We start from the raw sequence: 70,640 nt of genomic DNA, 5'->3' as shown, positions 1-70,640 counted from the left end.
CCAAGGAACAGGGTGAGAGAGAGGGAAACAGGGGAGCCTGCTGTAATGCTAAAGGGTAGGGTAGGGCTGGGCTGGGCTGGGCTGGGGGAAAAGCAGAGCAACCCAGGTAAATACGTAGAAGATATTTTCTGTCCAGTTTCTGCCCTTGTACATGTATTTTGGAGATTGGCCCCTTTTGTCAGTTTCGCAGGCTCTTTCTGGAACATGACATGCACCTGCTGAGCTTCACATTCATTAACTTGTCCATGCCATTTTTGGCATTGCAAGGGTTTGCTGGGAATGTCCAGGCACAGCAGGAAAAGAAATTGCTTTGGCCTTTTCGTGAAGGAGGTGGAGAGTCAAAATTCCCTGAGGGGGAAATTGCCCTAGGTGCAGAGGAGCCAGCAGAGCACCTGGGCACTTCTCGTGTCCCACTCCGGGTCATTGGGCCATGTCCTCAGCTGATGTAAATAAGCTTCACTTTGCATACTCCACTGGAACTGGATCTGGCCCCTTGTTTGGCTCATACTTGTTGCATGCACACTACTAATTAGTGCTCCAGAAAGAGTAAAAACTGTGCAAAGAGAGCCAGTTTGACATCCCAAGCAAACGCTAACGTGAGGGTATTTTCCCAGCTGCCCTGCCTCCTTTCTGTCCTCTCCCTCTTGTCCTGTATTAGATTTTGATGGATTTCAGCGGCAACTGGTTCTTGCCCTCTGGCTGATCTAAGCTTAGACAGCAGGGGTCTGTGATGTACCTAAGCAAACAACTTTAATATTTCCCTAGGGCACTTTCTAAAAAGCCAATGTGTTTAATTAGGAATGGTTTGATTAGAGCTCTTTAAAAGCCCATTTTGAACTTCCCTGGCTCACAGCCCAAACTGCTGTCTCCACACTTGGCACCCACAGACAGATCACTTTCTAAGCTGACTTTTTTTGGCTCTGTTTGACGTTTTGCCTCCAGCCCAGGGTCGGAAGGCTGCAGACGGCCAGCAGTGGAGCTGGTAACCAATTGTTACTAAACTCTCGTTTGGTGTATGCAGTGCTCTTTGATGGCAAGAAGGAGCTAAGGGATAATATTACATTTTGATGTCCATTCCGCTCCCACTGACAAAAATTCTGGCTCTGATAATGACCAAGTGGACTTGGGTCAGAAACTTAGGGTGGGATCCATGAAGGTACCCAGCCCCTTAAGTCCTGCCTTTAGGCTCCATAGCAACCACAAAACACCTGCTCAGCTGCCACCTAACACTGTAGGTGCCTAAACTCACTTGGCTCCTAAGTTTTTACTTAAGTATGCACACCGCAGCCTCACTCTAGGCCCCCAGGTGCCTGTGTCCTGCCTAAGCCCCAGACCTATTCACAAATGGGAAGATGAGCAGTCAGCTGCCGAGGTTATGTGCAGGGGCACCATCTGGTAGGTGCCCTCTGAGCAGGCCTACTAGATCAGATGCCTTAGGCAAGTTCACACAAAACAGTCGGGGTAAGAGGAGCCACTCCCTTATAACCTTTAGCCTAATGTACTCACCCAGTATGTGGAAGACCCCCAGTTCGAGGTCCCCCCTCCTCTTGAGGGGGAGAAGGGTTGTGAATAGAGATCTACCGCCTCTCAAGGGAGTGCCCAAACCACTGGGCCATACCATCATTCTAAACGCTGTTTTTGGTTAAAGTAGTATTTAAATATTCCATTGTTTAATTAAAGTGGAACAGCTTCAACAGGAGAGAGTGAGGGAGCCCATGTCAGAATATTCCATAGCACGGTGGTTTGGGCATGCACGTGGGAGGTGATCCATCCCTGTTCAAATCCCTTCTCCCACTCAGGAGGTGGAGGATACTGACCCAAGGGTCTCTCACATCCTGGGTGAGTACACTAGGCTAAAGGTAATAAGGGAGCTTCCCTTTCTCCCCTGCCAGCTGTCCTGCTTCAGGTCCCACATTCCACTTAGGCAGCCATGCACCTATCTTTCCCGTTTGCAGATCACTAGCAGAGCTAGGCACTTCCCTGCAGCCTGGACTTAGGTGCTTATCTCTGAGGAGGGTGGGGCTAAGGATGCTACCACTCCCACCGGAGGAGGAGAGGGCCTAAGCATGCACCACTCCCACCGGTGGCTATTAAGAGTAGTTAATTAATGTTAGTGAATTACTTAATAAAAGTAAAACTTTTTTTTAACACAAAGGGCTTTTGGGGCAAAAGGCCTTTTTTTTAAACAAAAATTATCACAAAAAAACTGTCATTATTTTCCAAAATGTTTTCCACAAAAAAGTTGTGCTTTTATATATTTTTGCTAAATTTTTACTGAAAAAAGATTGAAAACACTATAAAATAGACATTTTTCAATGACAGGAAGCCCAGGTTTTGGTAAATGAAACATTGCTTTAGCCATTAGCTAATCGTTTTACTACTTTAAATGAAAATTTTGATAGTTTTGATCCAGTTTTTAAATTTTTTAAAACATACCGGGAATAAAATGTGCTTAAAAAGTTTCTTTAAAAGGAAAATTGGGTCTGTTTCCAACTCTTTCAAATATCAAACATTTTCATTAACCTAACAGTTCATCTCTAATGAAAAGTACTAATGATTATTATTAGAATATAAAATAATTAATCTATATCATTCAGGTGTATGAGGTAGCTGATTCACTGCCTGCTGAGGACTCTCATCCTTTTGTGGTTCATTTTCCAAGCACAGAGACCTTTTTATGCATCTGGGTTTGTGCTTGTAGCTTCTGCATGTGCAGTGGTTTGAGAAATCTGTGCTGGGGACAACGGAGATAGAGAGAGAAGGCTGGGTTGGCTTTCTTACACTGCGTATGTCACTGAGTGAGCTGACTGCATTAGTTTGTGGCATAAGGAGAACCTGTCTGGGTCTGAGCTTGTGAAGGAAACTCAGGTCTGGTCTTCACTACAGAGTTAGGTCGACGCAAGGCAGCTTATGTCAACCTAACTATGGAAATGTCTCCACTTAAATTTCACTCCTGCTGACGTTAATTGCCCTGCTACGCCGACTTAATAGCTGTAGAGCAGCGTAGAGTGAAGGTCGATGTAGTTAGGTCAATGCAGCATCAGTGTAGACGTGTTGCTTATGTCAACTGTTACTGGCTTTCAGGAGCTGTCCCATAATGCCCCACGCTGACAGTACAATTGATACAATCGCTCCTGGTGAGGACGTGCATTGCTGATACAAAGAGCAAAGTGTAGACATGCACAAGCAATGCATTTATTGTGATGGCTGTGTGCCGACGTAAGTTAGGTTGCCTTAATTTTGTACTGTAGACATGGCCTCAGTGATACAGAGATAGGTGAAAGATTTCTACATAGCTCCCATCCTACAGACAGGGATGCTCCCACATGGGAAAAAAGGGAGAGATTCTATTCTCTAGAGTTGTTAGACTTTGTATCATAAAGTGCTGGGCAAACGGCAGCAATATGGACTAAAATGGCCATTTTTCTAACAGCTTTTTTGTATTTAGGCCCATGCACTTTGGTGTCCACCAGACTTGCACATGTGCATGCAAACTGGGCAGGGACAAACGAAGGTCTGGGTCTTCGTTTTTTCAGGTTTTCTTCTAAGAGCGTAGGGAGGGAAAGGAGGACATCTTGGTGGATAAATATATAGACATACATAGGGCCAGATTCCCTCCTGCGCCTAAGCTCTGTCAGGAGACCAGTTACAGTTCCCTGATGCTAAATACCAGTTCCGACTCTGAGACACTTAGAGTGGCTGTCAGGCTGCTCTACGATACACGACTGGTCCATAAAATGGATTCTACGCCAGTGGAGGATAGGTGCCACAGTGTTTCATTCTGCTGCCTCCCCTCCCGGCCCCTGACATGTCCTGCATCCATCCCGACATGTTCCCTACACTGGGGATGAGGGTAGCTGTCACAGGACACCTTGTGCCAGGGGAATGCCCTCCTGGCCATTTGCGGCCAGGTACCAGACTCTTTTGCTACATGACAAGTGCAGAGGGGACAGAGCTGATTAGCAAGTCTGGCCAGTTTTGTTTCCAAGGGAAAATTTCACTTCTATTTACCAGTAAATTGGAAATTAGAAACTGCTCTTGTTTAGTAACAGGAGGAGTGATTTAAAAAATAAATCACTCATGTTTAGTGTATGGGCTGCAATCGCTAACAGAAAAGCGCAGTTTAGGTGGAGTTGGGTTGTTGTTCTGGGAGGTGACCTATTCCGTGGAACAGAGATTTCAGAATATCACTTATTTTTTATGGGTTAAATTCCCCCAAGGCCTGTGCCCCATTTAAATCCCCCTTAAGCCCTCAAAACAGGATTTAAGTAGGGCTTAAATGGTGCATAGGCCTTTGGCCAATCCTCCGCATTGGGATGAATTTCACTCTCTATGAATAGATCTTTAAGGCAGCTGTCAGGTGAGCAAATGTAACAGGCTGAATTTGTTGCAGCTGATGTACCCACAGAAATGGCACTGCTGGAATTAATGCATTCAGGGGTGAAACAGGTAAAATCCAAGATGATTCTGCCCACAACTCTGACCTGACCTGATCATAGTGAGAACCAGTTTGCTGCGCCTCTTATTAGGCAATTCTCTTTGTGAGAGGCTTTGTACACAGTGTTTTAAAGTATTCTCATCTATATCTATATCTATATCGATGTAGGTATAAATATATAACAAGCGGTGGGAGAGGAAGCTTGTTATCTAATGCATTAGGTTGAAGAGAAGGAGGATGAGAGCAATGGAAGCGGGAGAGGGGAAAGTTAACTATTCTAGCCAGAGAGCAGTGATGTGAACTGGGATTAGGCCGAGGGGCCAGAGAGGAATCGGTGGATTTTACAAATATAGAAAGAGAAGAGACAAGAGTGGATGACAGCCTGGATATGAGGAGACGAGGAAAGGAAGGAGTCAAACATCTATGAGGAAAGGTTAAAAATACTGGGTATATTTAGTCTTGAGAACAGACGACTGTGGAGGGATATGATAACAGTTTTCAAATGAGCTGCTTCAATGAGGAGGTGATCAATTGTTGTCCATGTGCATTGAAGGTAGGACAAAAAGCAGTGGGCTTAATCCGCAGCAAGGGAGATTGAGGTTAGATATTAGGAAAAGCTTTCTAACTATAAGGATAGTTAAGCCCTGGAACAGACTTCCAAGGGAGGTTGTGGACTCCCCATCATTGGAGAACAGGTTAGACAAACACCTGTCCAGGTTGGTCTGTGTATATTTAGTTCTCTCTCTCGAGGTCCTTGCCAGCCCTACATTTCTATGATTCTGTAACTCCAAGGCTGCAAGCTTGAGTGACAGGAAGAATAGCAGAATTGTCAAGAGTGATGGTGAAAGCAGGGTGTGGGGAGGGATCCAGAGAACAGATGTGTTCAGGTTTGTCTCTATTCAGTTAAGCAGGAGAGACTGGGAGAGATGCAAGCTTGGATGCGGGTGGCAAAGAGCAGGTAAACTGTGCAGGCTAAATAGATACAGTTCAAGGAATTTAAAAGCTTAATTGGCAAAACCTACAGAGTTTGTACAATGAACAAGCTACATAGTGATGGATTTTTCTCATTTCCCCCATTTTTTCATTTTAAAAAATCCAAGGAAATGAAAACAAACAAATTAAACAAACAAACAAACAAACAAGGGATTAACACAATTTGCGGAATGAGAAATCAACTGCTCAAAAATCAGCCAGACCCCAGAGTTCAGTGTCTCCCTGCCATGCTAATTCAGGCATGTTGCACATATGCAGCATTGTCTTCCTGGGCACAAAGCCCAGTCTTCATCCCTCCTTCATGCACATGGTCCTCCTTTCTCCTCAATGCTCCCTTCTCTCTGTGAGCTCCCATCTCTGATCTCCACTTGGATGCTATCTACAGTAGTCTGATTACCAATCAGTGTGTTAGACCCATTTGATTTAGTCTGTAAGCAATTTGGGGCAGATTACAAACCTCGTTCTCCTACAAGTTTGTAAAACACTATGCCCACCTAGGGTGCTAAATAATGATGATAGGTGAGCGTTGTTGTCTGTCACATCCGCCTCACTAGTGGCCTGAGCAGTGAGTTGGAATCATTGTGCATGTGACCACAGTTAAGACTTGAACCAGGACCTTTGAGGCTTGTAGACAGCTAGTCTGCTAGACAAGGTGGGTGAGGTAATATCTTTTATAGGACCAACTTCTGTTGGTGAGAGAGACAAGCTTTCGAGTCATACAGAGCTCTTCTTCAGGTCTGGGAAAGGTACCCTGAGTGTCACACCTACGTGCAAGGTGGAAGAGAGAGTTTAGCATAAATAGTTAGCACATATTGTAAAGGACCTTTAAAGGTCAAGTCACCCGTTAACACCTCTGAAGTCATAGGACAAAAAGAGAGAGTTAATGGATTACAGATTGTTGTAATAAACCACAAATTCAATGTCTCTGTTCAGTCCATGATTTTTAATGTCTAGCAAAGTTATGAATTTAAGCTCTCAGGTTTGTCTTTTCAAAGTGTTGTGCAGGTTTCCTTTGCAGATGGGGACTGATAGGTCAGATATAGAGTGATCACTTTGTGAAAAGTGTTCAGCCACAGCTGATGTGGTGTTTTTGTCTTTTATCATTTACCTGTGTGAGTTCATTGGAGGGTGTACTGATTGTCAGGTTTCACTCACATAGTTAGTGCACTGGATGAGGTATGGCACATATTGTGATAGGCATGTGTAGGATTCATGGATCTTATAAGGTGTGTTGTGGGGGGTGCTGATCATTGTAGCAGTGTAGATATGGCTGCAGGTTTTGCATCTGTTGTTCTGGCAGAGTCTGGTGCTGCTTTGAGTTGGTGTGACATGGTCTGCGGGGAGCTTGCTTCTGATGATGAGCTTGGAGAGATTGGGGGGTTGTTTGAAGGCCAGAAGAGGGAATTCAGGAAACATTTCTTTCAGGATGGGGTCCCCATTGAGTTTGGATTGTAGTTTGATGATACCCCATATGGATTCAAGTGTTGGGTGGCAGGTAGGGTATGCGGTCAGAGGAGGTTTTATTTCTGTACTGAAGCAGGTTCTTTCAGGGTATTTGGGTGGCCCATTCTATGGTGCGATGTAGTTCTCTGGTGGACTGTCCTTGTTTGGTGAAGGCGGTTCTGAGTGTGTTGAGGTGTATATCCTAGACTTTCTCCTCGGAGCATATTCTCTGTGGTATCTGAGTGTCTGGCTATAGATACCAGATTTCTTGTTGTGCTTGGGGTGGTTACTGGATCTATGAAAGTAGGTGTGTTGATCCGTGGGTTTCTGGTATATGGTTGTCTGTAGGGTTCCATTGTTGAAGCTGATTGTGTGTCCAGGAAGCTAGTGTGGCAGTGTTAGAGTTTAATGGACGCATGCTGCAGGCAAGCTGAGAGTAAGCACTCACTGGGGGAGGGCAGGAGGTGTGCTGAGCTGTTCTCGGGTAGGAATCATTCCCCCTGAGCAAGCCATAGAAGTCGTGCTGAGCTGGTAGATTTCATGCTGCTGTATGATGTTTTAATGGAGGATACACGAAGAACAAAATTCAAGAGCAAATGAGCAGGTGCCAAGTTCCTGGCCATGCCTGCTAATGACACTAGATGCCAGTAATGATATAGAGTCAACTTCACACAGAATGAAGGGAAAATGATCTGCCCCTTGTCTCTGTAGTTCCTTGGGGAGTGCACTGCACATGTGAGCACTGTGGCGGAAGCAGGTGTTATGTACCAGGCAGGAGACTAGGATATTTGGAGACTGTTTGCAAGACTGTCGCTTAACATTAGTGCACTTACGTTAGGTACACAGTGAAACCAGTACGGAGACATCAGTCCTATTAAGCAACCTCCTGTTTTCAGAGTCTGCCCCCAAAGTATCCCCATGTGGACGGAATGCAGTCCTATAACACCTCTATTAGCGGACCCAGCACTGTTAAACAGCCACTCTTTCTTGGTTTCTTTAGTGGTAGTTTATCACGCTGTATCCAGCCATCCCTTTATCTCTCTCTCTCTATCCACACTACAACTGATGCATCACACTTAGAGCTAGAGTTCAGCAGATACATGGGTCAGTTAATTAGTGTTTAAAGCACTCTTTCCCACTGTTCATTTATTTATCGATCCATACTTCTCTGGGGAATTTGTTGCCCTGGTGAAGACTCTGTCATTGCCCGATTGTTTGGAACAGTATATTGTTTCCTGGGAGATTTGCCCTTTGGCAGGGAATAAATTGATTTCTCTATATGAAGATTTTTCTGAAATGTTAGATGTGATGAGATTCTTTAGCAGACTGTGTCTAGTAATAAGCAAAGGAGTTTACATAAGAAAGAAACCACCAAAACCTTCGTTGAGAGCTCTAACAAAACCAGAACTTTTTTTAGGATTTCAAAAAAGCCAATTATATCAGAAACAATTTCCCTCACCAAAATACCACAGCAAAGCTTGTTCTCCTGATACTTCTTGAAAGTATTGGAAATCTCATAGCAGAACCTATTGTGGTGGCATTTCTAGCTTGGTTTACAGACCAGAAAGGTTCAAAAAAGCATCCAAACTTCTAGGTGAGAAATCAAATTTCTCAGCAGTTTTTGGAACACACTATTTATCCTCAGTCCGTATCATGGTGCCTCATCAGAGCTGTAGTCTGGACATCTTATGCCCCTGTTCTGGACTGTATCTCCCATGAACACAACTTCCATTCAGCTGCAATTGTCTTTCTACTTCATAGGGCTGAGCTAAATTCCCAAAGGAGTTCAAAGGTTGTGTAGGTGGTTTTTCAACTGCTTATCCGACTGTACAGGTCACCTAAAGCAATTGAAAATCAGAATTTTCACCCTGTGGGAAATTCCAGTATTTCAAAATCTGTTTTTGTCCTTGTACAGGATCAGGGCCTATCATACAGCCCCCTCCTCCTGTTTGGATCTGAGTTTGCGCTTGCTGAGCCAGTTTCCTCTCTGGGGAAGTCCGTCTGGAGCCGTCTCACAGAATCCAGGGAAGCAGTTTCCAGCAGAGTTAGTTGTTTTGTTTTTCATTTCAAGCCTTCTTAACAAAACAAGATCAAAGCTTCACAGACTCTTCCCTCAAAAATCTGTGTAGGCCAAGTGGTCCCTTTCCCACAGCTGTTCCTCACACCCATAAGTTTATCAGTCCAAGTTTCCTGGCTTTCACCTCAGAACTCAGTGATGACAGGACTTCATAGTCACTCATCTGTGTATTTGGCTCTTGGAGCAGTTCCTTTCTGCAGTTGCTCCAGCCACAGTCCATCTGGCACACTGCCACGAGCCCCTCAGCTTTCTGGCAGGTATTGCAGTCCCTCCCCTCCATGTCCTGCTGCCTTCTTTTATGAGGATCAGCCAATTAAGTCGCAGCTCTTTTTCCCAGGTGCAGTGGGAGGAGCTAATCAGCCAGCCAGCTGCAGGCCTCTGACCCAAAAGCAATGGTGTCCCCTAATACCTTCAGAAGTCCTGAATTAAGATGGAAAGCTGAAACATGAAAACTTGTCATGGAATAGAAAATTTCAATCCAGAAATATCAAAATGCTTCATTTTGGGTCAGTTCAGCATTAATCTGTGTCCCTCTGCATTATCACGATGCCTCATCGGAATTATAGTTTGGACATCTTATTTCCCTGTTCTGGAGTATATATCCTATGATGCGCCGTGGTAGTTCAACAAAAGAAGAGACTGCCATGCATCATGGGAGGTATAGTCCATCAGAAAACCTGGCCCATAATGGATAATGGAGGCATGAGGAACTCCAGCAGCTCAGATGGAGTTGACCAGACCCAAAACAAAAAAAATCAACAGAAAATCAAAAATTTTAGGCAACAAGAAATTACATTTTCTATTGAAAAAACTTTTCAACCAAAAATCCCCAACCAATTCTAGTCTGCAGTCATGGATCTGAGAGCTAGGGTATGTTGGTTTTATTTCAGAGAAAGGAGAATTTTGTGGTATAAGTGACAGCTATCCATCCTGGCTCTAGAGAGAGACAGTGTGGCTCGTGGTTAGTTGAGTGGACTGGGAATCTGGACTCCTCAGTGCCATTCCCATTTCTGTCACTGCCTTGCTGTACAAGTCAGTTCTCTGCTCCATGTCTTAGTCTCCCCAGGAATTCAGTGGAGATGGTGATCCTTGCCATTATGCACTTCATGGTGGTGTTGTGAGGCTTAGGGCTGGTCTACACTATGGAGGGGGAATCAATCTAAGTTACGCAACTTCAGCCTCGTGAATAATGTAGCTGAAGTCGACGTACTTAGATCTACTTACCACGGTGTCTTTACTGCGGTGTGTCGATGGGAGAGCTTCTCATTGAGGTGGAGTCCTGGAGTCGATGCTAGAGCGATTGGCGGTCGATTTATCATGTCTATACTAGAAATGATAAATTGACCCCCGCTGGATTGATCATTGCGTGTCGATCCAGCCGGTAATGTAGACAAGCCCTCAGTTAACTAACTTTTGTGAAGAGTTTTGTAATCCTCAGATGGCACATGCTAGAGAAGAGCAAAGGACTATTATGGTTGCTTGTATTTGGCACCCACAGATGTCCTAGGCTTTCATGGATAAACTAACACATAGAGAGGGCCAGGAGCCAGATAACTGGAGGCATTTTACCCAGCCCAACCATTTGCCAATAAGAATTAGATATATGAAGAACACGCTCTCTCTTCAGTTTACAGGGAGAATGATATTCTAATCCTGTGTAATAGCTGGTGGAACAGATAACAGACACTCCCATCATAGGCACACAGGCAGCACAAGGAAATTGAGACCTGGAACCCATGCCAAGAATTGAGCACCTCCTGGTGAAAATGAATAGTGAATTTATTTACCCCCCTAAATGTTGTAGATGTGTTGTGGGACTTGGCAGGGAAGCCAGGGAGATAGGATTTGCTAAGCATTCATTTAACTGACTGTCTAAGAAATGTGCATATAAAACACAAGTAGAAACAGACATGGGTGATCCTTCTTTCCTGAATCACTGAAAAAGATTTTGAGATAATGACTTGATCTCCATACATGACCTGCACTGGGAACCATGGCACCTCAAGAAGAAAAGAAGTACTTGTGGCACTTAGAGACTAACCAATTTATTTGAGCATAAGCTTTCGTGAGCTACAGAAGTGAGCTGTAGCTCACGAAAGCTTATGCTCAAATAAATTGGTTAGTCTCTAAGGTGCCACAAGTCCTCCTTTTCTTTTTGCGAATACAGACTAACACGGCTGTTACTCTGGCACCTCAAGAGTAATTCAGTGCTGATGTTGTATCAAGTGTGAAGAATGCAACTTGTTTCCCATTCATTCCCAGATATATTACGCCTTGTTCCTGAATGCTTGAATGGTGGAAAAGTTGATGGTGTCCATTGCAGGGCATTCTGTTCTCTGCTACTAGTTTCACTAGTGATTTGTTGAAAAATTAATGTTAGTGGTTGAGTGGGAGATGTGACTGCGCTGTTGGGGGCCAGAAGGACAGTGTGTCTAGTCTAATTCTGCTCTCACTCACACCACTGTGGCTCTGGAGTAACTCTGTTAATGTCAATGGAGTTACATTGGTGTGAGACTGGCATAAATGAGAGGAGAAGAAGGTGGCCCATTGTGTGGTAGGTACAGCCCATAGGAGTTTATATGGTATTATGCATTCAAAAGGAAATCTGCTCCATGCAAATCATAGAATCATAGAATATCAGGGTTGGAAGGGACCTCAAGAGGTCATCTAGTCCAACCCCCTGCTCCAGGCAGGACCAATCCCCAACTGAATCATCCCAGCCAGGGCTTTGTCAAGCCTGACCTTAAAAACCTCAAAGGAAGGAGATTCCACCACCTCCCTAGGTAACACATTCCAGTGCTTCACCACCCTCCTGGTGAAAAAGTTTTTCCTAATATCCAACCTAAACCTCCCCCACTGCAACTTGAGACCATTACTCCTTGTTCTGTTATTGTCGGGGTTTGAATTCCACTACCTGAAACTTAGCAGTATTAGTTGTTCAGGTTGTTACTGGAATCTCATCCTGGCATCTCACTCCTCAGAAAGTGGGAGCTTGTCCGCCTGGTAAATGGAAAGTGAAATAACTGTATCGGTTGTCCTTGACACCCTTAGTTAGTTTGGTGTAAGTCTGTGTGGATACTCTTATTTTGGTATAAGATTACCTTTGTGTTGATTTAATTAAGCTGGTAGTTATAGTTATGTTATATGGAAACAGAGCTCTTATATTGAAATAAGAGTGTGCATACAGGGACTTAAACTGAAATAACCCAAGGTGTAAATTAGAGCTGATTGGTTATTTCGGTTCCATTTACTGCATAGACAGATCAAAAGAGAAGGGCTAAGCCATGTGTTCTTGAGGTGCACAACATTCCTGCCAGTCAGGGGGAAGGGGCCAAGTCCTGTCAGTCCACCGAGCTGTGTATAAGAGAGCCCCTGACCGCAGCAGCATGGAGTACTCCAGGACAGGAGTGAGATAAGTTGGCTGAGGTGTGTGATGAAATCTGTTGCTTTCCTGAGTCCTAAGCAACCCCTCCTTTTCTTGCTACCCTCACTCTAATAAAGTCTCTTTCTGTGCCTCCAGCTCACTGTCTGACGCAGGAAACTGATGTGGGGAATATCAGCCCCCCTTAAGCTGTGGGTAACACACCGCAGTGACACAATATCACAGTAACCACTGCCACGTTTCATTCTTGGTTCAAAAAGGACTTTCTTGTCCCAGGAGTCACGTCAAAAACGGCCTTGGCGGGAACAACATCCGAGCAGCCCACTGCATAAAGGGCTTAGTCTCAGAATGGTTTGGAAGCCAGACAGAATGGAATAGTTTTCCTATTTTCTTTACAGCTGAGAAAACACAAAAAGTCACAGGAGCATATTTATTACGATACTTCTATTCCAAAACTTGCCTTATTTTAAAAGAAAAAAGAAATAAAATTGTTTCTCCCCTCCCCCCCTTTTTTTTTCTTCTTTCCCTCCCATTTCCTGGAGCAGGCTGGGATTTGAACAGAAAAGCTCTCAGTGCTGGAAAAGAGCTTATAGCATGTGGAGACAATGGGGGATTTGTTTGTGGAGGTGATGAGGGAATACTCCATATTCTCACTGAAACAAAAAGCCACTGACAGTTCTGAAGGCACCTGGGACGCCCCATAGATATGTACATGAGGGATCAAAGACCTGACATCCCCCTCTGTCAAGAGGAGGTACCTTTTCTTAATTCTCCTTAAGCCTTCATCCAAAGTTTTGCCATCATTATTAAGTCTTCAAGTAGCTGAGCTGTGAGAGTTAGTTGAAATACACCAGATTGGATGGAGGTGGTTGGTGTTCCCTGGAGAAACTGAGGTGCATTCCCTGGAGGGGAAGAAAGAGAGAGAGACTAAATCTTTGAGGGATGAGAATCCAAGACTAAAGTATTGCTGGTTTGGTCTCTTATTAGATGCCTCTTTATATCCAAATTTTAAGAACTATGTTCTTCTGGAAAATGTTGCTATGCTAAAGGCACAAGCTCTTGCCCATGAATGCTGTTTTATTACCAGTCTGAAACCCTACTAAGGTTTATCAAAAGTTTTCCAAATCTTTTAATGTGCCTGGGTCAAATCAAAGCATGGAAGCTGTGTGGAGCATGGTAGCATCAGATGAGTTTTGCAATGAGATGAAACTTGTATTGTCCTGAAGATGGTCTGTTGCAATGATGTAACGTCAAGATGTGTCATTGTGTCCACTTTGTCCCAAATTTCAAAAGCTGACAATCTCTCAGTGGGTAACAGGCTCAGAAACAAGAAGGTGTGAAATAAATCCAAGAAAAAGAGGGCATTAAGGGTGATTAAAGTAAATTTACTTACTGCAAGGGTGATTAATGTGGAATGGACAACCAAAAGCATAAGGAGAAACTGTGGAGCTTATAGATTCAAAACAAAGTGCTTAGTATAGATTCAAAAGCAAGCTAGAAAAAGAATGGAAAATGCATTCCAAAAAACAAATATATTGGATAGACAGACTGGGCTCTAAATGGGCCACATCTGCCTACCTTCCTGGGATGTTATTGTGTAAGCACTTTGTTGGATCTAGAACTTTCCTTGCCTCTAAAATGCAACTTTTACTCTCACAAGGTTTTCTGGTTCTGTGAAAATCTGGGGAAGGGGTCAAAGGAGAGAGGGGTTTAAAAATTCCAAAATGCTCAGATTTTTCAAATATGCACTTTTACTTGCAGTCCCCTCGTGACTGTTTGCATACAATCCCTGATGCGTGAGCTGAAACTAGAGGTTACACACGTGCATAAGTCCATCTTTGAAAAAATTGGGCTTAATATTAAATGGCAATAAACCGAAGTTAAAATGACAATTGTTCTCCAGGGCAGAAATCTCCTGTGCTATCCAACCCTTCTCAGTTCTGGATGGTTTGGAAACTCAAGGTCTTTTTCTCAATTATGTCCAGACCTGGCTGAATTAGGAAGTGCATAAATAAATCCAATGTAAAATGCTAACCAAGCCTCATTCCAATCTCAGTTAATGCTTAGAAGAGGAAGAATGTCTGGAATTTTGAGTGACTGTTAAGTCTGACTATTGTTAATCCAGACTGGTTGATCTAGCATGTGCTCAGAGACTCCATGTTGGTAACAGTGACCCTGTATAACACCTCCTACCTCCTCCTCTCCCTCTTTTCCACAAAAGCTAGAAGAAATTGTCTTGCAAACTCCATCTGCCCAGTTTCAATGGATCTGCAGTCTCGCTAAACACAAACACAGCCTTTAAAGCACTTTAAACACACCCTGGGGGGTGGAAGTTGTTGTTTTCCCATAACACAAACTCTTCTAAGATGCTCAGTACAATCCTGACTCTCCATTTGTGGCACTGGCTGCCATCAGAAACAATTCTCACCCTATGCTGGTGCTTGGTAGATCCTGTCTTCTCGGTATAACCTATTCAGATACCCACCCCCCAAAGTACCCATTCTCAGGATCTCTCTGCCTAGGGGTGAGGTTTTCTACTGGAGGATAATGACACCCACAGGTAATTTGGGTTTGTCAAAAGGGACCTCTAGTGTCTGGTGTGAGTTAACAAACTAATTTTCTAGCAGTACAGATACTCAGGAGCATTCAAACTGAGGCATTTATAGAACTTCTTGGTTGTATATTTTACTTCTTATGCATTTTATGGTAGGCAGTTTATATCCCTAACCCTATGCTAAAATTCATCTTTGTAACACTAACCTTAACCATAATCCTAACTACTAACACTAACCCTGTCTATGACCATAAGAGTAACTGACCCTAACCACAACTTTAATTGTAACCCCCACATTAGCCCTAACCCTCAAATGATGTTTTATGTATTCAGAGAGGTTAAGAGCCCTGACAGACTGGAGCAGAGGGGAGCTTTGGGCCCTGTAAAGAAGCTTCCAGTTTTCATTTAAAGCATTTCATTTTCATGTTCATGCTTTTCCTTGTGAAAAGCCTTGAAAATGCAACTGATGCAGGGGAGAACTGCCCCCCCCATATCCCAGCCAATGGGAATCCATTTCCTAACTGTCCACCCAACCTATCTCTAGACCAGGGGTGGGCAAACTTTTTGTCCTGAGGGCCACATCGGGGTGCAAAACTGTATGGAGGGCTGGGTAGGGAAGGCTGTGTCTCCCGAAACAGCCTAGTCCCCTCCCCCCACCGACCGCCCCCCTCAGAACCCCTGACCCATCCAACCCCCCCCGGGATCCCACTCCCCCCTGCTCCCTGTCCCCTGACTGCCCCCCAACCCCTATCCCCACCCTCTGACAGGCCTCCCGGACCCCACCCCTATCCAACCCCCCCTGCTCCCTGTCCCCTGACTCCCCCCTGACCCCTATCCACACCCACACCCCCTGACAGGCCCCCCAGGATCCCACCCCTATCCAACCCGCCCTGCTCCTTGTCCCCGGACTGTCCCAACCCCTATCCACTCCCTTGCCCCCTGACAGGCCCCCTGAGACACCCACACCCTATCCAACCCCCCCGTTCCCTGACCGCCCCCCCACAGAACCTCTGCCCCATCCAACCACCCCCTCCTCCCTGTCCCCTGACTGCCCCCAGGACCCCCCACCCGCTGCTGCTGTCGCGTGCACACACTACCGCCCCCTTACCATGCCGCTCAGAGTGGCAGGAGCTCACAGCCCTGTGCGCGCGGAGGCTGTGGAGGAGGGGGGACAGCGGGGGAGGGGCTGGGGGTAGCCCTCCCAGCCAGGAGCACAAGGGCTAGGCAGGATGGTGGAACAGTCACATGATTAATGGCCCCAAGTTCCTTCATAGAAGCATAGAATATCAGGGTTGGAAGGAAGGGACCTCAGGAGGTCATCTAGTCCAACCCCCTGCTCAAGGCAGGACCAATCCCCAATTAAATCATCCAACAGATTTTTGCCCCATATCCCTAAATGGCCCCGTCAAGGATTGAACTCACAACCCTTGGTTTAGCAGGCCACTGCTCAAACCACTGAGCTATGCCTCCTTCTTTTCCTTGAAAGCCCATGACGTATCCCGGCCATAGCAAGCACACATCACTCCGGGTTTGCTCAGCATCGTACTGGACTGTACCTTCACACGCTGAGGTCTTTAGGCAAGGGCCTGTCGCTTACAGGAGCGCTCTTTAAAACAGAGATGTTCACCCGCTGTCGAGTGCCAGGCGAGCTGACATCCCTACAGAAACAAAACGGAATCACAGAATAGTAGAATATAAAATCATCACTGCTACTGATGGCAAATTATCCAGGACACTCTAAGCAGCACAGAGCAGGGCTCTCAGATTTCCCTGCGGTAGTTAGAAGAGTGAGAAGTGGAGAACATGTTGCAAACATGACCGTGAGGAATAGGCACCTGATTGAATGTCGCCCTGGCCAGGAGTCAGGGCTAGGAAGCTGGCACAATGCACTCCACACACTATTATTCTAATTTGTTTGAACTGCTGCTGAGAGAAAGAATTCACTGTCTGTGGGATGCTGCAGGTGAGGGGAGCTGGAGGGAGGGCCTTTCTTTTTCAGGAATAAACCAAACCTGGAAATGTTCCTGTCTCCCCTGCTCTTACGGTATGATGAAATAACCCCCTGTGCGAAGGACCAGCGCAAAGCAAAGTGCAAGGTGACCAGAGGCCCCGTTTTGGCTGGGACAGTCCAACTTTTAAGCTCTGTCCCGGCCATCCTGACTTTTTTGACAGAAATGGGCATTTGTCCCGTTTGCTCTTCCCAGCTGATCAGTTAGAAAGAGCAAACGGACAAATGCCCAGTTTACCAAAAAAAGGGGAGGAACATGGGGGGCAGGGAGGCAGCAACATGAGGTGCTGGGCTGCGGGGCTCAGGAGTCAGCCCCAGCTGGCATTGGGATCAGCCCCAGCTGCAGCTGCAGGCGGCACAGGGAGGTCAGCCCCAGCACCAGGCGGTGGGCGGGCGGGGGGGGCATCAGCCCCAGCCACGGGCAGCACAGGGCTCAGGTGCTCAGCCCCAGCTGTGGGTGGCACAGGGCTCAGAGCTCGAGGAAGGGGGGGGTCAGCCCCAGTCCCAGACAATGCTGAGCTTGGGGTGGGGGGTGTCAGCCATGGGTGGCACACAGCTCAGGTGCTCAGTCCCTTGGAACTTGTTGGGGGGATCAGCCCCATCTGTGGGTGGCACAGGGTGCAGAGCTGAGGAGATGGGGGGTCAGCCCCAGTCCCAGGCAGTGCTGAGCCTGGGGTGGGGGGGCAGCCATGGGTGGCACACAGCTCGTGCGCTTAGCCCCTTGGAGCTCGGGGGGGGGGCGGGATTAGCCACAGCTACGGGTGGTGCCAAGCTCGGGGGTGGGGGTCAACCACAGGCAGCACAGAGCTTGGGGCAGGTCAGCCATGGGTGGAGAGGGCTCGAGTGCTCATCCTCAGCTGCGGGCCACAGGGGGCTCAGAGCTGGAGGGGATCAGACCCAGCCATGGGCGGTTCAGAGATCGGGGAGGGGGTCAGCCCCAGCCTCAGCCCTGGATGGTCAGCCCCAGCCCTGGATAGTGTGGGTGGCTGTGGCAAATCCTACAGGTGGGACAGCGGGGCGGCTGTGACTCAGGCGAGCCCCGGCCATCCCGTTTTTACTTTAGGAAGTGTGGTCACCCTAGCAAAGTGGGACTCCAGGGATGGATGGGGCTTGTGCTGGCTTTCCATACATGAGTGAATTTCACCCATTCAGAATAATCATACTCTTCAAATTCTAACCAGCGCGAGCATGAACCTGCTCTCCTGCTTCATGTGTCTCCCTGGCAAAGAATACTGACACAGAAACAACTTTTTTGTTACAGCTTTTGAGTGCTCAGTGACAATACCAGCCTATAATAGGTAAAAGCCCTGGAGGTGTTTTCAGACAGCCAGGGCCCATCATATTTGATTTCTCTGTTTCAGTGCTCTTTAAGATGCTTCAATTCCAGGTTTCTTCTGCAGAAAAACCCAGACAAAAGGATGCCTGTCTCTTTGCTAATCCAAGGCTATTTATTTTAAATCGTTTTCAGCATAACGCTGGCGCTGCTGAAAGGTTCCAGATTTTTGACTCTGGAGAAGTGACAGCTTTCTTTAAAGCTAGAACAGGTACAATGCAAGCTGTGACAGTATGAGTTTCCAACATGCTGACCCCACCAATGTGCCTTCTGCCTTGGAGGACTCCCCCACCACAACACCTGGGGATGATAGGGGAATTCCATCTCCATGGCCCATTCAATCCTTGGCCTCTCTATTGATTCTGTCATCAAGAGATCCAATTAGTCCCCAAGGCTGCTTATTGTAATTACATATTTTGCACGATGTGCTCACCTACCACATTAGAAACTGGACTGAGCACCCCTTTCCCCGCTCCCAATTCATTTAACGTACAGTGGATCGTCAGAGGGTAACAGCTGTATAGGACCACACTTCAAGTTGACAGGTGTAATTTTCAGCCTGAGGAAACATAACCTACGCTAGCTCTGATCAAGTTAGCACACTAAAAATAGAAGTACAGCCGTAGGAGGGACAAGCCCGTCTGAGACACTCGGGTGCCTATCCCCTCCCACCATTCGCTCTGCCTCAGCTACACTCTAGACTATATCTAGTGCACTAACTTGATTGGAGCTAGTGCAGGTATGTCTCCTGAGCTAGAATTTACACCTCCAGTGCTCAGTGTAGACATACCCTAAGTCACCAATGGCCTGGGCCTTATTAAAGCTAGGGACCTATTGGTGAAAGGCTCCCTATTACATAAACAATCTCCTGAGTCATGCTATCTCCAAGGATTTGTTCTTTCTAACAAACCAGGAATACATTGCCGACACTTGGCTTGAGTTTTTTCCCAGTGCTACAGTCCTTACCTAGAGACTAGAACTGAGTCTGTCTGCTTTTATGGCTTTGTGTCTAAAGTGGGACTCCAAGCTCCTTGGCATACAAATAAACAAATAACAGCCAGCACTGATCTTAAAATTTAACAGTGATGGGTACGTAACTTTAGCAGCCAGAGAGAAACTGGAGTGTTTCCTCATGATGCAAATTAATATCTTACTCCCTGTCTCTTGCTGGTTAACTTTCTACTCAACCTCTGCATTGCTGTTTGATAAAATGCCATGGGGGTACTGTGAAGACTGAGCAATGGCAGTCTTATGCTGGTGGGGTGGGGGTTGTTGTTTTTTTAATGTATTTATTTTATAGGGAGCTTTTGGTCATGGATGCTACAAGATAGATAAAAAATGTGTATGAAGTAAATATTCGTAAAAATGACTTTTTGTACTGCCTAGAGCCAGACACAATAAATAATACAATAGGAAAGATTGAGACTTCTCATAAATATTTCAGTCTTACCCTGCAGCACCCATTTCTGTTCCAGTCGTAGACACCCACATGACTCCTGGCTGGGATGATTTAGTCGGGGATTGGTCCTGCTTTGAGCAGGGGGTTGGACTGGATGACCTCCTGAGGTCCCTTCCAACCCTGATATTCTATGGCTCTCCTCAGTGTTGTCTGGCAGCTCCTTCCCCACCCTCTATGCACATAAGTCCTGACCGTCAACAACCCAAGTATTCCAAATCTGGGCCCACACACATCTCTGCCAATGCACCTCAGCCCTGACCTGCAGCAGCCCCTGCTAGTTCAATGTTTAGCCTCTCTTGAGTAGAGATTTCCAAAGGGTTTAATATTTGTTCATGTAGATAAAGTACCAGGTTGTGATTTATAAACACATTTTCTCTTTTGGCTTAAGTAGGATATGAACCGAGTTCTTCAGAAGTGAAAGCCTAATGACCTGACTTTATAAGATGTAATTTATATTTTCCCTTGTCCTGTGCCAAGGTTTCAAGTATGCTAGTTAATGAACTTTACTACTGAGCCAATAGATATGTACGCTGTCTCTCATAATGTTCTGTGACTGCAGCCACATCAACACTAGCTGGGCTCCCTCTAGCTTTCCGAAGACAAATAGCCAGCATTTGGATAGGTGACCACCAAGGAAAACCTAAATGATCCAGTAGGTGGGGCTCTTCCTTTTGACTCAGTGTTGAATCAGTGTTGCCCTGCAGAGTTAGTGGGTGCTGTGCCATCTTGTGAATGAAACATAAAACTGAGGTCCTGCCCACTAGTGGTTATTTAAAATCCCATGGCATTATACACAAGACTAAAGGCATTAACCTGGCTATTCTGGCCAAATTCCAGTTTGCATGATTCCTTTCTGCCTCCCTTCAGTCCTTCTGCCGTTTCACCTGGATACAGGACAGTCCTCCACTGTCTCTCTGAAACTGTTCTGAAGTGGTGAGTTCCCCTGATGAAGGGGATCCCTGCGCAATGTATATGTCATGTAGTCCTTACAGTGAAGTTGCTAAAGAGCTGTGGAATCCATTTGTATTTAAAGTGGTATAGACTGTAAAGGCAGGATTATTGGTTGTGTTGTGACCTTTAGCCTTTTCACCCTGAAGGGGCCAGACTTCCGCTAGAATAGTTGTACAAAAATTACATCCAAGCAGCTGGCCAAGGATTCCATGTTGGCTTAGTAGAGGAAGGATATTGGTAAAGTGAAGAAGCTTCTATTCCAGGTGGTTCAGGCAACGGTGTAGGGTTAGCTAGAGAGGGCATCTGACCAGTGGTCGTTGCTGGAATAGATGTAAAACAAATGAGAAACTCCATGGCAAAATTGTCTTTCTGAACAGAGGTGAAGATCACAAGAGAGAGTGTGAGAATAGAATAGTAATGTTACTGCACATAATGGACACCCTTGTTTGGAGCAAGATGCCTTGTCCCTCCCTCTATTAGACAAGGTGTTGCTCTGAAAACTCTCTTTTGTTGATGGTCATATGTAAAAAAACCCTGCCAGGGTGTGTTTGGGTACTGTAGGTTAATGGGCTTGTTCCCTCTTAAGAGTCCTTGAAGGGTCCATTCCCTTATAATCACCCAGCAGTAATTAACCCCTGCCTCTAATTTGTTGTTTGTTGCAGGTAAACTATGACCACTTTACTATTAGTGTTTGTGTGTTTGCGAGTCATCACTGCAGCCATCTCTGTGGAAGTTTCAGGTATGTACAGTCGGCGGGACCACTGTTCAGTCCAGAGGACCATACATGTAACAGGCCAACATGCCCCTCACACAGCAGACCCATGCAACTTTACAGGTCTACCTATGAGCTCACTAATTTCACCCACCATTGCCAAGGGCCTCCTCTCTGGGCTGCTGCAACGCCATGACATCTTGCTGTTGCTGTGCTTGGTAGGGTGGAAGATAGTCCCAACTTGTAACCTAGCGCCAAGGCCCCCAACCTACCTTCAATGTAATAGCATAATATTCCACCAGGGCTGTTACCAAGGCTCAGGGGCTGCTTTAGGAACATCAATTACTTCAAATTATATTATTAGAATATATACAAATAGATATATTTCCTAATATTGTGGGTGCAGATTTACAAGCTAGATTGAGGCTACTTTGAAAATGTTGGTAGTTATGACTGATGTGTGTTATTGATTAATCCTTGCTTTTTCTCTCTCCATATTGGGACTGGGCAGATCATGGTAACACACTGAGTGTGAGCATACCTGAACGGTCTCCCCTGCGTGTCATCCTGGGAAACTCTCTGACCATCCCCTGCTACTTCATCGACTCATTGGATCATGTCACCCCAGCCCCCTATACGCCTCCTCTGACCCCAAGAATCAAATGGAGCAGACTCTCCAATGGGAAGGAAGTCGTCTTACTAGTGGCCACAGAGGGGCAAGTTCGAATCAACACTGAGTACACGGAGGTGATCTCTCTGCCCAACTATCCTGCCATCCCCACCGATGCCACCTTGGAAATCAAAGCGCTGAGGTCCAACGACACTGGGATCTATCGTTGCGAGGTGATGCATGGTATTGAGGACAGCCAGGATACGATAGAGGTCATAGTGAAAGGTGAGGCCATTACTTCAACGTTTCCTCTTGGTGATAGTGTTGATGCTTACATTGATTTGCCTGTGGAGAAAGAAGGAGGAAGAAATCTGACCAGGTGCATTATGAATAGGAGTGGAGGCATTTTACCCTTTCCATGAGCATCTGGCATCACTCGCTGTCATAGACAGGATGCCAGACTTGATGGATCATTGATCTGATCTTGTATGTGAGCAGGATCCAAACAAGACAGGCCACTGATTTATTCTAATGTGGGCAGGATCTGGAATGCCATATTAAACAGACCATCAGTGTCACCCAGTGTGCTAGAAGATGGCACCAGTCTGTTTTGATATGGGCAGGAGATGGAACGCTGGATGAGATGGATGGTGGTCTGATGTGGTGTAGCAGGAAACAGGATATTGGACCTATGAGGATGTTTGGTCTCACCTAGTATGTTAGGAGATGGGATATTTTCCAGATGGCCCGTTGGCCTGTTTTGTTAGAGCCGTTCTTATGTTCTTTCAAGAAATGTAAAAGTGGTTTAGTTAGCTAATATGTAGACAATATAACACACAATTAACTTTCCCCCAGTTAACATTGTTACTCTCATCAATAAAATTGTGAGTAAGAAAAAGAGGGGCCAAGAAAGAAAGCATCCAAGAGGTTTAACCCTTCTTATGCCAGGCCTGAGTATGCATACAGCCACACACTCCTTTTAAAGGCCACTCTATATGGAATAGTATGGCTTAACTACATTTGCAGTACATATAACTATTCAAAGCACATTTGCTATAGTATAAAATGTATGTATCATCAAGGCAAGGACCATGCCTTCCTGTGTGTTTGGACAATGCCTGGTGCACTGGAGCCTCAATACTGATTTGGGCCATTGGACATTACCACATTCAAGACTATAATAAAATAGTACAACATTGTACTTATAACACACAAGTAGCCAATTTCCATAGAGTATTTTTACAACACTGTGCAATGCCATGCCAGCCACTTTAAATGTCTTGAAAGTTTTGGATCCTTCTGACGGGGATGTATTTGTTGCATTCTGGGATGTTGGTTTATGCTGAAGCAGTCAGCATTAAAACACTGGATTTAGATGTAGCATTAGGGTGCTCCAGCATCACAGGAGAAAAGAACCTGGACTGGACAGCAGGTCTGTTCCTGTAGATTTTTCTGTTCACCAAAGGGAGTACATCTAATTCCCCTTAAATTGAAGCCTGGTGGCCTTGGGATGGTGGAATATACCATGGGGAAGAACAGAGTCTCTTCAGGGCACAGTAGACTACCCATGCAATACGAATGATCTGTGGCAAACGCATGAGTTTCTACATGAGATAGAATGCCTTTTCTCTGACTTGCTAACCCCTTTGAAAGGGAAACTGGTGAGGGGCTGGTTCTTCACTGACTGATGTGTGTGTGTGTGTGTGTGTGTGTGCGCTGGTGGATGTGTTTTCCAGGAATCGTGTTCCATTACAGAGCCATCTCCACCAGGTACACTTTGGACTTTGAGAAGGCAAAGCAGGCATGTATCCAGAACAGTGCTGTCATCGCTACCCCTGAACAGCTGCAGGCTGCCTATGACGATGGGTTTGATCAGTGTGATGCCGGCTGGCTGGCTGATCAGACTGTCAGGTAATCAGCTGAAAGAGGGGAAGGAAGGTGGCCAAGAGGGAAGAAAAGAGGGCTATCCAGGCAGAAGGGGCTGGAAATGGGATACAGAGCCTTTCACACCTAGGTAATTAGTTTAAATCCTGTCTCAGGTAAATAATGACTAGCAGTTACCATCTGATAGTCATTTGGTGTGGAATGAGCTGGTGGATCTCAGTCCATTTCCCAGTAGGTAGGTGTCCACATCACAAAACCACTCCCACAACTGGCCCCCTTTTTTGGCAGTCACAGCTGAGAAGCTAAGGACTGAATGGCCCAGAGACTTGAGAGCGGTGGTTTAATCCCAGTCCCCGTGCCCTCTACTTTTGCCCATGTGAACTGCAGAGTTGCTATGCCAAGCTCAGCAGATGTGGCTCTATTTTGCACACTTCAGGTAGTCATCTAGCAGGGCTCAGAGGAGTCTGAAAACCAGCAACTCCCCCTGCATCAGTATCTTTGGGGAACATCTGGAGGATCCTCTCCCCTCACCTCCAATGTCAGGAATGGAAGGGAGCAAGTCCACTTCTCCTTCTTCTCCTGTCTTGGAAAAGTTCTGGGGGTTTGGTCTGCCTCCACTTCCTCCCTCCCCCCAGAATTCTGATTCTCCACCACCTGTTCAGGTTGTCCTGTTGCCTCCTGCACCACAGAGCTATGTGGCAGTCATCTTTCCAATGAAGCTTCTATCTGCTCACTAGACATTTCCTGTGCATGCTCTCTTTCTCACTCTCGCTCTCAGGTACCCAATGCACCATCCCCGAGAGGGTTGCTATGGTGACAAGGATGAATTTCCTGGAGTGAGGACCTATGGCATTCGGGAGACAGATGAAACATACGATGTTTATTGTTATGCAGAGGAAATGCAAGGTGAGCTTGGGTTTCTCTTATGTAATTCTCAAGGGACTGAGCTGGCAGTATCATGAGCATCCTCACTGCAGACAAGGATAAAACAAGAGGCAAAGAAGCTAGAAGTCAGAGACATTAGAGATTCAAAAGCCATGTGAGATCCCATCTAGTCCCATCCCCTGCCAAGGCTGGATTATCCCCTAAAGCCTATTTTTCTGGGCTTTGTCCACTCTGGTTTTAATTGATTAAAGCAATGGAGCTCCCATTATTTATGTGAGGGGACGATTCCACGTTCTGGTATCTCTCATTGGGAAATTATTTTCACAGGTGCTGACCACCCAGGCCTACAACTGAAGTCAATGGGAGCAGTGGGGCTCAATACCTCTGAAAACCAGGCCCCAAAATATTCCTTATCTTAATGTCATTGCATGAGTCCAAGTAGAACGTATACCCCCTTGTTCCTCCCTAGAAAATTTCTCTTCCTCTTTGAAATTTGCACCTTCCTAATATTTGTAGACAGTGATCATGTGCGTGTCCCCACCCTTAGTTGTCACTCCTCTAAGCTGTACTTATCTAGTCTCTTTAACCTTTTCTTCATCCCACCAGCCCCTAGGGAAGGAAAGCAAAGGGAAGAGAGAGGTAGATGGAAGAGGGATTAAACACTACAGTCAGTCCTTGAGTCAATGGCTGTGTGATTGCAGGTGAAGTCTTCTATGCCACCTCCCCAGAGAAGTTCACCTTCCAGGAAGCTGCAGAGAAATGCCTCAGTCTTGGGTCCCGTTTGGCCACCACAGGAGAGCTGTACCTGGCATGGAAGGCTGGAATGGATGTGTGCAGTGCAGGCTGGCTGGCAGACCGCAGCGTTCGGTATCCCATTTCCAAGGCACGTCCCAACTGTGGTGGGAACCTGGTGGGGGTGCGGACAGTGTACCTCCATGTCAATCAGACGGGGTACCCTCACCCTCATTCGCGCTATGATGCCATCTGCTACACAGGTGAGTTGCACTGGTTTTGTTGAATTAAGTACCATGCCTCCATCAGTACTTGTTAGCAACAGATTCCAGGAGCTGAGTATGGGGCTTCCCAGCCAGAGCTGAATTATCACACAGCCACAGAAACTAAAGATGAAAAACTCCTGTTAAGTCCCATCTTGTCCAATGCCTGATTGTCATGCTCTGTTTCCCAGTGCTGTGTCTACTTCTGGTTTTAGTGAGTCAAGAGACAGGACTTGGGAGACCATTTCACAGTCTATTCTATAAAAAAAAAAAATTAATAATAATAAATAATAGTAATAAATAATAAAAATAGTCACTCCCCTAAACTCCCCTCTACTTTTGGTACTTCCTTCAAATACTTGCGGATGGCTATGAGATCCCCTCTTAGTCATGACAGTGCAGGATTAACTCAAATATTATGGCGATGACCACCAACATAAGAATCAGATACATCACTTGTCATCTTTCCCCATCGATCATTTCTGTTGTCCATCTCTGAATGCCTTTGACTCTGTTGCTAGCCCCACCTCACAATTAACACAGAAAAACTTCATACCGTTTCACTTAAACAAGAAAAGCAGATGTAAATTTACAGGCGCTCTCCCCCTGCCCCTCCATTCTTGTCCAAGCAGAGAGAGAAGAGTTCAGAGCATATGTTAGCACTGTAGTACAACTGAGTGTTCTCAATGGGAGGTGAGTGTAATATGCCTCTATCCACTCCAGATTGTCAAACACCTTCCAAGTTTGATGGCTCTCCAGGAACCAGGCAGCAGAGGTCAAGATCTTACATATTAAGTAATTTAATATTATAGATAAGAGAGCAGAAAGAAAACAATAGGTCAGCTCCTGAGCAGCAGTGCTTTGCATAGTGCCTATGGTAGGGGTCCGTGTGCAAGGGCTCCATTTTGCATTTCCTTGGTCCTGGTGTAGCCGTTGTGAAAGGCTGGTTGCTCCGTGCTAGATTAGAGGGCTGCTTAGGCTGCAAATTTCCATAAGGGGCCCAAGTGGCAGCTAAGGATAGGCCTGGCTCATGGGCATCTCAGCTACACCCTCTATCTGCTAGCCATGCCCCTGTCCTGCTATACCAATTGCCAGCAGCAGGGAGGGAGGGTTGGGTGTGTCTACACCAGGTGTTGGAGGTTCAAATTCAAAATGGGTGGGGTTATCTTCCCAGGGCCAGTGAAGCCCACTTTGGGATCAGATTATGCCAGCCATGTGGCACAAAGTGGCCTCACCACACCAGCAAATCAGACTCAACATGTCAGTGCCCCGCAGTCTCTCTCAGGTGCTACTTATTAAACCACTTAATATGACAGGTAAGCATTTGAGCTTTGATGCCTGGATCTTGGAAGCCTCTCGGGTCTGTGAGGTACTGGCAACAATGAACTAGCCGGGTAAAGGATATGGAATTTGAAATAAACCAACCGAGAAAGCAAAGCAGCATTAGGGTGGAGGTCTGGTCGTATTTGTTCTGCAGTGTTTACTCCTGTTTTCCCAGCTCCCTCCATGCACTGCTCCCCAGCTCGGTCCTGCCTCAAAATAGGACAGGCACTTCCTTGGCTCTCCACATCTCTCTGTGCTTCACTCCCAGGTTCGGGCCTGCCTGCACTGCAGCATTACAGGAGCACTCCCTTTCCTCTCCCCATTTTGAGCTTTGTTTTTTAAATTACCTGCTGCTGGCACTAGAGGTCACAAAAGACTAGATTAGTGTGAGATGCGCTAGCAGATTAGAGTCAAGAGTATGGGGAGGTGGAGAGAAGGGCGCTCTGACTCCCTGACTCATATGACACTCCCCTTTTAATTCAATTAAATTCCACTGTAGAGCGCTTTAGAGAGAGGAGGAGCTGGAGGAGGGGAAATGGTCAATATTTTACTTTTTTAAAGGTAGAGTTTTACCCTCCAAACAGGGGCACCCGGTACCCAGCAGGCCAGTGCCCCACAGGCTCACTGAGTTCATTTGCAAGATGGACTAGCTCCCAGAGTATCCACATGCTCGCACCCATTGTGGCATCTGCTCACATGGTCTATATCTCCCATCACACATATGCCTTGTGCAATAGCATCTCCCTTCAGAACACCTGTACAACTACCCCATTATCTACCCTAGTTCTGATCACATCACCAGCCCCATCTCCCATCACACCCATCCTATCGCCTACCCAGGTTCCCATCAGAGCCCCCACAACCATCCGATCGCCCTCCCTGTCTCCCATCAGAGCATCCGTACATCCAGCCCCTTTCTTGAGTGTCCGCACATAGATTTGTTTCCAAAGCCTGGGCCTGTGTCCCTTGGAGACGCCAGTAAAGGAAACATTTGTTTCTTGTTGTAGACGAGGACTTTTTAGTCCCTGAGAACTTCACCATCTGGACCGTCACTCAAACCGAAGTGGAGATACCTCTCCCACACAATGTCACAGAGGAGGAAGCCCGAGGGAGCATTGCAACTCTAGAGCCAATCGACTTCACACCCACTGCCTCAGAGCTGGACGAAGGCTTTACAGTGACTCCAGACCTCTTTGCCACTGGTATCACTGCCGAGACAGCTTTCACGGAGGCAGAGAACGTGACTGAAGAGGGAGTCACAGCTGTATGGGTGACTCCTGAAGAGGTCACCATTTCGGTCCTGGACACTCTTTTCACCAGTTGGGCACCGGAGGTGAGCTCAGCGAAGGAGGACTTGGGGGTGACTGCCACGCCAGAACTAGAGTCTGCCTCAGTGGAAGAGATGATTGTGCAGGTGACAGCTGCTCCTGAGAGTGGTCTCATTCCTGAGCAGCCCATTTCTCCCATTTCTCCCACTGGTAAGTCACAGGGACAACAAGAAACCTCACAACCCATTTCCTCCAGGGCCAGCCACACCGCTGCTTCAGCTGACAAAATTGGAACACTGTCCATCTAGCAATGGATTTGGCTCTACTGGGGAAAGTGTGTCTGGTTTGGGCACTCCCAGCCTTTCCCCTGCCCCTAGAAGTTCATGGCAGGAATAGCTATCTGCCCACGGCCAGCAGCTCTCCTTCTGTGCATGGCACAGGAATGGTCAGGGGAGCCTGTAGGGCACCTCGTGAGGGTGTAGAATGACCCCCTCTGTCTGAGGATGAGAGCTGCATTGGCCGACACCAGATTCCAATGGTCTCTGTGCATCCCCCTGCAGCTGAAGGGGAGGTCACTGCATTGCAATCATTGTGGGGGGGAATGGGAGACCCCCAAGATAACCCCTCCTTTTATAGCCTCTTTAATAACAGCAGAGACTAGTAAACAAGGGACTTGGATCAATATGGCTCCAGGAGGTACTGCTCCTACCAGGTTGGTTTTGAAGGCCCTTCTTGAATATCCATCCAGGGTGCCTGGGGGTCTCCGTGTCCCTACGTCATTGCTCTCGCCCTTTTCCCCCAGGTGTCGTGTTTCATTACCGACCGGCCACCAGCAGGTATTCCCTCACCTTCACCAAAGCCCAGCAGGCCTGTCTGGATAACAGTGCTGTCATCGCCACACCCGAACAACTGCACGCTGCCTACCAGACTGGCTTTCATCAGTGTGACGCCGGCTGGCTGAGGGATCAGACTGTCAGGTAAGGGGAGGCCAGGTCAGGTAAAGATTACCTGAAAGAAACATTCAGCCATGAAACGGAGTCACCTGGGTTACAGCCAATGTGCCGCACAACCCCACCTGGACGCAGGACCCAGTGACAGCACAGTAGCACCTGACGTGGATAAAACACAGGTCGGTCTGTAGCGTAATGTGCTGCTGAATTGTGAACGTGTTCTCCACGTGTGCCACATTTTCCCATGTTGAGCATCCATGACATGTTTCCAAATCATACTGATGAAAAGTCCAATACAAGAGCTAGGTATTACCATTATTATTCTTGTTAAGGACTTTGGGCACCTCTAAATGCTCAGTATTATCATTATTCAGTGGAGAGCTTGCATCTCTTCCACAGGAACACCCACTGAGATTCTTCAATTGCAGTGTATGCAGGACCCTCACTGGGGCGGCCCCTTTCTTTCTGTTTTGGTAGATACCCCATTGTGACCCCAAGGAATCAATGTGTAGGAGACAAGGACAGCTCCCCAGGCGTGCGGACGTATGGCATGCGCCCAGCTTCTGAGATGTACGACGTGTACTGCTACATTGACCGACTGAAGGGTATGTTCTCCACATGCCTGTGAGCATGGCTGTTAGGGGGTGTGTGTAATGTACAGCGGATGGGCAGAAATATCCATAGTTGTATGTGTCAGTGACTCACACTTGACATTTTTCCTCCAGGTGAGGTGTTCTTTGCAACCCAAGCAGATCAGTTCACCCTCCTAGAAGCCCAGGAATACTGTGAGAGCCAGAATGCCACGCTGGCCTCTGTTGGGCAACTCCATGCCGCCTGGAAGCTGGGCCTGGATAGATGCCGCGCTGGCTGGCTTGCTGATGGCAGCATCCGATATCCCATTGTGACTCCACGTCCTGCTTGTGGGGGAGACAAACCTGGTGTGAGAACCATCTACTTGCACCCCAACCAGACGGGATTTCCTGACCCACTGTCAAGGCACCATGCCTTCTGTTTCAGAGGTACCGACCCACTCTTCAAAGCCATCTGCCATAGCACACAATGCTGATAGCACAGGGTTCTACGTTCATTTTACTCTCACAGAATTAGAAAATTTGAGATGGAAACAAGCTATGAAGTCTCCTCTGCCCCTACTTTCTCCAGTCTAATTTAGTCTATCTCCTATTAAGAGAAATGCCATGTATTTAATTACAGACCATTCTATGTTGCTTGTCACCCTGGTATTGGGATAGTTTATGAAGCAGCATCAGGCTTCTGAGAGATCCAATGCCATCATAGAAATTCTCTTCAATATCTTTCTGTTCCAGCCCTGCCATCTTTCGACAAGGATGAATTTGTTGAGGAGCAGATTGTAACCCAGGTGATCCCTGGTTTGGAGGAAGTGCCCTCTGGGGAGGAGACAACTGTGGAAATGGAGTTTGCCACTGAACCTGAAAATCAGACAGAGTGGGGAACAGAAGTCTTTCCAACTGACATTTCCTTGCTATCAGGTGGGTCAGGCAGTTCCCTGCGCCCAGAGACTAACCTGGCTGGCAGAGGAAACATTTAGGGCAAGGGCAATCCAGAAACAAAAATACTGTGTCCTTACCAAGGAGAATCCCTGTCTGAATCCAGCTGGGAAGTAGCCTGATGAGGTAGGAAGCTTTAAACTGCAGCTCTCTCTTCAGAGGGAGTTGGTTCTCTGGCTCAGTAATCCAGATTTACCTCACATGCACCTTTTAGCCAAGCTCTGAGGCCTAGAGCTCAAGCCATCACACCCCCGGATCACACAGTGAAACATGGTATTCCTCATGGATGCTACATTATTCACAGACAACCCAAGGCAAACGGGGATTAATATGAATGGAGAAAGGCTATTCTATGACAAGAAAGTGTGGGCTTTTAGTTACTTAGAGCAAATAAAACCAGGGACTCTCAGCTGTTCCAACTCTGCTTGTGACCAGCTTTTTGGTAAGGGGGCCTGGAGTGGTCAGCTGACCAAAAGTTTGAGGCATCTTTGGGTATTTTTAAGCTGTTAGCAAAATTCAGGTAGTTCATTATGGCCCCAAGTTTCAAAACCGCACGTACAGAATATGTACAAACAGTTACCACAAATGCAAGCGTCAATTTTGTACATGCCTTTTTACACACACTGTTCTGGAAAACTGAGCTCAGACTTTTTTTATTTTTTAAAACAGATGATTCGGTGCACTTCTTTTTAAAATAAATATAGTCAAAGCCAGCATACTGGACACATCAGCCAACCCTACACTAACAAACCAGTGCCAACAGCCCAGCATTCCTGAGCTATCCTACAATAACGCATCGATGTGCACGTAAAGAGGGAAAATCAGTCAGGAAACAGATTTCAGTTTCTGACTTTCAAGGGGTGGTGCAGCTTTACTGGAAGCAACACTGAGATAAAAAAAACAGCAGGATAGGTTTGGATTTTTTCTTCTTCTAGGTATTATCAGCAGAAACAGCAGCAGTTTCTATCTACTAATGGTTGCTGGAATGCTGGCTTTGTTCTGGTGATTATCCTTTGGGAATTTGTGTTGCATTTGTACTGTCACAGGAGGTGATAAATTGAACCACTTTTCCAGAGTTATTTGAGATAATCCTCATTAACAGAGTTTAGGGGAGGGAGGGCGATCTGGAAAGTGTATAGGATTTTCTGCCCTCATCCTCAGAGTCTGTCACTATTTTATTAGATGTCAGTTTTTATGCACAGTCAAACAGGAAATTTTCAATAGCTCCTTGAAACTAATTTGTAAAATCCTTCTTCCTCGCTCTCTCTCTCTCCCCCCACTTCCCCTGCTTCTTTTCCAGTGAGTCCATCAGCTTTCCCCCCTGTTAGTGCAATACCAGATGAACCCAGTGGAGAGACTGCTCTCAGTGGAGTGCCTTCAGGGGAGATATCTGCATCTGGAGTACTTGAAACCAGTGGTGAACCATCAGCTTCTGGAACATTTGAACCTAGTGGAGAGCCCTCAGGGATCGAAGAAAGCGGAGTGCCATCTGTAGACCTGGATTTCAGTGGACTTCCTTCTGGACTGCCGTCAGGCGATGAAAGTGGGCTGCCCTCGGGCATTATTGAAGTCAGTGGGTTACCTTCTGGCGAGGAAGAACTATTAGTGTCTGCTTCTGGAATCCCGGACCTTAGTGGGGTAACATCTGGACTTCAAGAAATCAGTGGAATTCCAGAAATCAGTGGGCTACCTTCTGGAGAAGTCTCTGGTGTTGAGCTTACTAGTGGTCTGCCTTCCGGAGAGTATGATGAAAGTGGACTCCCATCTGGTTTTCCAACTGTCTCTCTTGTGGATACTACTTTGGTGGAAGTTGTAACAACAGTAGCAGAAAGTCAACTGGAAGGAAAAGGAACAATTGGGGTCAGTGGAGAAGAAGACCTATCGGGGTTACCATCTGCTGAATGGGACATTAGTGGAAAAGTCAGTGGGTTGCCCTCAGGAGTTGATATCAGCGGAGCACCGTCGGGGATACCTGATATCAGTGGCTTTCCCTCAGGAATCGATTTCAGCGGAGCACCATCCGGGATACCTGATATCAGCGGAGCACCGTCTGGGATACCTGATATCAGCAGCTTTCCCTCAGGAATCGATTTCAGTGGAGAACCATCTGGGATACCTGACATAAGCGGCCTTGTAGACCTAAGTGGCCTCGTTTCTGGTGTTGATAGAAGTGGAGAGCCCTCAGGCGTTACCTTTTTAAATACCAGTTTGGTTGAAGTGACGACCCCATCAGTTACGGAAGCAGAAGCAAAAAAGTTTTTGGAAATCAGTGGATTGCTCTCTGGGGACGAAGATATATCAGGCACAGTGTCTGGAATTTTAGATATTAGTGGTCAGCCTTCTGGGCAAATAGACTTCAGTGGAGGGGTTTCTGGAGCTCCTGAAATGAGTGGACTTCCAAGTGGAGTAATTGACATCAGTGGAGAAACTTCTGGAGTTGAGGTTGTTAGCGGCCTGCCATCTGGAATTTATGATTATAGTGGACTCCCATCTGGCTTTCCCACTGTCTCTCTTGTGGATACAACTTTAGTGGAAGTTGTAACACAGACATCTGTTGCACAAGAGGTAGGAGAAGGGCCATCTGGGATATTAGAAATCAGTGGACTTCCTTCAGGGGAAAGAGAAATATCTGGAGAAGTGTCTGGAGTTATGGATATTAGTGGGTTACCATCAGGGACAGTAGACATCAGTGGAGAGCCATCAGGCATTCCATATTTTAGTGGAGACATTTCTGGAGTCACAGACTTAAGTGGAGAGTCCTCAGCAGTGACCGGAGTTAGTGGAGAGGCCTCCGGACTTCCAGGCGTCACCTTGGTCACTTCTGATTTGGTTGAAGTTGTGACAAAACCAACAGTTTCACAGGAGCTAGGTGGAGAAACAGCTGTGACACTCCCCCCTATTTTTGAGTCAAGTGGAGATGGCTCTTCATCTGGGGAAATTGGTAGAGAAGCCTCTGCATTTCCTGAAATTACTGTAGAAACATCTGGATTTCATGAAATTAGCATAGAAACATCTACAGTTCCTGAAACTAATGGTGAAACATCTGCATTGCCTGAAATTACCATAGAAATTTCTACAGTTCATGAAACCAGTGGTGAAACATCTGCAATAGCTGAAATTAGCATAGAGACTTCTACAGTACATGAAACCAGTGACAAAATATCTGCATTGCCTGAAATTAGCATAGAAACTTCTACATTTTACAAAACCAGAGGTGAAACATCTGTATTACCTGAAGTTAACATAGAAACATCTGGCATAGCTGTGGTCAGTGAAACTTCTGGAGCACCGGAAGAGAGGAGGGAAGATTCTTCAGGAACACCCACACACCCACTCTCAGATGTTTCAGGGGAAACCTCTGCTCCAGACGTTGTAATTAGTACCAGTATGCCAGACACTGAATTAACACAAGAGCCCATGGGTCCTGAAGAGGCCCAGCTTGAAATACAGTCCTCTACTCCCATGGTATCAGAACAAGAGACCGAAATAGCTGTTGTTCTAGAAACGTTAGAGATATCACCCACTGCCACTGCTATCTTGCCTCAAGTTTCACCAGAAGCCACCAATGTGCCAGAACCCACTGCAGAAGGTATTGTTAAAAATATGTATTGCTTTTCCAGCCCATCTTCTTTTATAGAAAAGGGTGGGATTTCCCTTTTTTATACAGCAAATAATTATTTTTTTTATTATTATTCACTAAAATAATGAAAAAGGGCATTTAAGAAATATTTTATCTGAACAAAAAGCTATAGGGATGTAGGATTTGCCACACCAGATCAGACCATTAATCCCTCAAGTCTACTATCCTGCCTCTCACAGTGGCTGATAAATGATGGAACAATCATAATGCACCTGGCTAAGTTGTGCAGCTCTGCACATGAAGGGAATGTGAGGGGTTGTTCTTTTCTCACACCTGCAGCAATCAGGTTATGCCCTGAAACACAAAATATCCAACTGCTTTTATCTTAACAAGCATAACTATCAGTGCTATTATTGGCCACACAATTATCCAGCCCTCCTCCATCCCCATTATTTGACTCTGACCTTCTGTGGCAGTGGAGTCAAACTAAAGTAGACTTAAACCAAAGAGAACTGCAGAGTAACATGGCAAGTAGAGAGTGAAGCAGCACTGAGCCATGGATGGCAGGTATCTCCCCCTTATGCAGCATCTGTAGTCATACTGCATAACAGCAAAAGGCATCAGTATAATTTGGCTGATATCCCTCTCTCTTGGGAGTTACAGTTATACCCAAGACATGTGATGAGAAGCCCTGTGGAGCGGGAACCTGCCAGGAAAGAGATGGAAACATCACCTGCTTGTGCCCGCCTGGGTACATGGGGGACCGCTGTGATATAGGTAAGCTCTGGCCTCTGTTTTGGTGGGGATGTGCAGCAACTCGAGAATATTTTTTAACCTAAAATGAGTGCTGCTGTGGATATGACCATGAGCACAGCATATCTGGAGGAAACCAGGAGGAGTTCACTTTCCTTTCACCATCATTGCTAAATGTTGCTCCAGCCCAGAGAAAACAGGGAAGCTCTGTTCTTCTCCTGAAGCCCTAGAGAAGGCAGCTACTCCTTCCACTCTGGATCAATAGGAGAATTTCATCCTGGCAATTGAGGGGGTGAGAGGAAGAGGCAGAGAAGCACTGTAGCATGGGATATTCTCCACTGTCCTATTTCCTTATCCCCTATCCTGACCTATGTATATATACCCCTATATCCAGAGCATTAGGAGCTATATGTACTAATGGATGGATGCCTTGTGTTTCATGATGTTTGTTATGGTGCAGTAGGTCTCCTATTGTGGACCTCCTGGCTTCTTCTGTGGCATTCAAGGGATTCCAAAGGTCAAAAACAAGCCAGCAAGAAAATCAGAATTTTCTGCTCTCTGAACTGCACCTGCTGGAGGCAGTATGTGCACATGCCAAACCACATTCCTAGTCCTCCATATTGTCCCTTGACAACTGTTGGCAGACAACACCTCACCTCCCTTTACTTAGCCTGGGTGCCCTTCTGCCACCAGAATCCAGCTGTCACTTCACTGTCTATGGCAGCTAGGAATTGTCATACCCAAAAGAGACCTTTTGGTGGACGTTCATCCCCATCCAAGGTGCAAGGCACTTTGCATCAGTTTGTCAGGCCCAACTATGCACTGGGAATGAAAGAAAATATATTTCTTCAAAGCTTTAAAGGAGGAGACGTGAACTGAGGTTCTGCTTGATGTATTGGGTCTTGTGCCTCTGTTTGCTGGAACTGGCTGTATCGGATGATGCACATGAGATGACGTCTAAATCAAATTAACTCGTATTTTTTATTGGCTCTTTTGGCACATGTCTGTTTCACTCCACTTTCAATCTGTGGATTGGTGGGCTCATTCACTGGCGTACGTATAAATTGTGACGGTACTTAAGATTGTGAAAAGAGCATGTGTCTTTCATGGCTGACAACCAGCTCAATATTATTCGAACAGTGAGGGTGTAAACTGCCTAACCTGATGTTACTGTGAAAAAGTCTTCCCTTAGCAATTAACCAGGAATTTTCTTCCACCGCGACCGCTTATCTGGCTATCGCTGCCTGTCAGGGTGCGGAGAACTAAGTCAAGGATAACATGGAATTCCTTGGCACTTCCCATTCCTGGCTCAGTTTCACTTTGATACCAAACCAGAATGTAACCTGTGCTAGCCCAAGTCAAGGTTGCAATATGCAAGGATGGACATGCACGCTGTATAAAATATGGGCCTCTTTTTAAGAAACTTTAGGTCTGCACTTGTGTGTATATTTTATGTGCTTAATTGTGCCTCTAAAGTTTTTTGAAATTTTACCTTCATATATATTTGCTTATATATGGTACAATCTATGAATGCAACCAGACTTGCTCAGTCATTTCTAGTTAAAAAAAAAACCACCATCATCATAGCCCCCAGAACTACTTTCTCAATTTACTTTAACTCAATTAAACCACTAATGCATACTGCTTTGGGTTAGGCAGGGGCTTTTTTTGGAAGCAGCGCTTCTACTGGCTGGAGCAGAGAGCTGGGCTCTAATTCCATACCTGCCACTGAATCACAGAGGAGTCTTGGGTAAATCACTTTACGTTTCTGTGCTTCACTTTTTGCATCCAAAAATAGAGATGTTAATAATTACCTGCCTCTGAGGTAGGTTGCGAGGTTTAATTCATTTCTGTTCATAATGCAATTGATAACCTCAGGTGGATGATGCTATAGTGATACAAAGGATCATTATGTCTATGAGGTCTCAATTGGCCATCAAGCTTGTTATATTTCTGATACATCAGTGCTCTCTTGCTCTCTCCCCACTTCCTTCTCTTTGATGTCTTACTAATAAAATTTTTATTTTGTCTGGTACTTTCTTTGATGGTGTATCCCGTGCATGTGATCGTCACTTCAAACCCCGCCCATACCTTCGGTAGCCAATCAAACGGCAGTCTTTCCATGTTTGCAAGGTTACCAGCATGACTTGAGATATAGTTCAGATATGAAGGACCAAGCCCTGAAATCAGAGCCTTGTCACTTCTTAATACATATAGATGGAGAACAGGTGACAGGAGCCAGCCTCTATCTTCATGAAGCTTCAGTATTGTGGAGGCTACATGACTCACTGGACTCTCCTTCTCATTTGAGTTGTAGTCTCTTCCCTTTGCTCATGAATCAGTGAAATCAAAGGATTCCAATATCCCACTTGCACTTGTTCTCTACACTGTCACTGAGGGGACTATTCAGGACTCACCTGAGTACCTCAGCATGGTAGCAGGGGGCCCATGCTGCAGGGAGTGGTGTGGGTGATTCTGTAGGGGGCACTCCTCCTTATGAGTAAGTATTGACCATGGTACCCCAGCACAGTTCTAGGTGCACTGTGCTGCAGGGAGAGATGTGATTTAGAATCTGTGTTCAGTGACTATTCCAGCATTCAAGCAGAAAATGTGCCTTTTGGGCTAGTAAAGCTCATTTGCGAACATATTCATGGAGAGTGAAATTCACCAGTGGGCAAAGAGCCCACACAAGTCCTATTTCAGAGCCGAACTTAAGGGATGCCTGGTCCTTGTACTAGACTTCCACAAAAGGGTGAATTTAATCTAGAAATAAGACCTAAATGTGTAAACAAAGTGATTTTTTTAAGATGGAACAAATATTCACAAAGATTATTTTGCAATGTTAGCCCAATTCTACTATAAAGATAGTATTCAAAGTGCTTTGGGATCCTTTGAGATGAGAGATGCTAGAGAAATGAAAGGGAGAATCTGCATATTGAGAGCAAAAATAGTATTTAATAATGGACCTATGCTGCCTCCTTCTTCTGGTTCTCCTGGTGCATCTTGTCTTCCTAATCTAGAAAGTGAGCTCTTTGGGACAGGCACTGTCTTGATAGCTGTGTCTGGTGCTGTGCTGACCATTGGTTGGTGCCAGAAGAATAATCAAAAAAGATAATTAATAATAAAGCAGAATGGAATCTACTTCATCTTGCAAGAAGGAGCCCAAAGCAAAGACCCAGCTGAAGTGGGCCTTTAGTGCTAGTTTTTCATATAAATTCCTACTATGCCTACTTTGGTGAGGTTTTCAAGTGGATTCAGTGATCAGTTTTTTTAAAAATGAAAATTTCTCTCCTCTACCATACCATATGATTCCCCCAAGATATCAACGCCAGAAGCCAAAGTCGGAGTTGTGTCAGCCAGTGGATTGAAGGTTAACCCTTGGATGCTGGCATTTTCCAGGCTTCTAGCCAAGGAATGCTCAGGTCCATGTGGGCATGTCAGTTGTCAGCAATCTGTTATTGCCCTCAGAATTAGGGTCCCACAAGAGCCTCAAATTTGCAGGACGACCCGGGGGGGGCAAGTGGGGCAATTTGCCCCAGGCCCCGAGCCCCACAAGGGCCCCCCATGAGAGTTTTCAGTGGCAATTTGGCAGCAGGGGGTCCTTCTGCTCCATGTCTTTGGCGAAGTACCCCAAAGACCCAGAGCGGAAGGACACCCCCCCACCCAGCTGAAGACCCCAGACCCCATGAATCCTCTGGGCGGCCCTGCAAATTTGAAGTCTTGTTCACATAACTGGTCTCTTCATCCAGACTCTTGCCAACTGTGTGCAGAAGCCTGTTACAATTGGCAAAATTGGAGGGCACACAAGTATTAGCAAAAATACTGTACTGGCATTTCAGTGAAAAAGCTGTGGTTTACATCTTTTGAACTAGCTGATGGTTTTAAAGACTTCAGTCAGGTCAAGGAAAAAACTGACATTTGCTGAAATGTCAGCAATTTACCAAAAGATTTGCATCTCTCTGGATCTGCTGCCCATCCAGCCAAAACAGCTGAAGTGTATTAGGTGATTTTGAAGGAGTCCTAATGGGTGAAATGCTTCTTTATGGCCTGAAGGATATATTTTATTGATTAAAAGAAAGCAGTAGAAGAATAACCTTTTTAAAAAAATCACACAAGTGATTCATACAATTCTATTTAATGGGAGAGTCAGGCTATGAAGGAGGGTAAGGTAGCTCTAACAAGTTCCAGCTGAGATCTGGCAGATGTCTTTACTGGCCAATCCAGTTATTTGGTGTCTGTTGGCTGTTTTATGACATTAAGTCAAAGGCTTATTTGCTTATGGAAAACCAGCTCTGAGGATACAACCTAAAATAATGGCCTGTTGTACAGATAAAGTGAGTTTTCTTTTACATATAATATTGTGGAGCCAAGGATTCCCGAGATTCCTGAGCTCTCAGTGCTTGCAATCAAGTCATCACTCGTAAACATAGCACTGAGAGGGAGAACCACAAAATAAACATGTTTCCTGATAAGTGTCTGAGTTTTGTAGTTTAATAGAATATTTTCTATGTTGTGGCAGGTTATTTTCTCCTCCTCTGTATCCTGAGGCTTAAATTTCATTTTTTTTATATATTTTTCTATGGCTTAAATCAGAGAAATTAGACTCTTTCCATCTGCTGCCAAGTCACTACTCAGTTGTACTATTGCCAAGAGCCATTACTTATCTCTCACATCTAAAAGAATTGTTTTCTCCAGCTGCTTCTTTTCCACTTTGATCAGGATCTGGCAACAGAGGTAACGTGTGAATGGAGTTATCTTTTAGATGCCACCTTACTGGCTTTGGGATCTTCTTCCCTGCTTAACCCACCAGATCAATGTTCATAATATTCCCAAAAAGAAAAGGAGGTCTTGTGGCACCTTAGAGACTATCCAATTTATTTGAGCATAAGCTTTCGTGAGATACAGCTCACTTCATCGGATGCATACCATGGAAGTACCATGTGAATATGATGAGAGTCACGTCTCACTGCGAAGTTGGGGTGCTGCATCCATACTGACAACTGTTTTCCAACCAGCCTGGATGAATTAATCTGATTGTCCACCGGGTGCAGACAGGGTCGCACCCGCCGATAAGATGCTCTCCCTTCCGAGTCTATTTCCACGGTATGCGTTCGATGAAGTGAGCTGTAGCTCACGAAAGCTTATGCTCAAATAAATTGGTTAGTCTCTAAGGTGCCACAAGTCCTCCTTTTCTTTTTGTGAATACAGACTAACACGGCTGTTACCCTGAAACCTGTCATAATATTCCCAGGAATTCCTGGAAACCAAAAGCTATGATTTCTGGCAAGATTTTCTTGGCTCTCTAAAAAAATATTGTTTAGTTGGTCTTTTGAGTCTCTATTTAGTGGTTCATACACACCAGGAAACCCCATAAAAACAGGTCAGTGTGGGGGCTGTTGTACACTTTGAAAATGTGTTGCTTTTCAAGCTGTAGAATGGAGTCAGGATTTTGGATGCCAGATTGTATTTCCAAACAGATTACTCTCATTCCCAAGAAAACTGTAGGAATTTTTCTATGTTAGAGTGGTGTTTCATATCCTTCCTGCTTGCATGCTGTTCCTCCTTAGTGAATATTTTAAACACAAAACTAAACTTGTTTAATCAGTATTCAAATCTATCAGTGATCTAAGTTGCCTTTTTAATAAAACACATGTATTGTATCTTTAAAAAGTCTGTACCACTGTTACTGCCAATAACATTTTAGATAATTAAAAGGGAAACAGTTCTGAAACTCTAATGTATTTTTCATCACTGATGCTGTTTGTTCATGTTTGCAATGATAGTAAAATGGTCAGTTTCACATTTGTTTATAAATGGTTTCTCTTCCAGTTTCTCATGTTCTAGAACAGTGTTATTGTGTTTAAGTTTGCAAGACTGCATGGGAAGATCTAGTTGTATACTACTTGAACAGAGTAGGAGTGAGTAAATTCAATACATACCTGGGAACATTAGAGCTTAGGAAGGGAATAACAAGCTGGTGAAGCTATTTTGTGTTTGCCTAAATGAAGCTTCCAGAGTAATCCGGCTACCTCTCTGCTTTCATCAACCAACAGTTGACATTTATTAAATAGGACACCCTGTTTTCATTTTTTTTTTTAAATCATGAAAACATTTTTTTTAAAGTGAGGCTTGAAACGCTAGTCCCTTTAAGAATACATCAGCTAGAAAACCCATGTTGTGACAAGACATTTGAATGGTCTTTTTGAACGTTCTATGATACCACGGTGAGTATAAATCATCTTCTAAAGACCCCTTATTTCCGTGATGCCCTCCAGAAGTGAGTTAATGTTTTAAATGGGCTCCCTGTTCTCGGCTCCCCATTGCATTCTGTCTTCTGTGTCTTTCTCTTAGACTAGAAGCTCTTCAAAGCAGGGGTTGTCTCAGTCTGTCTTGTACTGCCCCACGTACATTGTTAGCACTTAAATAATAGTAATAATCTTTTCTTCCTGTCCTGGTAGAGAAGCTATTTGAGGGGGACCAGCAAGGGAGTCGTGAGAAGACAAACATGCATTTTTAGGAAAATTTACATAAAATAACAAATATCCAATAACAGTGGCTTTGTAAATTCCTTCAGTGTTAAGATATGTGACAGCTGCCAGCTGCTGAAGGGTCCTTGCATCCTCACCTCACCTCTGAGAGTCTCTGTTGTGCAGGGTTGAATGGTGAGCAAGACTGTGGATGTGTAATATGTGCTTGTAGCAACTAAAGGGATAACAAAAAATGTCAAGCATTAAGTAACTGGGTGATTTAAATTTCTTTTACTGAAGTTTCCTTTTCATGTAAAGCTCCGAGCCCAGAGCTCGTGTGCAATATCATAGTTCCGTTCTCTAGTGTATCTAGGAACTATATCATGAGTGATGCTAGTCGGTGATATTATTTATTGTTCAGAAAAATCTCTAAGACCAAGTACTACAGGGTGAATGGAGAATCGGCCACACCAACTCCATATGTCTTGACATGTGTGAGACTCTGAATTTACCAGTAACTGCTGAGACCAGGTGCTTTCTAAATACAGAGGAAGGCACAGTCCCTGCCCCAAAGAGTTAACAGGCCAAATGGCTAGTTTGATATTTATTATCCTCATGTGTTTCAAAATATTTGCAGCATGCATTTCAAAAAGTATTTCTGTATTTCCTTGCATTATTTTTACAACACTGTTAAAATGTACCCTGTGTGTCTATATATGGGGTATATATATTGAGTATCCATATAGTATATATAATATGTACAGTTCATAATATATACAAGCACAAAAGCAAGTTCCATTCTAATGTTATTTCCTGATTTGATGCAGTGCGCTAGCCTGCGTGTGTATTTGCTGCCTTCTTCCTCCAGGGCCTGAGTAGGTGGGACCACTGCAGATCATCTGCATCTGAAAGAGACCTTGGGCACATAAAATGTTAGTCCCTGTCACTGAAGACAAATGAAGAACCCATTATTCCCTGCTAAACATTCTGCTTTAGCTCCTGTACATGCTTTATTTCCATTTCTACAGCGTGCTTTCCACTTAATAGAAGCTAATGGACAAAGGAGAATCTTTCCTTACTTGTTCAGGTGGAGACCACTGTGAATGGCATCAACTTCTGCTGCTACTGTTGCTGGGGAACCTGGTGTGTACTGGGATTTTAATCTCCTCTCAACACATTTCAGTTTCCCTTTTGTGTTTTAAATCTTCTAAGTTCCAAAGACGTGAGCAGATAAGTAGTAATCAACCTGACTCATCCATTCTTTTCTACTAGGTCAATAATTCCCTTTTTGTTCTGGAAAGTCCCAAAATGCTTATTAGCATTGATGAAAGCTGGGCATTTCATTTCCCACCCATTACACTAAAAAGAATAGCTCAGAAAACATTAATTAGTATTTTAATGTAGAAGCAGACCCTGCACTCATGAAGATCCAAGTGCAAAGCTGGTTTAAGTGGTTGATAAGCCATTTGGGGAATATTTGCAATACTTTGGGGACACAAATTAGAATATAAATAACAAGGGCTCTCAATCCTCATGCTTCAAAGTGCAAGCTGACTACAAGCTGCTGCCAGGAAGACTTTCCCCCATCATTTAATACTTTACAATTTGATGTGCTATAGGAGTTTACACTTTTCTCTGAAGCATCTGGCATGGGTCACTGTGGGTGACTAGAAAGATAGACAAGGTAAAACACTTGTCTGTTTTCTTATGGCTGAAGAGAGGGAACTTGATTAGGTGGATCACTGCTTTGCTCTGGTATAGCTGGAGAGAGGGTACTGGACTAGACAGACTGTTAGTCTGATCCAATGAGGCAGAAGACAGAATATTGAACTGGATGGATTGTTGTTCTGCTTCATTATGGCCATGTCCACGTCCTTCTCTGATTCATCTTCTCCGAGTCTGCTTTCCCACTAACTCTCTAGCACTGAAGTGCAGTGTGAGGTGTCAGCCAGATGACTTCTGTTACAGTCAGCATCTTTAAGACTTTCCAGGACGTCAGAGTCTGAGAAGCAAGACTTTGAAAGAAAGAAGAAAAGTCTCACTAAAGGAGCTAACCAGTGACTACTATTTTTTGTCTACAACCCTTTCTGTAGGTATTTGGGCACAGTTACATTCTCACTCTTTGGAGCTTGTCTATGGTTTCTTGCACTGACTTCATCTCTGCCGTCTTTTCATTCTAATTAACGTATTTCTTCCTTCTGGTTTCAAGACTCACTGAGGAATAGGATTAAGTCTCAGACTGGAGAGATGTTAAGAAAAAAATGTAGAAGGATGGATTTTGTGGCATATTAGATACAAACTGTCCATTTTGGTCTCATTCTGAGCATGATACCCAATTAATCCAAGCCGCTTCCCTTCCTTTCCCTTCCCGAACTGGTGAGAGCTAGGCATGCCATTACAGTGATGACATGTACTGTCCATGTTGGGATAACTGACAGACTGGGAGACAGAAGACTTGGGGCCAAATCTGGACCCACCCAAAGGGCTCTTTGTATCAATGGAGCAGTACAAAGAGTCCATAAAACTGTCCTAAATGGGCAGCCAGCAGTTCACACAGTGTGGGGAAATCCTTGACTGGTGTCAAGCTGGCACAGCTGGCTTTATGCTAGCCCCCTCACTAGCAGCTGTGCTCTGGAACAGGTGAGGATTTAGCCCTGGGAGCTCAGGCTGAAGCATGACATCTGGACTATGGTTAGAAAAAGTCAAAAATGAGAAGCCAAGGAGGGAGAGGGAAGATATGACGCTGTGTTTGAGATGTTCCTCTTACTTAAGAGAAGCCCCACGTCTGTCTTTTAGACTTTAGCTGATGGAGGCTGACACAGCCACAAGTTTGCACATTTGGTCAAGTTAGGCAGCAAAGATGGACAAGGAAGAGACACAACAGATATCCAAAGATACTGAGCAGGATACCCTGAAAGGCATCCCTCCGACCTCTGCTGATGTTGCCCTGATATCACCATAGTGTTGTCCAGTGATCAAGTGACAGAAATTTGAGTGGAAAATGATGTCAGCTTCCTAGGGTGGGTTGGGCTTTTTGCTTTCATTTCTTCAACAGTAGCAGCAGCAGTAGTTCTTAAAAGAAACCCGTAACCCACTCTCGAGCGCTCCCAAAACCATGGACGCTCCCTCCTGAACAAGCAAAGAAACAAGTTCTCCTGTTGGTGGAGTTCCCTGCCCGGAGTCCTAATGGCAGCCCTTGATTTCTTGCAGACATTGATGAGTGCCACTCAAGCCCCTGTCTGAATGGAGCTACCTGCGCTGATGGCATCGACTCTTTCAAATGCTTATGCCTTCCCAGCTACGGAGGGGACCTGTGTGAGATCGGTACGGCCTACCTGGCTTCAGCTAATTTTACTAACAGCTGCACTCCCCCAAAAAAACTTAACCCCACCAATCCCGCCCTCATCTCAAAAAGCTAACTCCTAACAGCAGATAAAATGCGTCTTACTGGGCAAAAGATTACGCTGTTTGCTTACAAGTGATTATTGTTTTTTGATCACAACATCTTGTTTCTCTGGGAAATTTCTCTTAACTTCTAGGAGACAATGGGAGCTTTAGAGCTCCTAGGGAACCTGGTGTCTCCTTGGCTTCTTAGAAAGGGAAATTATTCTCTTTGTTGTAGTTTTCTCTTGTAAAATTGCATAAAGGACGTGATAGTGTGATACTGTTTGACATAAGCACAAATATGCTTTTGGACCAAAGAAAAGCCTTCCAATCCACCTGTAATAATCGGACACTGTCCCAGGTACATCTTCATGGCATGTGAACCTTCTCTGCTCCTCTGTGATTTCAGTGAAAGATGCATGAACTGAGCCATGTGAAATGACCGTGTTTCATTTTGTGCGGATTCACCCATGAAGGGCTTTCATTCACTCCTGTGACTCTTCTCCGTCTCCACCTGACCTTTGTGTCGTTTCCTCGAGTGAATGTGACTTTCATGGCGACAATGGCAAGCAGTGTGAGTCACAGAGAGGGAAACTGAAATATCCTGGTTTTCTATCAGAGTGACACTTTCTTGTGTGCACAAATGCCGTTTGGTTTGGGGGAGAAAACAAAGGAAGATTTTGTTTTACTGCAAGTCCCTGAAAGCCTGATTTTCTGTCTGTTTCTCAAGGAGGAAAAATGTTCCTGCATTGCTCTGCAAGGCCAGGGAGAAGTAGGTTGAAAAGTACTACCTGTTCACCTTCAAATGGGCAATAGGAAAGCGCATTTGATCTTCCCTCTCTCTTTCTCTGCATCTCTCTTTCTCCTTTTAATATGAGTGTGTGGAAGAGCTCATGAAAGGAGAGGAACTGATAGGAATGGCTGCGCTTGTGAGCAGGCACCATGCAAGCTTCCTTCATTTACCTCTTCCAGTGTACCTCAGTCCTGACCTTTAGCACCTCCTGCTGCTCTGCTAGAGGAGCCTCGCCTGAGAAGAGGCAAGAGACCTCCTATAATAGGGAGTATTCCGCCTAACGGCTGTATTGAAACACCACTCCAATGATTGACCCAAACCTAGTTTAATCTCTTCTCTTCATAACAGTGCATCTATTAATGGGACCTTGACATCAAGGGGTATCTTTACCCTGGATTACCCTGGGACATATGAGAGCAGCCTACTGCTCTAAATATCAGTGAAAAAGCCCCCTTTAATACCCAACATTACCCCCAAGGTAGAATGTATGATCTACTTTCCCTTCTCTAACTTATTTGATTCCCTAAGAACATCATGAGCTCTAGCATTTTAGATGAGCTCTTCTGTGCCATACACACAAGTCAGTCATTCTTAAATGCTTCTAAAGCCTGGAGAGAGAGCCACTTCATGGGATTAGATTTTACCTGCAACTGCTCTCCACATTTTTGCATAGGTAACTGCTATATAGGAAAGCCTTGCATTTTCTGTTAGAATGTCCTACTGAGACTGTGCATTGTGTTCCATCCCAACTCAATGGTTGTGATAGTCTATAAAGGGGGTGTGACATAAGCCACCAGAAAAAGAGACTTTGAAAGGCACATTACATACTCCCTCCCCTGCTCTCGGAGATGTGGTGGAGAAGATCCAGGTTTGTGAGTGCTCTCACAGCTCCTGCTCCCTAAGGTTGGTTCAGCAGAGATGGTCTGCTTGGTCTGTAGAGGAAGAAGGCAGAAAAAGAGAATTCAAAGGACCCACCAACTAGCCAGTCTTTGGAGGGTCAGACATTGAAGTCTGCATGGGGTTTGTGTGTACCCCTGGTTGAAGAGCTTCACAGGAATGGAGTAAGAGGAATTGATGAGTTAAAGGGAGATGGGGTACTCTGGAATGCAAAGGTGGACAATAGCCAAGGTGAGAGGTTTTTTCATGAAAGTGGAATATAAAACATCTGCCCTGCATGGGGTTAGAGGGACATTTGCTGAGTGGCCAAAAGGAATAATGAAATCCCACCACCCTAGGCAACAAGGAGCTGAGAAAGGATGATAGATGGAAGAACTCTCTCTGCCACTGAAAGACTGCTACTAAATAAATCTCCATCTTGTCACCACTAGATCTTCCTTCCACACCAGTGCTCCTCTTCCTCATCTATAGGCTCATCATATCTCATCTGCCTCACAGTGACAGTTCCTCTCTGACTTTGTATCTTGTCTTGGCTGTTCTGACTCTAGGTGCTAGTCAGTGGAGGAGGAGATAAGAGATGATGGGACATAGTACATTCAAGGCCCAAAAGACATAGTAATTCCATCGTTTGAGTGCGACTGCTTGCAATGCAAGGGTCTATCTGGAGGAGATGGGTTTATCATCATAATAGTATCTGCCCCAACTGTTGTCATTTCTGTATCTGTCCCTGTTTCCTTTTGGTTTTCAGAAGGTATTGGTATGACTTTGTTGATGGCAGAGAACAAAAGATTCCCCAAAGTGCCATCTTTTGTTTATTCCTTTGCATCTGCTCTACCCTTTTCCATTTTTTAAAAAGACTGCGTTTTACTTCTCTGTATTTCCTGTCTTACATCCCTTGCTTACCTTTTCTCCTATGTTCCCAAGGCCCGCACAGCTAGTCTCATAGTCCCTGTGGCCTGTGAGTCAGTTGCCAGAGTTTCTGTGGCCCCAAGTATTCATTTCCAGTGCCCACATTTCCTAATGTAGGACTCATCTACCAGCTAATGCCCTTTCCTGCGTGTCTATTCCTTGTATGACCTGAGGAGAATCTCCCATACACATCCTCTCCACATTGGACTAGAGCTTCAGTTCAAAAGAAACAATCCCCCTTGTTAAAATAAATTAAACTGGTTAATTTCTCTGCAGGGAAGAGGATAGGAGCTAACTTCCCTTTTAAAGGCTTTCCCTTTCAAGCTCTGGCCCCAACCATAATATAGAGCCCGTCAAATATTTTGTGCCTTTAATTTGCTTTGATGGCATTTCTCAATAATCACCAGCAATAACCACTTAAAGCAGGCAACAGATTTTTGCTTTTTTTCTACTCCTTTTTAAAAATATTTTCTTTAAGTTTTTTTTTCTGTCTCCCATATGGTAAGTCCTGCCCTGCCTCCCTTTTCTGTGATCTCACCAGGTTGCTTTTTCCATTTGAGAAGGCTCAGAATAGTGATGTAGCCAACTGAATCTAAACTCTGACCTCTCCTGCCCTTCCCTCCCATCTCTGATGCATTAGCACTGATTGTGGGGAGTAAAATGCAGGTTTTAAAGGTGAAAGCTGTTCTCCAAGGCGAGCAAAATCAGCAGGACAACTCTGGGGGGGTGGGAGGGGGGGGAAGTGGTGTTGTTTGGGGCTATTTCTCAAAGCCAGAGTCTCAGAACCTGACTTGGAGCTTGAAATGTTCAGGAATCTGTCTGTTAGATTTTTCAAAAGTGCCTATCACCATGTAAATTGCAGGGCCTTTAACCTACTTCCCCTCCATAAACTATTCCTTGGTTGCCTTCTGATCATTTTCCCGTGGATGTAACATACAAAAATATCAAAGTTTATTCTTTAGTGGGTGTAACCATGTGTTGTATTTTTGTTCCATGAATGCTTGGGCAGCCAAGAGGTGAGTTGGTTGGCACACTGCCCTCAGGCATGCGGTTCCCTTTCATTCCTTTCTTGTGTGTTTCAGACCTGGAGGACTGTGACGAGGGCTGGACCAAGTTCCAGGGCCATTGTTACAAGCACTTTGAACAGAGAGAGACGTGGGTGGAAGCTGAGACCCGGTGCCGGGAACATCAGTCCCACCTGAGCAGTATCATCACTCCAGAAGAACAAGAGTTTGTAAACAGTGAGTGCTGGGGGTAATGGCCAGGATCTGAGAGTGGCTGGGCACAGATCAATCTGTCCATTTAGGGGTGGGGGTGGGCCGAGGTGGGGCGGAGCATGTGGGGAGCAGCCCACACCAGCCAACAGAAGGAGCCAAGGGGAGCCAGTCTCCCTCTACCCTCAGCACTGGTGCCACTGTGCCCCTGGCTACTAAGAGGAGGAAAGGCAGGGAAAAGCCCTGCTGGCTGCAGGAGACTCTGCAGGGCTGGTCCCTGGGGCTGCCCAGAGCAGGATGGGTGGCAGCCCTGACTGTTCTGCCCACCCCCCTCTCCAGACTGGGTAGAAATAGCAAGGCCTGGGAGTGAGCTGGGGTGGGAGCAACATCTTCCTTACACTGGAGCCAGTGAGACAGCCGCCCAGGTCAGGCAGCAGCTCCAGATAGCTCCAACCCAGAGCGGGAGTGGGTTTCGCCGCAGCGGCTAGGAGGAGGAGGCGCTGGAGGAGTCTGGACACTTCAGGAGAGGGGGGAGTACCTCTCCCATTTTTCCAGGGGCGGAGGAGCTGTGTTCCCTGCCCCCTGTGTTCAGAGACGAGAGCACACACCATGGATCCGGTTGGAGTGGGATCCTCAGGCAGCTGGGTTGGGGAGCAGGACCCTGTTCGACCAAGGTTCAGTCTAAGGGGATTAGGACAGGTGAAGCTTCTGCTGTGTTCCACAGCCTTGTCTGGGGTTTCTGGGAACATGCCTTCTGCTGACACCACCCGTTTGTCCCTTTAAATGAATCTGAATGCCAGTCTGCAATTCCCTCACCCCCATTAGTGAGTTGGGGAGGCGTGGGTGCCTGCAGGCATGTGAAAAAAGTGGCCCAATTGGTCTTGTGTTGAGGCATCAAGATTGAACCATTCCCTTTGTGCTGTGGCCTCCCTCTCTGTGGCCTCGCTCTGAAGGGCTGGTGGACCGCAGAGGAAGAACGATCCTTCGCCCACATGAGGACTAACACCTCCAACCGTAGTAGCCGCATGGCAGCCGCTGGCATGGGAACAGCAGACTGTCATGGGACAAATTTGGCAAACTGGAGCCACCTTTACAGTGACATTCCAGAGCATTGCCAGCTTAGACGCTCTCACTTCCTAACTGAAGGAGATGTATCCACCTCACCTTTAACCAATCTGGCTTCCTCAATCAGAACTACCCCTTGTCAAGCAACCCTTGATGTGGTCCAGATATAGACCATGTAGCTATGGTGTTCAGATCCTTGGCAGAGCCCTTTGGTGTCGCCTGGACTAGCATGGGAGAGGTGAGTGATGGAGGGACTCCTTTTCCCATTTCTTACCCGTCTCTCCCTGTCTTTCTTTTTCAGACTATGCCCAGGATTACCAGTGGATTGGACTCAGTGACAGGGCTATCGAACACGACTTCCGCTGGTCTGATGGAAATTCCCTCGTGAGTTGTGTGCAGGGGTAGGGGGGTCTTGTTTCTTCACTGAGAGTCATTTCAGGAAAGAACCGCCCGCTTCCATGCAAGCTTTGACTTTTTGTGCTGTGTCAGGACATGAAGCTGCTGCCTGGGGACAGAACCCTAGAGCCATTGGTGTGAACAGTGGGACAAGCGTTGAATGGAGCCAGCCATAAGCTATTTTGGGGTCAGGAGGGACCGTCATTTTGTTCTCTGTTTGTACAGTGTCTAAAACAATGGGCTCATAGGCGCTACCATAATACAGATAATAAAAATACATGATTTCCATTGATGAGAGGGACAGACCCAGGAGGAAGAGAGAGAACCAGTCAGAAAAACAGAAGCAAGGGAGAGTGAATGAACAAAAGCAGAAGGAAAAGAGCCGAAAGGGAGAGAGAAGAAGCAAGGGGAAAGGGAGAGCTGAAGAGAACAAAGCAAGTGTCTTCATAACTTAGAGGAAGGACTTCTTATCTCTTCACAGCAATATGAGAACTGGCGGCCCAGCCAGCCCGACAACTTCTTTGCGGCAGGAGAGGATTGTGTGGTGATGATCTGGCATGAGCAAGGCGAGTGGAATGATGTCCCATGCAACTATCACCTCCCTTTCACATGCAAGAAAGGAACAGGTGAGTCCTGGTGCTACTCGTTTCTGGGTTGGGGTGTTTGTCCAGGCTTAGGCTACAGCTATTAAACCAATAGCACGAGAGCAGCCAAACTTTGCCCTACCAAGGGTCCCACTGGCAACTTGCTGGGTGCTAAGGGCTATATGTAAGGTGGATCAAATAGAGCAGTTTGCAGATCCTTTCCTCCTTAATTTGCATGGGCAGCCTATGAGATGACTCGTCCCAGAAAGCAATGTGGCTTCTGCTTCGATAAGATGCAGCGTTGCAGGCTGGGATACGTACCCTCCACGGAGTTGACCGAGGCAACTGCAGGACTCAGTGGTCCACATTTGAGTCACCCCTTGACTCTAACAGGAATAAATACTGGCCATAAACCCAGGAAACTTAACTCATTTCTCGTGAACCTTAACTTTTGCACAGCGACCTGTGTAAGATATTAGTAGAGGAAATGAAGACATATCCTATGTGGATTTGAAACAGCAAAGAGGATTTATGGAGGCAGAATTAGAATTTGGCCAGGACCCCAGTACGAACACACCTCAAGTCTTGGGAAAAAGTGCCCTGAAATCTTTAATAAACATTCATGGTCAGGACCTTGGCTTGATGCGTCATCCCAAGGATGGTACTTCCAGCAGCACCGCACCCCCTAGCATTATGCTGGGCCACTAGAGTCCGTCCCTCCTGCTGAGACACCCACCCACCTCTTCAGCACAGCACTGTCTAGAACTGCCTGCAGCATAGTACTCCCTAGCACTGCACTGTGGGGGGTGAGTCAGTGCTGACCCAGAGCACTCACCACTGGGTCACTCTCACTGCTCTTTGCCACACCTGGGTCCTCCTGGAAGGTCTCGTATCCAAGCATTGATCCCATCCAGCCCTGGATCAAGCTGAAGAGGTGGTGTGAACCACGATTTGAGGACTTCAGTAACTCAGACATAGGTCAGGGGTTTGTTACAGGAGTGCGTGGATGAGATTCTGTGGCCTGCGTTGTGCAGGAGGTCAGACTAGATGATCATAATGGTCCCTTCTGACCTTAAAGTCTATGATTCTATGACTGCAGAGGGAGTGGATTAACAGGAAGCTTATGGAGGGTGGAAAGTGCCCTTCCATAGCTCACAATCTTCCTGTGAAATAACCCCCAAACATTCCCACTTCAAGGCCCCAGGGGGGCGGTACCACTCCCATTTCCCCTACCATCAGCCCCCACATCCCCCATTTGGAGACAGTTTTTGCCCCTCTTCCGAGCCAGCCAGTAAAGTCTAGCTTCCCCCAAGCCATCCGCTCCCATCCACCAGGCCCCCCAATGGCACAGAAACAACAAACGCCTTCCTGGCAGCAGCTTTCTCCTGCCTGACACTCATTGTGGTCCTGCCTTTCTGGAGGGGAGGGATGGAACCCTTTGGAACCTTGTTGCTAAGTTTCCCAGCCAGCCGCAGAATTTTAATATCCCCCGTGACTAAATTTCCAAGCCAGTGGTAACTGCAGCAGAATCTCAAAAGGAGGCTGGTTTGTAATTAACTGCCTTTTATTTAGTGCCTCCATCTAGAGCCCCCCAAACAAAGGAAACGATCCCTCCTTTGTTAACTGCCTCCGTAGCCCCCAAGTCTGGCTGAGGGACGTGGCAATACAGCAAGTCAGGCCCGGGTGATGGCAGGCACTTAGCAACACTGGCATCAAGTGCTGGCATGTAATAGGTGCCAAATAAAGCTCCAGTGCAGAAGCCCCTTCCTGTCTGGATCCAAGGCATCGGCAGGGAGATGGCCAGGCTGTTTGCACTGCAGCTGGGTGTGCTCGCCAGCCTTGCAGTGCAGAGGCCTCTGCCATCACTGCAGTGACTCAGACAGGCTGATGCTTTATCTGTGTTTCACAAGTAATGTACATTCAGGGGCCCAGCCACTCAGGCTCAGCGCAGAGCAGCTCATACTTCACCCCATGCAGCACAGGAGCAGTGAACAGCACACTAGCCATTCAGCCAATTCCTGGTGGGGTGGGAAATGATCCCTGTATATGCAGCTGCCCCTTTCCACCCCAGAAGTGGCTGCATTTCAGTGGTTAGTGAAGCAGTCCTTGTATGTACAGCCTGTAAAGCGCTTTGGGATCCTTTGGGACAAACTGCACAAGGGAAACAGAGTTGATTGGTTATTATTCCAGGGACTGTATGTGAATGTGGCCAGCTCCCCTTGAGCAGCATGGTTAAACCCAAGCTGCTTGGTTTGCGGCTCTCGTTGGCTGATTGCCTAGCAGGCACACACTGAGCTGCCAGTTGCTCACTGTCTTGCTTGTCTTTGTCAGTTGCCTGTGGGGACCCTCCTGTGGTAGAGAACGCCAGGACCTTTGGAAGGAAGAAGGACCGATATGAAATAAACTCCATGGTACGGTACCAGTGCAACCAGGGCTACATACAACGCCACGTGCCTACGATTCGGTGCCAGCCCAATGGCCACTGGGAGGAACCACGGATAGGCTGCATAGATCGTACGTATTGTTCCTCCTTCCTATTCTATGCACCATGGCCCCTGCAGGCCTCTGAGACTCCAGGCTGGCACTCAGCCAGGGCCAAGCTGTAGGAGTCCATGGGCTGATTCCTGGAAACAATCCACACGATACAGTGTGGGGAGGCGGGGACTTGAATTCAGGAGTTCAGGACTAGAGAGCTGTCGAGGCAACTAGAGAGCTGTCGAGGCAACCCAACCAGGGAGAGCAGCGGCTTTGCCTGACACACACCCCAGCCTCCCTGGCTGTTCCAGGTGTAGGACTGATGGCTTCTGGAGGGAGCTGCCTCCATTTCTTTCTAGGTGGAGCAACTTGAGGGACATGGAGCAGGTGGGTGAGATGGGTGAGAGCCAAAGTGCAGAAGCAAGAGAGATACTTATGGCTCCCAGACAGGGGTGTCCTCCATCCACTACCTCGCCCACAGAAGGAACAGGTTTGCTGCCATTCAGGCCAGTAGGAAGGGACGCTTTCCCTCCCTGTGCCAGAGAGTCAAGATTGTTCTTTGTCTCAGTTAAAGCTCATGTGTTACCAGGATTATTGGATCTGAGATCTCCCGGATGAGTCTGGACCACGGGGATCAGCTGGAGATGCAGCCTTGACTCTTCTGAGTCAGTGCAGCTGCCAATAGCCTGAAAGCTTCTGCCCAGTCAAAACGCCCCACTCCCTGATGCGCTGGCTCCTTTGAGCCCAGGGCTCCTCACGGCTGTTGAGGAAAATGGGGGACAGCTCATGGGGAGGGGAGGAGAAGCAGCTAAAATGGATCTACCTGGGCTCCCAAGGAGGGAGAAATTTGCACTTCAGGGCCGGGGTGGGGGGAAGCTTATATGGTTTATTTTGGCAATATCCACAACTGAGCTAAAGGCACTGAGGGAAGGAGTGAGGAATGGGTGCATGGTGGGGGCTCCCCTTAAAGGAGAGCTCTGTAAGACTCAGCTTAGCCTGTCTACCCAGCCCTTGTTCTCTGCATCCCACTCCCGCAGTAAGGCTCTGAACAGAAGCAGGAAACATAAAACATCAAGGAAGGATTAGCCCAAGAGCTATGCAACCATGGCTTAAATTGGAATTATCCCCCTTTTACAGATGGGAAGACTGAGGCACAGGCAGGGGAAGGGATTTGCCCAATGCCACACAGTGTAGCAGTGCTATAGCTGTGGACAGACCCCAGAGCCCCTGCCTCCCTAAACAAAATGTTTGGGTGCATTATGGGTGCTTGGGAGGGGCGGTCTCCTTCCTTGCTGGGCCATTGGTCTGAGCTGGTCTGGCTGCCTCTATGCGCGTCTGCTCACAAGGAGGGGGAAGAAATATAGACCATATCGGACGGACAGCGGCGGAGTTGTCTCTGAACAGGATGCTTTTGAACAGGCTCCCAGGAGGCACCTGACTCTCTTTAAATTCAGTGTTTGCGGGGGGGGGGGACAGGGGCCGTCACAAAGTGCTCTGAAAACGCCCCACTGATTCCTCCGGTCCCAGAGCACCAGAGGCAAGAGAAGGCCTGATTGTCTGGTGGCGAGCGGGCTGGCGCCGGGGCACGCGCTGCCCAAATGGCTGGAGGCAGAGCTTGCAAGCAGCCCCCGCAGTGTTTTTCCAGGGAACGAGAGGCCTGGGGTGAGCCAGCTAAGGACAAGCAGGGGCTCTGTAACTTTCTCCCAGTAACAAGGTGCCTTTTCTTCTCCTCCTCTTCCCACAGCCTCCATCTACAAACGCAGACTACACAAGAGGAGCCCAAGGAATCGGTCGAGAACCAATGGCAGAGCCGCACAGACACCCACCCGTTAGAGGGGGAAGCGAGAGATTTTTATGGAAATTATATTAGCAGAGGCAGTTTCTTCTTCTTGATGTTGTTGTTGCTTTTTTGTCATATAAGGAAAAAAAATATATTAAAGAAAAAACCCCACCTTTGTGTATATATAAAAAAACAAACAAACCTCAGCGCACCAAAGCAAAGGGAATTAGATTCCAGCGTTTTGACTAGCCGTCCGGTTCCGAATACCTTTGTGCCTTCGGGGAAGGGGTGGGAGGGTTGCAGAGGGCGGGTGGGGGGGTTAAGTTAAATAATAAAGAAGATTATTTTTTCCTGATTTTATCCACAAACAATGTAATTATTTCTGTTATTTAATGGCTGGGGTGGACGCCACCTTTGTTTTATTTTAAAAGAATCCTGCAGTACGGCAGGGGGTGGTGCGGTGGGGCAGTCAATAGCTGTGAAGTGTTGCTGAATGTATGAGAGGGGCATGTAAAGTGGGGGAACGGAAGGGCTAGAGTGAGACGGAGGGATGAGGCGGGAGGGAAGCCTCTTGGTTTTGGCCCCTCCCCTCTCTCCCACCGCTGGTTCCCGGCCGCCGAGTCTCCCCGTCCCCAGGCCGCATGGCGAAGCAGCTCCCATCCTGTGATGGCGCGCTCTTTCTGGGGGACCGTGCAGGGCACCAGGGTTCCCTGCACCTATTTATATTTTTGAAACATGATGATGATAATGATGAGAAATGATAATAAAGAGAGAAAAATTGGAATAGTCTTTTTTTGGGGGTGGGAGGGGTAATTTAAATGCCTTAGTCAAAGTCTCCAGGATGCTGGTAGGAGCCTGTGTGTGCGTATCCTGAATTGCGCTTTTGCTCATGACGAGGGGCGGGGAGACCCAGCCTGGGAGGGGAGCTTTGGGGTTTTGTTTTTGTAAAAAGCAAAAAAACAAAAAACAAAAAACAAAAAAAATCCTTTTTTTATTATAAGTCTTGTGCCTAAAATGAGAACCTGACACACGGCAGTGCCTGCTGCTGTCAGCGCTATTGTGAAACCTGGACAATAAAACCGGTTGTATTTTATTCTTCCTGTTACCTGGTGAACTGCGTGTAGGCAGCTGTGTGGTTGTGAGCCACTGTACGTTTGGGCGTGTGTGCTTGTGAAATGTCTGTGGTGTGAGTCGAGCAGCCCCTCTGTGCCCTACCTACACAGGCTGGGAGTCGGCTCCAGCTTCAGAGCCTGGCTCTTTAGCTCATGCTGTAGAGGCTGGTGCTTTTAGCTCTAAAGTTCCAACCCCCACCCCATGGTTCGGTACCCTGATGCTGGCCATGATGGCATCCAGCACACGGGCACCCGGGTGTCTGTCTGTGGGAACACTTTGAGTGCATGTGGATGCGTGTTAGCCGGGCAGAGCAGTGTGCACACCGGGGTCCCCTCCCCAGGCAAATGTGTATATGAGTGGAAGCAACAAATGTGCCTTAAAAGCCCAAGCAAACGGTGCCTTCCTGAACAGGCCGGGCAGTGTGCTTGTTAGGGGGAACGCAATGGGCATCCCATAAGCCTTTGAGCCCAAATGGACTGTGACGAAGTTTCCTGTTGTTGCTGCTTCTCCAAACTTCTCTGGTCTCCCCTGAAGCAGGAGCGTTTATCAGGCTTAGGGCAGTGAGGTTTAGGATGCAGCACAGCAGGGAAGAGGGTTTCTCCCTTTCAGAAGCCCTCCCCTGAATGTCCCATCCCAGCCTTGGAGCCGCATCTGCTGCTGTAGCTCGTTATAGCCGTGGGGTCTCTGGCTTGGGAAGGGAGTTCAGTGCTGGGGACCGGTGCTCCATGGACAGGTGTGGAGAGTAGGGCCTGTCTTTATCCAGGCAATGGGAAATCACACTACTCCTCCACACACATGCTGCTCCCTGCAGTGGGGGAGCTCTTGGAGGTACTAACTCCTCTCTCTATTAGCGAACTGTGCAGGGAGCAGCCTTCTTGTTGGGGGCAGCAGCCGAGGTCTCGGTATCCCCCAGCTTCAGCCAGACTCACCACTGCAGGTAGGAATCTGGGGGCAAAACCTACATCCTCAGGGCACAGCAGCTGCAGCAGATGAGTTAAAGAAGCCCCACCCCAGCTGCACGGCATAGCCAGTCACAGCTATCGCTTCCCTCTCCCCAACACAACACAGCATCTCTCTAGTGGAGATCACTCCCCCCCCCCATGCCATTGCACAGATCCCACTTTTCCTCCCATATGCAATCAGCCAGCCTCTCTTCTTCCCTCTCCTCCCATTCATGATCCTGCAGGCTTCCCCTCTGCTCACTTGGGTTGCCCCCCGGGGTACATACCAAATACCCCTGTGGGAGCCACAGCTGCTACTCCCATGGAAAATTAACAGTAGCAAAGTATTCAATGCACTTCTAGCTTCTTTTACTACAAGGCGGAGACACATACCCAGTCAGCTCTCTGCCAGCCACCAGCACATCATCAGCAGGCCATTGTTTGGGAGGCCCTGGTCACGCGCTCCCCCGACTGCAGTGTCTGAGACCGGCCCAGCCATACCAATCTCCTGTCATGAAGACGTTCCCCCATTAACCTTTAAAGATGATTCAGCAGCCTGTCAAGCTCAGCAATGCTCAGCATTTCCCGTCTGGCCTGGGCAATTAATTAGCCCTAATTAGAGAAACAACTGACGAGACTGCAAATACGAGAAGCCCAGTTCCTAGACCTGTGCTGTTGATCTCATATCCAGAGCGCCAGGACTTTTGGGAGCTCACAGCTGAGACAAACTCTGACACATTTCACCAGGATACAGAGGGTTGCTGGGGTAAGTCCGGGGAACTACAGCCCATAATAGAAATGGCATTTTAAGGGCATGGGAAGGCACCTAACTTACCGATACAGGGAAGCACCAGTACTGTGTTGAGTAATTTGTTTGGAAAATCTCCTGCTTGTTTAAAAACTCCAAACCATCGGGAAAGCGGACACTGATCTGCTGCCAGGAGAGTTATGGGCCACTGGCAGACAATGCACTTCCCCCCACTTCATCCCCAGGGAACACCCCTCCATCCTGCCCTCACAGCTACTCCAGCCCAGGGCTCCCCCCCATCCCCCATACACAACTGCTGATGCGCCTCCACCCGGATCTGCAGCCTTCCACCCTGCTCTTCTGCTCCTGCCTTTCCCCACAACCTGCCGAGGAACCTTCACTCTGCCTTCCCCACGGCTCCAGTTCTGCTACTTCTCCCCCCACTTCTGAGGAGGCTCCTCAGTTCTGCCCTAATCCCCACTCTGCCCCCCGGGCCTGCTAAGCCATACAGCTTTGTTCATAGACCGCTCCGCTGATGCCCTTCGGTTCTTATCTCCAACACCTCCTGTTCTTCCAAGTCCTGGGCGCTCCACTTTGAGCCCAGTACCCCGAGTGCATTCCCTTTCTAAAATCCTTCGCAGAGTGGTGTCCCCAGAGCTGCCGCTGCTGGCCGGGAAGAACGCCGCAGAATTTGTCCTGCCACCCAGGACACAGTTTCAGACCTCTGGGGCTTTCTCCAAAGCTTTATTTGAAGAGGTCCAGGAGAATACATCTTTTCACAATAAAACGCACAAAGACCGAGCCCCTGGGATTCAAGTGGTGCCTGGGAGAGGGGCCGGTGGAGAACAAGGCAGGCAAACCGGAGAGTTCCACCCAGTACACACACAGTACCACCTTTCAGTGCCCTTGGAAACCGCCAACCTCAGACTGGAGTCTCAGAGAGTTGAAACACAGCCAGATCCTGCAGAGAAAGAAGGGACTGGAGGGGGGTGGGCGGGGGAGAGAGGGAGTCTCCCGGGACACACGAGGCCTGAGCTGTGTTAGCTCTGGGCCTCTAGGCTTAGAATTATGCCTAATATCTCTGACCTCATCTGCGCTTCATTGGGAGGGGAAGGGGAAGGACTTTGAGGGCAGGGGAAGGATGTTGGTGAGTTGTGAGTCACTTGTGTGTGGTTGATCATTCGCCCACATTAACTGGGGGATGGGGGAGAGTGTTAAGTTCTGGCTTGCAGTTGATTTGGTGCCTTCCGTGCTGGCTGGGATGGGATGGCAGAGCAGTCTGTGCTTTAGAGACAGCTGTTCCCCTTTGGTACCAGTGAAACTGGAGCATGTCCACAGAGCGTCTGCCTTTGCTATCCCCCAGTTGCACGCGCTGTGCTTCTCCAGTGCCTGGATGCGTCCCTGCTAGGAAATGAATGTCTAGCCCAAGTGGATGTACGTGAACCTGTCACTTCTTATCTCACTGACCCTGTGACCAAGGGATGGAGCCAGCTGGTACCAGACACCAAGCTCCCCAACCTGAGAGACCATTGAGTCTCCCTCCACTGGCTGGGTGGAAGGAGATCTGGTGCCCCATTCCTAGCCACGAGAGAGACGCAGAGGTGGCACTTGGCTGATTAGCGAGACGCCAGGGCCCAGCAACCCAGAGAAGATTCCCTTTAGTGAAAAAAATGGAAAATAAAAAAATAACAATTGAAATTAAAAAATACCCCAACACCCTGGAAACCTGACCCTTTAAATCCAGGAAGCACCAGGCAGGGAAGTGTCCACTGGCAAAGAGGGAGCCCCTCCCCATTCCTTAGTTCAGCTTGTAGCAATAAACCCCAAACTTGCCCTTGTCGGGGAAGCCGAAACTCCTGACCCCCGGCTCCGGTGGGCCGCAGTTGGGCCGGGGGAAGGCAATGGGGTAGCGGATGCTGCCATCTGCCAGCCAGCCAGCATCACAGCGATCCAGGCTGAAGAACTTCCATGCCGCATAGAGCTGCCCCACCTTGGCAAGTTCAGCCCCGTCATCCTGGCAGGCCTGCTTGGCCTCTTCCAACGTCAGCTTCTCCGGGTGAGCCAGGTAGTAAACTTTCCCTGGAGGAGAGAGGCAGAGGGGGTGGTCACTGGGAGGCGGAGGAACACTGAGCATGGCCGGCCCTACAGGAAAACCCCTCGCCCACAGGAGGTGCTAGGAATGGGAATTCACATAAGTTAGGGAGTTCAGAAACAGGCTGTGCTCTCCCTGGCACAAGAATGGGGAAGGGGCCAAAGGGATTTGATACCATCTAAACCAGAGGTGGGCAAACTACGACCCGGGGGCCGCATCCTGCCCTTCAGACATTTTAATCCAGCCCTTGAGTTTCCGCCAGGGAGCAGGTTCCGGGGCTTTCCCCGCTCCGGTGCTCCAGCCAGGGAGTGGGGTTGGGGGGCTTGCTCTGCACTTGACGTGGCTCCGTGCGGCTCCCGGAAGCAGCGGCATGTCCCCCCTCCAGCTCCTACGCGTAGGGGCAGCCAGGGGTCTCTGCACGCTGCCCCTGCCCTAAACACCACCCCCGCAGCTCCCATTAGCCGGGAACCACAGCCAATGGGAGCTACAGGGGTGGCACCTGCAGACAGGGCAGCACGTAGACCCGCCTGGCCATACCTCCACGTAGGAGACGGAGGGAAGACATGCCGCGGCTTCTGGGAGCTGCTTGAGGTAAGAGCTGTCGGAGCCTGCACCCCTGACCCCCTCCTGTGCCATGACCCCCTACCCCAGCCCTGATTCCCCTTTCACCCTCTGAACCCCTCAGTCCCAGTCTGGAGCACCCTCCTGCACCCCCAACTCCTCATTCCCACCCCAGAGCCCGCACCCCCACCTGGAGCCCTCACACACACACCTGCATCCCAGCCCCATACCAGAGCCCCCTTCTGCATGCTGAACTCCTCATTTCTGGCCCCACCCCAGAGCCCGCACCCCCGCCAGAGCCCTCATCCCTTCCCACACTCCAACCCCCAGTTTCATGAGTATTCATGGACCCCCCACCCCATACAATTTCCATATCCAGATGTGGCCCTCGGGCCCAAAAGTTTGCCCCTCCCTGATCTAAACACTTCACCACACATCAACAGCTGGGCATACCAGCTTTGCCAGGCATGCCCCAAAGCCTGGGGAGTTCTCGCAGTGCTGGTTCTCCTGGGTTTGTGGCCCCTTTGTGTCCGCAGAAGGAAGAGTCAGGCCCTGTATTACAGAACCGGTGGTTCCCCTGATGCTGGCACAGGCTGGTACCATGTTAGCCATTTGAATGACACAGCTTTGCCAGTCTCTCTCGCCTTGCATCCCAAACCGATTTGTAACCGAAATGGAGCAATTGCTTGACCCAGCGACCTCTAGCATGGGGCATGGATGCAGTTTACCAGCATGCAGCAATGCTACCTACCATTTCAGTCTGGGCAATGGAGGAGAATCCCAGATCTAACTGAAGGTGTTCTGAGAATTTAGGGAGGTGGATGGAATTACCCAGGTTAGAATTTGGCTGGCTCAAACACCCCGACTCTTAGAGAAGTTCTACTGGGTCTTCGCAGGCCCTCAGTTTTACATTTCAGCGAAGAAGTGTCCCTTCCAACAGGCGGCACCCCCTGCCACCACACTGTGCCCTGCAAAAAGAGCGCCCCTCTACTGGTCACCCCCCTTCTCTGCAGCATCAAGCAGGTCTCCCACCTAACTATGAGCCCTGCAGATGCCAGGCTCACCTTTCAGAGCAGAGGAGAAGCAGAAAACGTCAAAGTAGTGCAGGTTCTTGTGGCGCTCGCCGTAGCTCCGAATGCCGGGGGCCAGCTTGCCACCACAGGGCTCCCGGGGCATGGAAATGGGGTACTGCACTGTCCCATCCAGCAGCCATCCGGCATTGCACCAGTCCAGCCCCTCCTCCCAGGACTTGAAGAGCTGCTCGAAGGACGCAATCACAGCGTCCTGCTCCTCACAGGCTTTCTTGGCTTCATGGAAGTTGAGTCGATAGCGACCGTGGTAAGGCTGGTATGGGAAAACCACCCCTGGAGAGAAAGAGAGAGGGAATGGCTGGGTCACAGAGCCACTGTGAAGGGTAGCCCCCTCTGGCTATGCCCGCAACCTGACACACACCCCTGGGGTGGACGGTACAGATCCCCACCAACACATCCAGTGTGGGGCTCCCAGCAAGCAGAGGGTGTTACAGCAGGACTCTGCCCCCTCCCAAGCTCATGGCTCCAAACTCACAGGATCAAGACCTAGGCACAGACGAACCCCAAACCGCGCTAGGGTTCAGAGACGTCCCAGAAGCGTCTCCAAAGCCCCTTGTGAGAACAGCCTCTCTCCTGGGGTTTCACTCATTGGATCGTCCAGGAAAGAAAGGCCCCTGAGCACCTCAAACTTCAGGCCCAGGATCTCATCTGAGTTCAGCGCAGCCCCTGTCTTATTGGAATCAAGCGGCCAGTCCGAAGACCAAAGGGACAATGACACATGTCAATGGTGACACCTGGTGGCCAGAGTGAGGCATGATCTCTGCGTGCTCAGAGTTAGTTGGGAGAGCTTTGAAGGCTGGTGCCAGTAGCCAGCAAACTTGCCCCTCACTCAAAGCCTCCGTCCTCCAAATGGCTGGAAGGCGGCTTGGTACAAGTCCCTCTGCTGCACTGGGTGGCACTGGGTCAGGAACACAACAAGGTGGCAGGAAATGGGACATTTCCCACCGTTCTGGGTGGCTGTGAGTCTGGGACCGCGATGCGGAGCTGGGGTCTGAGCCTATGGAGAAGGAGAACATCCTAGGGGGTGACTTTCCGTCTGGATCACAGAGCCACAGGTGGGGTGTTTCACACCCTGCTTAGTCTTTCTCCAGCACCAATTCCCTGTGCAGTGTGCCCTGCGCTGCACAGATCCAGCAGCGAGAAATTAGGCCAGGGAGGGGGGGAGAGAGAGACACATGCGTTCTGTGGTCTGATGCCCCCTCCTCCCACCTGTGAGAGCTACCATCTTAAAAAAAACACTAGTGTATGCCTTAGTGACAGGCCCCCAGTCCTGCAGCATTACAACTGGACATCACGCCGCGCCCCTGGAGTTGGAGGTCACTGTTAGCAGGACTTGACCACGGGGCCTTTGGATCTTTAAACAGCCGCCTCTTCTGCTTGGGGTAAAACGCCCAGCTCTGTCAGCGCAAAGCCAGCAGCAGACTCCTTCACCCAGCCTCCACTAGGGGGAGCCACACTGAGTGGCTGTAGGTTACCGGTGCACTGCATAATACACGGGTAGTGCGAGTGTCGGCTGCACTGGACGGAGGGTGAGCCACAGAAGCCTAGTGCAGTGTTATTGGATTGCTGCAGTAGTACTGTACCTAAGGGCCCCAGTCAAAGATCAGAGCCCCGCTGTGCTAGGTGTTGTACAAACAAGGAATAAGAAGACATCCCTTCTTTCTCCCTGCCCCAAGGAGCTCCAGCGAGTCTAACCTGACGTAACGCAAGTGCAAGGCGATGGCACGTGGCAATAACACTGCAGGGATGCCGATCTGGGTGAGCAGGGCCATAGGATTCGGTGGCAATTTTTATGAGGAAGGTACCTTGTACCTTCCTTCACCCTCACCCACCCAGTGGGAGAGCTTCTTCCTGAACTGCTGTGTCCTGGCACACGCACAACCCCCGTGTTGGCTGGGCATGGGGGTGCCCCAGAGAGGGGCAGCCGCAGAAGGACCCAGAACCTACGCTGATCCCACTCAGGAGCCTCAAAGGGGACAGCTTCTTGGGTGCCAGTTACTGTCCCCAGTAACCCCAGGGAAATCTCTGTGTGAGGGGGAGTTGCCCCATCTGTTCCCCTGCCCCCTCTCCCCCTCCCACCATAGCACCGGACGCCAGCCCGCTCACCTCGCAGCTCCAGCTCCACAATGCCGCTCTCGTCCTCCAGCCCGTCGATCACCTCGCAGCGGTACTTGCCGTAGTCCTGCAGGCGCAGGTCGCTGATCACCAGGGACGCCTCCTGCTCACCCCGCTGGCGCAGGTGCACGCGGCCCCGGAACTCGCCGAAGCTACGGTGCTTCAGCCCGATGGCCACCAGCACGTCCCGCTCTTTGGTGTTGTCCTCCCGCAGCTTGGACCACTTGACGCGGATCTTGCGTGGCGTCTGCAGCGTGGGCTCGTAGTGGTAGCGGCAGGGCAGAGTGATGTTGGCACCGCGGTAGGTGAAGATTGCGTCTTCCGGGGTCTCCACCACCAGCTTCACGCCATTGAAGTGAACTGGCGGGGGAGAGGGGCCACAGGGGGAATGAGTACTGCCAGGGGACCCCGTCCCTCCAGCTCAGGGCGCTTCTGCGGCCCACGGGGGAGTGGATTCCCCACATATGCTACAAGGGAAGGGGCAGCCTACCCCACAGGCATCCCCACTAAGGGGTTCTAGGGCAGTTACGGTCCAGCAGGGCAGCCAAGCACCCTCCAGCAGGGTGTATAGGGACCTGGGAAGAGCTAGGCGTGTATAGGGACGGGAGGGTCTGTGACAGGGAAGGGGGGAGGGAGCAATCTGCCCTGCTCTGAGCACAGTAACTCCTGCAACTCACCACACCATTGACTGATACCAATCTGGCCCTGTGAGCCTCACCTCCTGCACTATTGTTCCCACCCCCCCTTGTACTCTGCCCCTTCCCTCACACTATCTACCCCCTCCTCCTCCACTCGCTCACCCTCCCCACCCCCGCCGTTCATCATCACTTCCTCCTGTGGCATCCCGTGCCCCCTCCCGCCGCTCCTGCATGAATGTTGGAGAGGAAGGGAGGCAGGTGGCATCAGATGCTGCTGGGGTTGGAGGGAACCCAGTGCCCAGCAGAGGGCAACTTCCCTGTGGGGCAGCACCTATTTGAGCCCAGTCCCCACCAGCCGCACAAGTGTGCGAACCTGAGGGTCCCCTGGGAGGGAGAAGGGTTGTTCAGGGTGGAACAAGAGGGTAGATCTGGAGCCTCGGATGGGATATTTGGCCCGCATTTCAGGAAGCCCTTTCGGACAGCAAACGGCCGTTAGGCTGAGCCGTCATCTCAGAAGGGAAGGGGTGCGAGTTGCTGGGGCCGCTTGCAACTGGAGGAGACGAATCTCCAGGGAAGAGGCTGCAGGGCCCAATCGAGCCCCAGCCTGATGGGCAAGAGGGTGGACCCGACCGGATGGCAGCTCCTCAGCTGCTCCACCTCTGCTATCTCTAATTCTGTGACTGCACAAGAGGAGAGGACCGGGGAAGAGGGGGGAGTGAGACGGATGAACGGGGCAGAGGACCCCATCAGACCAGGTTCAAATCAGTTCCATTCTACTCCCCCAGGGATCTTCCAACTGGAGCGAGAGCCAAGGGGACGCAGTCCTGGCATCCTGGCAGGGCAGAGGAGGGCAAGGGGAGATTTGCAGGTAAGGCGACGGGGGAAAACTCCCCTACGTTCCACCCGGCGGAGGGGAGCTTTATGGGAGGGGGATGTTATCAGCTGGCTGTGGGGTGAAACAGCCCCAACATGCCTGGTGTGAGCCTGGCAACTGTCATTCTCTCCCTCTGAATTACCCACCCGAAGTTAGGAGGCAAAGACCCTCGACTCACACCCACATCCTCTGCCCCTTGACTGCCCCAGCCTCCTCAACAGCTCCCACCCCGATCTACACCTCCAGGCAACACTCCAATCTTTCACACCCCACGTGCCTACTGCCTCAGGAACGGGGAAGGGCAGTGGGTGATCGATGCCTGCCCGGCCTGCACCAGGATTCCCGGCCCATAAACACGAGCAGTAGCCTCTCTGGACCATGCACTCCTAGCGGCTGGTACTAAGGGCCATCCCCTCTCCAGGTCGACCCTGCCCTCCCCACCACACGCACCTTCGCCGTTGCCATTGCCGTTGCCCTTGTCGTTCATGACGTGGTCGTAGTAGAAGCCGTTGTAGAAGGGGAGCCCACAGCTGCCTCGGCCCAGCTGCAGAAGCGTCACAACCAGGGATAGCAGCAGCATCGCTCCCGGGGGGCGGAGGAACGCCTGCCTGCCCAAGAGAGCGAGGAGGCTGTGGCAATGCCCAGGGGGCTGTCTCCCCCTCGGCCCAGCTGCTGCTAGCCCACCTGCGGCTTCGCACAAGCGAGTCGCTCTGTGTGCAGTTCTCGCGTGCTCGCCCGTGCACATGCACGGGATAGAATTTACATGTGCAAAAGTGAGTTTGCACTCACCGCTGGGCTTGGGGCACGTATGTTTTGTCATTTGCACACACTGAGCTAGTGCACACACCCCGTACAGGCAACTGCCTGAGCATGCTCCGTTTGAAAATACTCCCCTACCGTTTAAAGTATAGCCTGCTGGGAGAGGCTAGGCCGAGTATAGCAGGGGCATATTTCACAGCCTGAGCGCCTACTGCCATCCCCCACAGTGCCTGCTTAGGGTTGCCAACTTTCTACTCCCACAAAACCTAACACCTTAGCCCTGCCTCTTCCTGAGGCCACACCCCCACTCACTACATTCCCATTCCCTCAGTGGCTCGCTCTTCCCCACCCTCATTCACTTTCACTGGGCTGGGTCAGGGGGTTGGGGTGACGGTGAGGGCTCTAACTGAGGGTGTGGGCTCTGGGTGGGGCCACAAATGAGGGGTTCAGGGTGCAGCAGGGGGCTCTGGGTTCCAGCTGGGGGTGAGGGCTCTGGCTGGGGGTGCGGGCTCTGGGGTGGGGCCAGGGATGAGGGGTTCAGGGTGGGGGTTGGGGCTCGAGGTTGGGGCGCAGGCTTACCTCGGGTGGCTCCCGGTCAGCAGTACCGCAGGGCTACAGCAGACTAGTCCCTAGCTGTCCTGGCTCCACGCTACGTCCCGGAAGCGGCCAGCAGGTCCGGCTCCTAGGTGGTGGTGGTGCGGGGGCATGCAGGAGGCTCTGCATGCTGCTCTCACCTGCAGGCACCGCTCCCGTTGGCCCTGGTTCCCGGCCAATGGGAGTGCGGAGCCAGTGCTCGGGACAGGGGCAGCGCTTGGAGCCTCCTGGCCCCTCGCCTAGGAGCTGGACCTACTGGCTGCTTCCAGGGCACAGCTTGGAGCCAGGACAGCTAGGGACTAGCCTGCCTTAGCCCCTCAGCACCACCAACTTTTAACAGCTCAGTCGATGGTGCTGACCGGAGCCACCACGGTCCCTTTTCGACTCGGCATTCTGGTCGAAAACTGGATGCCTGGCAGCCTTATGCCTGCTGTAGGGGCTCCCCACACAGCGCTCCCACCCCACTCCTCACACGGCCGCCGGCACCAAAACACAGCCAGTTTGCTAAATGCCAACGTGAGCTTTAACCTCTCTGACGGTACACTTAGAATCCAATTACATCTCTGCACCAGGCTGCTGAGCCCTTCCGAGGACTCCAGTACCCGTCTGGAGAATAGCCACAGAAGCAGCATTGCAAACCCCTATTTCCTCCCCTAAACAATCCCCTGCTCGCCACTCGCTGAGCTTTCCAGGGAAAGCACGTGAGGGCAGGATGAGACAACAGGTGTTTCAGAGAGTCCATGGACGTTCTCGCCCTCTGGGCAGCTTTTGTCAGGGACCGAGTTTGCAAGGCCTTACGCTACTCCTGGTGGCATTTCTCTGTGTGTAATGTGATAACTTTTGAGTGCTGCATACAGAGCCCAGGGCTTGTGGGGGAGAATGGGGGACCCCAGGATGGGGAGCACAAAGACCCTATGGCATGTGGCAGAGTGGGGAATGGGTGGGCACACAGAGCCTCTGCCACGGTGGTGAAATGAGGAATAGGAGGCATGGGGTGGGGGAGGAATGAGAGGACACCCAGAGCCCATGGCATGTAGGGGAGGGGGAAATGGGAGACAGTGGTCTGGGGGAGGGGACATGGGGGGAGAATGGAGAATCCTGGCATGGGGGAGGGGAGGACTGGAAGCACATGGAATCCCTGGCATGTAGGAGGGAAGGGGCAGGGACTGTTTTCTTCTTGGTCTGTGTTTGTACAGCACCTTGCACAATGGGTCCACGATGGGGAATCCTAAATGCTATAGTAATACACACAACAATGAGGGGGCACACAGAGCCCTGGCATAGTGGGGAGATTGGAGGATGCTGGTATGGTGAAAAGGGGCACACAGCATTCCTAGCATGAAGGAGGGGGTGAGGAGGGTCGTACAGAGTCTCTGAAATAGAAGGGGATGAGAGGGTGGCAAATAGGGGACTTGTGAGGGGAATGGAGGACTCCAAAGAGCCCTGGGATGTGCGACCTCCTAGTTGAAAATCTGAGGGAAGAACCTGGAGTTAGTGCTGGGCAAAACTGTTTGGCTGGAACTATTTTCCATCGAAAACAGCAGATTCAGCGACACTGAAACATTTTGCAAATTTGTGTCAAAACTGCGTCAGAAACATGGGAAAGTTTTGAAAAAGCGGAAACGTTTGGATTTTTCAGATCAAAATGACTTTTTGTTTTGAAACTTCCTTCCGTGTCATTTAAAACCAGTCGCAGCCCCATGAATATGGTTGGAACTGGACCTCCAATTTCAGCTGCCCCGGAACCATTGTTTTCATTCTCGTTTTTGGAATTGCCAGGGACCCCCCAAAACCCATTCCTCACCCAGCTCTCCAGGGAACTTCCTTCCCTCTCTTGGTCCTTTAACGCCATTGGACAGAACCCTGCCGAGCACCCTCTCAGGAGCAAACCTGCCCCAAGGCTATCCTTGGCAGGGGACTCTCCCGCTCTTACATCTAGGACTAAGCCATGTTATCACTAGGACAAGAACTGACCGGGTTTGTCGCGTTCAGCAGGTGCCTCTTTAACATACGGCAAGTGGGAGACATTAGAGCTGAACTAGGGAAGAGAACAATTGTTTTGCAAATCCCAGATCTCTTTAGGGGAAGCTCCTCAGACCCTCCGGCATTATGAGCAGACACTTCTTAAGGCTTCATAGGCCATGGAGAACCAAATCAAGTGGAGCCAGCTCAAGACCGACTAGGTGCAGTTCCCAGAAATTTATAGATTCTCAGGCCAGCAGGGATCACTGTAATCATGTAGTCTGCCTGCCCGCATACCATAGGCCATAGCAGTTCCCCCAAATAATTCCTGGTTTGAACTGGAGCATATCTTCCAGAAATATTTGGCTGGCTGCAAGCTCCCTTAGAGCCTGCAGAGGGTGCCCTATACTCATCAGCTCTGCAGTCTGCTACTGGAGTCGGTCCCTGGAAGGAATTTGACATCGGTGCCCCCTGTTTAGACAGGGTTTACAAGCTCCTTTGAAACCGCCACCATCCATCCGTCTGGGGGATGTGAGAGCAGGGAGCGTGCAGAGACCGGGCAGCGCGAAGGTATGCAGCCCTTTCCCTTCAGAGTGATGCATGCCAGAGCCACACAGTCAGCTCCCTGCTGCACCAGCCCAGGAAACTGCCTGGACCGGTGCCCCAGGGTACAGGGGTTCTAGTCCTAGTATAGGAGCCTCACACCCAGCCAGCTGGGAGCAAGGCAGCTTGTGGCCAGAGTTCAGGGCAGTGAGTGAGGACTCCTGGGTTCTATTTGCACCTCTGACACGGTCTCCCTGGGTGACACTTCCCCTACCCTACCTCAGTTTCCCTATCTGGAGGGAGATACTGGCCTGAGATCCTCAAAGGATGGAGCGGGCCACAGGCAGAGACCCACTGCTCTATAGTCCACTAGCTACTATTGTCATTTACACACCTCTGAAACCAGGTCAACCAGAGATCCACCAGGACCATCCTTCCAGCATGGGAAGTCCAGGTACATACGAACCCACGTGCCGAGCTGAGCCTCCCGGGATTCTGCATTTGAAGCTTGGGCTCCCTTTATCTGGCTCTTGTGTTTCATTTCGACCCACACCAGCCCTCACCCCCCTTCCGCCTCTGCCACTTCCTTCCTCTCGCCCCCAGCTATTTGTCTTTCCATTTGTAGCCAGTACTTTGCTCTGTAATGCACCTGGGATCCAGTTGCCCCGAAGGACCCCGTTCCGAGTGCCAAGGGCTGGTACTATCAGAGCCTCACCGCTGGCACAGCAAAGCATTCGCTAGCCCCTTGCCCTGTATCCAGGGATTCCCTTACCCCAAGAGTCACCCTTTGAGACAGATCATAGGTTGGTTTTAAGCCCCAGGCGATCACGCCTGTGCTCTCTGTCCTGTCCCAGCAGAACCTCCAGCACCAGCCTCACTCCCAAGGGGTCTCCCAACTCTGGGCTTGGTTAGCAGGCAGATTCCGTGCAGTTAACAGGGTTCCTGCAGTCCCCCACTAACTTCCTGGGCAGCCCCCTACTCTTTCCAATGTCCCCACCAGCGGATCCACGCTCAGTCCCACTGGAAAGGGGCACAGAAAGCAGGATTCCTGCTCTCCCACCCCATCCCCTGTGCAGAAAAGCTCTGGGGTCTTCAGTCATCCCCTACTTACACGTGGGAGCCGGTCAGTGTCCTCGGGAAAGTTGAGGAGCTCCTGGGTTTCCCCGCCTGAGTCAAGCTGGAGGGCTGAAGTGAAATGTGTTTAGGGCTCTTGCATGGGCTAAAAGGAAACAGCAGCAGGACAATCCTCACTACTCCAGAGCCAGCCTCTTAAAGGGAAACACACTCCATTTCCCATCCGTGCCTCAGGGAGCGGAGAGTGGGGGCAGAGGAGGGATGGAGAATGACGGTCACTGAGTTTCCAGTCTGTTGTCCAGAATACAAAGGGGAGTTAGGATAGTGCTTCCGCAAGCGATCAAAGAATTTCCATTAACATCTCGGCATCGTCCTAGGCCAGTGGATCTCAGACTCTGACCAGTGCCCCACAGAGCCCTTCTGCACACTGCTGCCCCTGCACTGGAG

At 48.5% G+C, this 70,640-nt stretch overlaps 2 protein-coding genes across 3 annotated transcripts; one reads left to right on the top strand and one right to left on the bottom strand.

The window, feature by feature from the left end:
- Positions 1 to 21,292: 21,292 nt before the first annotated feature.
- Positions 21,293 to 55,358, top strand: ACAN (aggrecan). The gene is made up of 18 exons (XM_073304164.2): positions 21,293 to 21,377; positions 21,862 to 22,245; positions 23,697 to 23,871; positions 24,623 to 24,750; positions 25,431 to 25,724; positions 28,055 to 28,525; positions 29,118 to 29,292; positions 29,743 to 29,870; positions 29,991 to 30,284; positions 30,591 to 30,773; positions 32,092 to 34,380; positions 35,035 to 35,148; positions 44,802 to 44,915; positions 48,657 to 48,815; positions 50,155 to 50,237; positions 50,731 to 50,875; positions 53,165 to 53,347; positions 55,053 to 55,358. Exons 1-18 carry the CDS (start codon positions 21,308 to 21,310, stop codon positions 55,139 to 55,141), a joined length of 5,478 nt encoding a protein of 1,825 aa, XP_073160265.1. The 5' UTR covers positions 21,293 to 21,307; the 3' UTR covers positions 55,142 to 55,358.
- Positions 55,359 to 58,624: 3,266 nt separating this feature from the next.
- On the bottom strand, positions 58,625 to 70,325 carry HAPLN3 (hyaluronan and proteoglycan link protein 3). Of its 2 annotated transcripts, none has more exons than XM_073361487.1 (5): positions 70,231 to 70,325; positions 65,712 to 65,869; positions 63,741 to 64,109; positions 61,608 to 61,907; positions 58,625 to 59,969 (listed from the first exon to the last, which is right to left on the bottom strand). In XM_073361487.1, the coding sequence occupies exons 2-5, from the start codon at positions 65,839 to 65,841 to the stop codon at positions 59,689 to 59,691; spliced, it is 1,080 nt and encodes a 359-aa protein (XP_073217588.1). In that variant the 5' UTR covers positions 65,842 to 65,869; positions 70,231 to 70,325; the 3' UTR covers positions 58,625 to 59,688. The 2 variants fall into 2 exon arrangements, with proteins under 2 accessions (XP_073217588.1, XP_073217590.1); XM_073361489.1 differs by having other exon boundaries at positions 65,712 to 65,865.
- Between the last annotated feature and the right edge of the window lie 315 nt (positions 70,326 to 70,640).

The sequence above is a fragment of the Lepidochelys kempii genome, chromosome 10 (assembly GCF_965140285.1).
Source record: "Lepidochelys kempii isolate rLepKem1 chromosome 10, rLepKem1.hap1, whole genome shotgun sequence".
Taxonomy (NCBI): Eukaryota; Metazoa; Chordata; order Testudines; family Cheloniidae; genus Lepidochelys; species Lepidochelys kempii.
The sequence above is the reverse complement of the archived record's forward strand: the minus strand, read 5'-3'. Positions and strand labels throughout refer to the sequence as shown.

Bases quoted from the DNA above. Each gene is read 5' to 3' on its own strand.
- HAPLN3 (XM_073361487.1), bottom strand. From the start codon at position 65,841: ATGCTGCTGCTATCCCTGGTTGTGACGCTTCTGCAGCTGGGCCGAGGC. The intron at 61,908-63,740 runs GTGAGCGGGCTG...CTTTCTCTCCAG, and splicing joins TGTGGAGCTGGAGCTGCGAG to GGGTGGTTTTCCCATACCAG. The intron at 59,970-61,607 runs GTGAGCCTGGCA...TCTCTCCTCCAG, and splicing joins CTTCTCCTCTGCTCTGAAAG to GGAAAGTTTACTACCTGGCT.
- ACAN (XM_073304164.2), top strand. From the start codon at position 21,308: ATGACCACTTTACTATTAGTGTTTGTGTGTTTGCGAGTCATCACTGCA. The intron at 23,872-24,622 runs GTAATCAGCTGA...TCTCGCTCTCAG, and splicing joins CTGGCTGATCAGACTGTCAG to GTACCCAATGCACCATCCCC. The intron at 50,238-50,730 runs GTGAGTTGTGTG...ATCTCTTCACAG, and splicing joins GGTCTGATGGAAATTCCCTC to CAATATGAGAACTGGCGGCC.